The 60,948-nt window shown below is 35.3% G+C and overlaps 4 protein-coding genes across 11 annotated transcripts in view; 1 reads left to right on the top strand and 3 right to left on the bottom strand.

Moving 5' to 3' along the window:
- LOC124427160 (nuclear factor 1 X-type) overlaps window positions 1–3,612 on the bottom strand; it is a 63,544-nt gene extending 59,932 nt beyond the window's left edge. For 5 of the 6 annotated variants that reach the window (XM_046969756.1, XM_046969755.1, XM_046969745.1 and 2 more), the window contains exon 1: window positions 391–522. In XM_046969756.1, coding sequence (XP_046825712.1) covers window positions 391–471 — 81 coding nt within the window. In that variant the 5' untranslated portion in view covers window positions 472–522. Of the gene's footprint in view, window positions 1–390; window positions 523–3,010 lie in introns of those variants that run through there. The other variant, XM_046969757.1, reaches the window with a different exon arrangement.
- A 147-nt stretch (window positions 3,613–3,759) lies between these two features.
- LOC124427162 (actin-related protein 2/3 complex subunit 4) lies at window positions 3,760–6,251 on the bottom strand. Its single transcript, XM_046969759.1, has 4 exons — window positions 6,083–6,251; window positions 5,467–5,793; window positions 5,225–5,395; window positions 3,760–5,144 (listed from the first exon to the last, which is right to left on the bottom strand). Exons 1-4 carry the CDS (start codon window positions 6,083–6,085, stop codon window positions 5,139–5,141), a joined length of 507 nt encoding a protein of 168 aa, XP_046825715.1. The 5' UTR covers window positions 6,086–6,251; the 3' UTR covers window positions 3,760–5,138.
- Window positions 6,252–6,735: 484 nt separating this feature from the next.
- Window positions 6,736–8,266, bottom strand: LOC124426520 (transmembrane protein 45B-like). Of its 2 annotated transcripts, none has more exons than XM_046968278.1 (2): window positions 8,010–8,266; window positions 6,736–7,953 (listed from the first exon to the last, which is right to left on the bottom strand). In XM_046968278.1, the coding sequence occupies exon 2, from the start codon at window positions 7,886–7,888 to the stop codon at window positions 7,118–7,120; it is 771 nt and encodes a 256-aa protein (XP_046824234.1). In that variant the 5' UTR covers window positions 7,889–7,953; window positions 8,010–8,266; the 3' UTR covers window positions 6,736–7,117. The 2 variants fall into 2 exon arrangements, with proteins under 2 accessions (XP_046824234.1, XP_046824233.1); XM_046968277.1 differs by having other exon boundaries at window positions 6,736–7,933; window positions 8,010–8,265.
- A 9,953-nt stretch (window positions 8,267–18,219) lies between these two features.
- On the top strand, window positions 18,220–45,159 carry LOC124426803 (fez family zinc finger protein erm-like). Of its 2 annotated transcripts, XM_046968936.1 has the most exons (3): window positions 18,220–18,480; window positions 18,602–19,150; window positions 42,159–45,159. In XM_046968936.1, the coding sequence occupies exon 3, from the start codon at window positions 42,166–42,168 to the stop codon at window positions 43,378–43,380; it is 1,215 nt and encodes a 404-aa protein (XP_046824892.1). In that variant the 5' UTR covers window positions 18,220–18,480; window positions 18,602–19,150; window positions 42,159–42,165; the 3' UTR covers window positions 43,381–45,159. The 2 variants fall into 2 exon arrangements, with proteins under 2 accessions (XP_046824892.1, XP_046824893.1); XM_046968937.1 differs by lacking the exons at window positions 18,220–18,480; window positions 18,602–19,150 and adding an exon at window positions 39,293–42,080.
- The last annotated feature ends 15,789 nt before the right edge of the window (window positions 45,160–60,948 follow it).

Below are 60,948 nucleotides of genomic sequence, written 5' to 3' on the forward strand. Positions count from 1 at the left end.
GCACGAGGATCGACGATTGTCGAGCGAGACGTTAGATAGTAGCGCGACACGCGCTCGTGGTTTACACGTGTTCGTGACGACGTAGGCCGCATTAGGGAATAATCATTGATACGAATCGTTACGAGATTGCAGCAAATGTTTAAATGTTCTAATTCGTCAAAATAATAAAAAAATAATAATAAATATAATAATAATAATAATAATAATAATAATAATAATAATAATAATAATAACAAACGTAATAGATATATAGGAACGTTGAAGCGAGATATGAGATAAGAGAATGCGTCAAAGGAGAAGGATAAATAAAAGAAAAACGGATAAAAGGTAAAAAAAAAACAAAAAAGAACTGGAAACAAACGAAACAAAATAATTAAACGGAATATGCACCTGTCCTACGGAAGGGGCCTGCAGGTAAGTCGAGACATCCGGTTCCACCATGCAGCTCCTCAGGGTATCCGGGATGAACATGAGTAGGTGGGACGACGGTGGCGGTCCAGGGTGAAGCCGGTTAACAGCTTCTGGTTGAAGGAAGTCAGCAAGGATAGTGGATTCCTGCTGACGGCGCTCGTAATAGTGTTCGGCGAGTAGCGTCGTGGCCGTCGCGACGCCGCGGCGAAAGCCGCCGCGTGGACGCGGACCGCGAACGCGGAACGCGACGACTGACAGAAGCGGGCTACGCGAGGACGGTAGCGGGAAAACGGTGTGAAAAACGAACGGCGACGACACTACGAGTTGTATTTTTTGACGACGATCGACAAAGTGTTGTCCTGTTCAAGATCAAGAAGAATAGAAAGACACCAAGAGAGCTAACGATTTCACGACGACGTCTCCTTCTCGTCGTTGTCCTCTTCTTCTTCTTCTTTTTCTCCTTCTCGTCCTTCTCCAGCACCTTCAACTCTTTCTCCTTCTTTTCCTCTTCCTCTTCTTCTTCTTTCTCACAATTAACGACAACGACGATGATCCTCTTGTCTCTTAGAACGATTAGATCTGACGACTGTAATAATCTCTTGGTGAACGCACCGTCGTTTACGTTGTTGTTATTGTTTTTACCGTTGTTCCGTTTATTATTCTTCTCGTCGACGTTCTCGTTTTTATTCTGATAGGTGACAACAGTCTCGTCTAGGGTGATGCTGCGTTCCTCGTTGTTATCCTCGTCCTCGTCGTTGCTGAACCGTCGGTTGTCGGGTGGTGGTGGGACACCGCACCCAGGCACACGCATCCTATCTAACGCGAGCCACAACTCCTAACTCTCGACTTAGGCCCTCTCTCTGTTTTCTCGTGCCGCACGCAAGACTCTTTCTCCCTTTCTCTTTCTCTTTCTCCGTTCGTCTCTCTATCTCTGTCTATCTATCTCTCTCTCTCTCTTTCTCTATTTCTCCCACTTCACCCCCTCCTCACTCCCACTACCCTTCTCCTCCGACAAGTAACCCTTACGTGCGCGAATCTCTGTCTCTTTCTTTCTCTCTCTCTGGTTCCCTCCCACCCTTTCTCCTTCCCTCCCTAGCCAGCCCTTTCTCTCCTTCTCTCTCTTTCTGCCACTCTCTCCCCCTCTCTCTCTCCTTGTACTCTCGACTAGCCTCTGCCTCGACGGCAGCGACGATGACGACTCTTCTTCTTCCTCTCAGCTCCTTTTCGCTTCCCGTTCCCGATCGGGAGACGCCAGGTCCCAGACTACGCCGACTCCGAGCCACGGCCGCTGCGTCGGCGTCGGCGTAAAAAGCACACAGCGTCGCGCAAGCTCGACGCTGCCGCCGCCGTCACCATCACCACCACCACCACCACCACCACCACCACCACCACCACCACCACCACCACCACCACCACCACCACCACGACCACCGTCGTGGTCGTTGCGTCGTCGCCGTTGTTATCGTTGTCGTTGTCGTCGATGAACGAGAGAGAAAGAAAGTAGAGATTATCGAAGGGATGAAGAAGAAAAAAATACGTATATGTATATATGTGTACGTGTGATAAAAGAGGAAGAGAGAAAGAGAGAGAAAAAGAGAGAGAGACGATATCGGTCGCACGAAAAGCTTCTCTACGCTAATCGTTTGCAAGAATTCTTCTCTCTTGTTTTATCCTCATGTGCTCTCTCTTTCTCTCTTTTTCACCGATACCAGCCAACGTGACTCTGCTCACTATTCCTCCGTGTATTTTTGGGCTTTTGGATGCAGCATCGTTAAGAATTAGATTCGAGTCGACTTCGAAAGGATCAGACATTTAAAATGAATGATTTAGGAACAACGATTCGATTCGAAATTGTCATTTTATATCTGTTTCATTATATATATATATATATATATATATATATATATATATATATATATATATATGTTTTTCTTTCTCTTTATTTCTTTATGATTTTTTTTCTTTTTTAATTTTGTTACTATGCATATTCGATCCTCACGAAGGAGAATTATTTTTTCCAGTTGTTTAATTACGATTTCGCTGTTAATCATTGGAATTCGAGTTAGTCGTTATAAAGCGTTCGCGTTTTCCTATGAGTCCATCTATAAATACGTATATGTATATATTTATTTATTTATTTGTGCAATGTCCACAAGTTTTGCATTTAACAAATTTTGTATATCTAACGCGGGAAACGTTCGTCAAAATTTATTTCGATAAAATAAAATTTATGAAACTCTAATTCTGTATATATATATATATATATATATATATATATATATATATATATATATAGAAGCTTTTACAAATCTTACGATAACTCCGTCTTTTTCGTTATTTTTTCGATCTCACGTCAGCGGAAAATGATTTCGAAGGACATTTCTTTCATGCGATATAACTAATGATAATGATAATAATAATAATAAATAGAATATATTAAAGATAAATGGCAATAATAATCATCACCATCATCATCGTCATCATCATGATAAATATAATAATCTTTCATTGACGAATTTTCGTACGTAAACGTTTCCCCTTGAAATCGTTCATAGTAACGAAACAAAATAATATCTTTGACCAACCGTTATCCACTTACCCTTCTTACGAATTCAAAAATGTTCACTAGACGCGCGTTCCATTATAAACTAGCTTCTATCGTATGCGAGACGTTCGACATACTCTTTAGAAAATACGCGAGATTGACAAGAGTAGCTTTCTCGCTTTGCAATACGCGACCTGTACGACGGTTATACTATCGCGTTTAAAAGAGAGAAAGAGAGAAAGAGAAAGAGAAAGAAAGAGAAAGAGAGAGAGAAAGAGAGAAAGAATGAAAGAAAACGCGCGAACGTTTCGAGTTATCGCGTCGGGACAGTTCGTGTTCGGAAAACTCGCGAATCGACACTGACCGAAGGCAACGCCTGATTGGCCGCGACTGCCTCTATCGGACAGAACACCCTTCCACTATGGAACGAGGAGCCACCGCGAACGTGATGGATTCCAGCCTTCGAAAAAGATGCCTTTGGTCGACGTGTTGCCATCGCAAAGGCGTCAAACGCACGAGCTGTAAAGCTTAATGACCGATGAGTCTTTTCATTATCGATTCACATCGTTCATTGTTATTTATATTATTCGTTTAAATCTTATGAATTATTTGGATGGTCGAAGAAGATTGAAAAAGGGGAAAAGAAAACAGAAAAAAAGATAAGACAATAAGGAACAAAGCGGGAGACGGAAGAATAAGGGTGGCGGACTCGTATAAGGGAAATTATATGGAATATTTGGTTTAGTCACGCGTAATTATTGCGAGATGATGATAATAAAAACAAAATAAAAAAATACAAATCATATTTTTTTCGTGTTCCTTTTCTTTTGTCTTCTTAATCTCTTTTTTTTTGGTTTTTTTGTTCTTTTTTCTTTTTTTTGTTGAAAAATATCATCCCCTTTCTTTCAAATATCCACGCTTCGGATCAACGCGTAATAAATTCTATGTCTAACAATTAAATAATATACATATACGTGTCTGAATCGGTGAAAAATATACTTTGTTATATATCCTTTTTAATTTTTTTTAACTCAGTGACGTCGAAAATGTCGTTGTAAGTTCAAAATTTCATATTAAAAACGAAGCAGTGGCGGCGACGAAGGCGATGACGACGATGACGGGATTTAAAAGAAGAAATGCAAAGAAAATACATAATACGATTAATAATAAAGAGGATAATATGTATATCCCTTATTGCGTTAAATCTTATTCACGCGATATTAAGATTAAAGAATAATTTTCCGTAATTGTTAATTACATTAGATACAATTAATAATTCTTATTAACTCTTTAGCATTTATCGCAATGTTATTAGGATAATTATAGTTAGTTACAGTCCCTTCCTCCTGTTATACTAAATAATGTTTGGCAGTTCTTCGACGCGTTACAATATAATTATCGATGGACGTTAATTTTATTGATATTAAGTATACTAACGTTTCAACACACGTAGTCTTTCAGGATCGTGCGTCAGAGGAACCCACTCGCAAATATTATATATCTTTCCATTATTTAGTGCAATTTTCATTCTAGCTATCCTTATAATAGCTCCTTCGCCCTTAGACGAATATGATACTTAACGGTATAAAATTACAAGTAGTGTACAGAAAGTTTTATATTAACTAACACGATTATCTATGTTCATACTTCTGAGAGAAGATCGGAAGATTGTTGTAAATGTTAATCGATGTGCCTATGATCTATGAATACTTCCCTATTAATGTATTATTGTAAAAAATATACAAGCAGACAATATAATATCCATAAATTCGGAAAAAATCAGTCGAAGAATCTTCGCAGCTTTATCACTTCTCCAAGAAAGTGTCTCGAGTTTTTTCTTTTCGCTTCTTAAATTGATCTATATATTTCCTTTTTCTTTTTGCATGTATATCTTTATCCCAAATCCTTTCTTAATTTCTTTTGTTACAATAACAAATTAAAATTCTTTAATACTTACGCTTATTTTTATATTAGATTCGATCTGATAAAATTTAGTTTGTGAAATTGAATCAGAGTTTAAGATATTTTTGTTGAATAAGGTACCATCTCGAGTAAATTATTATAACATTTATGATTTTTACTAATATTGGTATTCGGAGAAAATTTTAAGTGCTTTCTTCAACGGCTTTTCATTTACAGATTATATTTATCGCTCTTCCAATAACAACCCATACTCCACAAATTAGAACTGAAAATAAAATTACATTAGAGAAAATTAATAGTATATTATATTAATCATATTTATAAAAATAATATTTTTATACTAACCCTCTTCAAAAATTCTTCCGCGCATATACGAGCTCTAGCATTCATAGATAGTTTCATTTCACTGATCTCTCTATCAATTTCCTCCATAAAATGAATCACAAAATCTACTATCTTATGTTTATACATTTGTTCTACGTGGATGTTTGTGATAAGAAAACTAATATCATAACCCTATTAAAGAAATAAAAAGATTATTTTTAGTAAAATATAATACATCGATATTATTATTATTATATATGTACCTCTATAGGTTTCCTCCTGAGTATCATAAAATGTTCTGCTCTCATAGTCATAAATCTTGTGAAGTTATGACATAGAATCTTCTCGAGATCGTCTGCCTGTTTAACAGCAATACTTATTCTCATACTATTTATACTTGATTCTATTAATACTTTTTCCTTATCGTTTCTGCTAATCAAAATAGGTGTTAACAAAAGTTCTTTGCTTGCTCTAACTTCAACTTCAGGCTTATTGTGCTTTTCTACTATTTGGGAAGAAAAGTTTTCAAGACACATAGCAGCTGTGAGAGTACGTCTCACCGCCATAAGATAAGGTTTCAATGTTCCAGACTGCAACATAAACATACAAGTTTATTTAATAAAGTGAATCGATAATTTTATGTAAAGATTTATCCATTTATTACAGTTACTCCTCCATTATGAGGTTTATCAAATTTTCTCTCATAAATAATATGTAGAAAAAAATTTCATATAATATAATACTAATATACAATAGAATAAAGATATCACAAATAAGAGATAATAAAGCAATTATATCCTGTCTTATTGATAAAGTATATCCTTCTTTTAGATATATTGCAGTATATTTTGTATCAGCAAATTTAAAGAAATTTCTTACCATTATTACAAAAGGATAACAAACTTTTAATACTCCTTGTTCGTATCCTTATGGTTTTTTTTACTATCTTGTCCTTTTACCAAAAATATATGGTAACACGTGAAAAATGACACATTACGTTCTTTACATATCACAGGGTTGGGTTCAGCCGGTTTGATTCTTACGATTTGGGCGTGTTTTCAACATACCAATATGGACATACTGTGCTGCTCAAGAAGTACACTCCTATTGGCCAGTTTATTTCTGGACGATTCTATCTAGGTCGATGTCCATTTATTTAATTTATAGAATTTTTACAATGAATCTGTTTACAACAATGAATATCAAGGATAATGTGATTATTATTTAATAACTGGAGACTTTTATATTTACAAAAAGATTCTAATTAATTATATTTTAATGTAATCATTATACGAATGAGAATTATATTGTATGACTGACATCATCATGGCGCTATATTTGAAATTTAATATATACTTTAATATATTTAATACGAAATACTTTCGTACAAGATATTTTCGTTCATCTTCTTCTTTTTATATTCATAAAATAAAAAATAACCAAAATTTTGTTAGTATATTGCGTTGTATTAAAAAAATTGTACTTACAATTAGAAATACAATATTCATGTATCAAATGCTACAAATATAAATTTGGCACATAATAGAAGATAAAAAATAGTATATAAATTATTATAAATATAGTAAATATATATAGTTTCCTAATACATTAATAAATATAACGAACAAGATCATAAGGCACAGTCTTATTTGAGTTGGTATCATTGTAGATCAATATTTTGAGTATTATATAGATATTAATTAATATTATTGCAATATAGTATTAATACTATTATTATAAAATGTATTCTGAAATAACTTGTACTACATCGTACACTATTTCATGCATAATAACAAGTATAATTACGCTTAATATGGTTTTATCATTAATTATGTCGTATAAAAATCTCACTACCTGATAATTGAAGACATAAATCTATCAAATTGAAAATTACTACACATTTAAATGATCCAATTATATTCTTTGATCCGGTTCTTGGCAATAATCATAAATCGGTATTTCGGGTGGTTCCTCTACTACTAACTTAGGTGCACAGCTTCTTGTAATACAAACAATACATAATGTTATAGCAGATGCAGCTGCTACGTGCCAAGAGAATGCTAAAGCAACTCTAGCTGGTAAGAGAGGTTCCACACGGTACATACGAACCATGTGTGATATCCATCCACCATGTAAAAGAGTCGTACAAGCCCTTAAAAGTTTAATTTCTGGCCACACAAGTTCTAAGGTAATAGCAAAAGATGTGGTCCATACGATACCTGCTAAGATTATATTAACAGCTGAACTTTCATCGACGTTTGCCCAAATGAAAAGAAATCCTTCCACAAAAAAGCTTTGTGCTAAAGCCATCTTAACTAAACCATCACTGACATTATGAGGAAAATAAAAATTTAAAACATCAACCAGACCAGAAAATGCAAAGAAGAGATACATTGTTGCGTGTACGACCTTATGAGATACTACTCCAACATCAGATAAACCGCTTGTTAAAGTACCAGACAAGCCTATGGCAGTCGCTATTAACTTAAGACTACCTTCTATCGGATGATTTGTAAATATTCTTTTACATTTTTTCCAAAATCTAATACCCTTTCTCATTGATTCATTCTTTTTTGGTCTCAATGAGATCCAAAACTTAGCATACTCATAACACCACTTTATTCCAAATCCATAAAAAATACTACCAGTCAGAACATAAGGCAAACAACTTTCCATAGCATACATGTTGAAGCACGTTTACGTTCACAATGATGTATATATTCGTTGTTTCTGGAATATAAACAGGTATGCTACAAAAAAATAAATATGATTCTATATTTTAACATTTAAATGTTGTCTTTGTTACCGTGATATTAGAGTAATATTATCTTGTAATTAAATTTCGTGTCTTCTTCAAGCTATTTTGTATGATGAAGAAAAGAAAAAAACTTCTCACAGAAAGACGTACGTACTTATAAAAAAAACTCTTTACAAGATTTATTTTTAATAAATGCAGGAAAAGTTTTTTTATAAAACTAATGATAAACATATACAAAATGTCTTACAAGACAAAATGACGTCAATGTCACAACGATGAACCCACGCAAGAAATAGAATGAAATTTTTTTCAAATCTACGTTACCGACACCACCAAAAATAAATATAATAATAAATTTTTATAAAAGATCAAATTCAATGATATTCATAATATAATGTAATCAGATTTAAATTTTAATTAAAAATTAAAAATAAATTCCTTAATAAAAAAAAAAAAGAATTCTAATAGCATCACGAAACTCGTCGATAACATTGCGTGCGACATGAAATGATAAAACACATTTTTATCATCTGTTTTCTAATTTTTGAAAGTCTATATCATCGACAGATAATTCGCTCGTATAAAAGATGGCACTACTAGCATATTCACAGTAACGTGATATCCATTTACATTAAATTAATTTTCATAATTAAAATTAACTGTAACCAGACTCGTAATTAACTTGTAATCAATCAAAAAAAAATTAGACACACAAATACACATCTTTATAAGTATAAAGTATGAAAAGCCAAACAATAAAATGTATAACGTAACAAATGACATTTCTATTACTTTTAATAAAAGTAGAGAAATAAAGCAATACAACTAATTTAAATATTGAAATGTTTTAAAATTATCCACATTCATATAAGTGCATCGAATTTAACAAAAAAAAAAAAGAAATAAAAAAATATTGCATTTCAATACTGTATCAAATATATTTTCGTAATATATAAAATTCAATATTGATATCCTTTTGAAAATAAAAAATAAAGTTTCCAATGTTTACGAATGATTCTACCGAGGATTCGGAAAGAGTTTTTTCATAAATGTACGTCTCGATTATCATTATGTAAATTGACTCAATACTATGGTGTGTACTTATCTTGCGCGGGACACATTGGTTATGCTGCTTTTGATCTTTCGAAGGGTGTACGGAAGTGTGCGCATATGTGTATTTCTATATAAAAATAAATTCTGCAATGTTGGTGGTAGTATAAGAGAAGAAATTAGTATGAAGAAAATCTATGAAATGCTACGTAATTAACGTACCATTAATTCAACCATTTATATCCATTCATTCGATTAATTTCACAATACATTTTTCAAATAGACGCTTGACCTTCAACGTTATTCATATTAGCGCGAAATAAATAAATATATATGTATATATATGTGTGTGTAGATATATATTTAAAATTATGTAACGAAATAAAACATATGTTGTACAAGTTATACGATAACAATCATTGTTATGATTCTATCTTATATCGCATGATCTATCAGATTAGAATATATCCCTGTATATTAACACGTCATATACACTTAGTGTAATTCTTCTGTTATTTCTCTTGTAACAAGGACTATATACTCTGTGTGTGTGTGTGTGTCTATATATATGTATATATATTTATATTTATATGTATATATATATTATATTTACTTAGTATATTCACCCACGTATATAATGTGATCATAGCTGCACATAGATTGTTTATATATATACACACACATATATAATATATATATGTATATATATGTATGTTGCTTGGTCATAGATTTTAGTATCGCAGTAGAGACTAATACATGGATTATTGCAAGAGGTTCGATCGCATCTGTCATATACAATGCATTATTATTCCATTTCTATACTATATTTCCCTTGGTCCGATTTCTGCGTCGGACATGACCGAGTACGTTGATACACGTCGGCAAGTAATCCCACAATAGGATTATCTTCGACGATGGTCGACAAATGAGAAAATAAGTAGATTTCCTAGCTAGAGATAAATAATATGCTATTAATGGCGATCGTTGGATGACTACAAAAACAAACAACGCATATTTATAATTTCAACTTTTTAAAAATTTTATTCTATATTTTCAGCTTTAGTGTAAACTTTCGAGATACAATTATTGAGTTGAAATAAACTATAGTTCGAATTCTGCTTGATCTTTTGTTATCTGTATTAACTACTCTAAACGCCGAAAATACGTAACTAAGTAAAATCCAATTGTAAGAGGCGTCCAATCTTTTATAGAAAATATCATGCACGTATATGTACGCATTAAGAGAGGTTTTTTATATTTATTTATTTTCTACATGCATATTATAGAATCATTATTTATTTGTTAAATATGATCATTAAATTTCTATTCACATATAATTTATACTAGGTTGACCAATAAGTAATGTTGGAGTTCTTAATTCATTTATTGGATATTTTAATAAACAATACATATTTTTTTTAATTGAAAATTCCGGCATTACTTATTAGTCGATCGAATATTACATCGTTAAAAAATAATAATAAAAAATATTAGTTTTATTTGTTCAAATATAAAAAACTGAACATTCGAACATTATTTATTAGCCGATGCAATATTATATTGTTTAAAAATATTGATACAATAAAGAGATACATTATCCAAAGGAGCATGTAAGTATATGTTTTTTATATTTTCATTTGGATGGGAAGGCGAAAAACAGAGAAGGAAATGTGAATGATGACGATGACGATGATGACGACGACGACGACGACGACGACGACGACGACGACGACGACGACAACAACGATGAAGAAGAAGCAGAAAGAGAAAGAGAAAAGGGACGGTAGGATCGGGGGTGCAATTCATATTTGTCCGTAGGCAGCAGCGGAATTGCACCTTTAATCAAGATTTCTACCAATTTGCGAGCGCCGACGGCGCGAAGACAAAGCCTATTGTTGCCGTAACTGGTTGGGGCTTCGAGTGTTCCAACGCAACGACGAAAGAGAGAAAGAGAGAGAGAGAGAGAGAGAGAGAGAGAGGAAGACCGATGTATGTGTATACCGGGTGTACTTTGCAATCGGTATACATGAGACGGAAAAGAAAGAACAACGTAAAAGAGCTTTAGACTTAATGAAAAAATTAAAGGTATCAAAAAAAGAAAATGTATTACTTGATTTCAGAATACGAATTAAATTAGATAGAAGGATAATGAACAGAAAACATTAAACGAAATATGGATATAATGATTATATAGGAAAGTTCAGTGAATTATCTCGTAAGATAAACGTGAACAAAAAGAAAAAGAGAGAAAAAACGTGTGAGATAGATAGATAGATAAATAGATAGATAGATAGAAGAGAAAGACAGAGAGAGAATCATCGAAGGTACATACATCGAAGGTACACCCGTTATCCGAAAATATATGTGTGTCTTCGGTCGTCTCTGTCGGTTTCGAATGAGTACGCGAAGAGAGAAGAGGATTCTGAAGCGGAGGCTGACGCTCAGGGACTGCCAAGCTAGTCGCTTCGCATCCCAGAAGCCTCTACCCCACCATTTGCTTCCGGCTAAGCCCGCGTTGCCACCGCGTCCCAAGCAACTTGAAGCCACTCGTACTTCTGTTTGTGTTTGCTAATTGTGAATTGTCTACTTCTTGCCGATGGTGCCCTGTGTACGCTTGATGGGAAGGGATATGGCGAGGAAAGAGGAACAGGAGGAGTAGGAGGAAAAGAAGGAGAAGGAGAAGGAGGAGGACGACGACTATGATGACTACGACGAGGAGGAATGCTCGAAAAGGGTCGTATGCTGTGAGAAGAGAGAGAGAGAGAGAGAGAGAGAGAGAGAGAGAGAGAGAGAGAGAGAGAGAGGAGGGAAGAGAGAGGCAAAATAGAGATAGAGATGGTGATAGTGATAGAGATAAAGATAGAGAGAGAGAGAGAGAGAGAGAGAGAGAGAGAGAGAGAGAGAGAGAGAGAGAGAGACAGACAAAGATGAACAGACCTGTACAGAATGTAGAAAGCGAGTCGAGCTACGAGGATATCGCCTACGAAATGCCTCAAACCGAGGAAAAGCCATACCCTTGGGGATGCTTTCGTCTCTCGCTGCCTTCTACATCCCTACTTCCTTGCACCTACCCTTTACCCCTTTATCCCCTGTCCCCTTTACTCCTCCTTACGACTCTCTCTCTCTCTCTCTCTCTCTCTCTCTCTCTCTCACTTTCTCGTTCTCTTTCTTTTTCTAGCTAACCCCGCAGACACTCGAGTTTACCTCACTAGTCGTTGCTTACACGAGTACCATTCGCCAAGAGGCACCCGCGAGCGAAAGGGTACCAATTTTTAGCCAACCCACGCTTTCCCCGAGCTATCTCCTCTTCCTGCCACGTGGTTTTAATCTTCTTTTTCTTCTTCTTCTTTTCCTACTTCTTCTTCTTCTTATTCTTATTCTTTTTCGTTCGAAATCACTTTTCTTTGTCTTTTTCTTTGATCAGATCCCAATATATCAAGAACAACGATAAATTTCAGCTATTTCTTTGGAATTGTCCGTTATTATCATTCCCATTCAACTACCTCCTTCCCTCTTTCTCTTTCCTCTTTTTCTCAGGATAAAATTCGAGCCGATAATAAGACGAATCTCGGCGAGGACTTGGTGTCGTTCATCTCGATTTATTGCGAGACGAGACGAATCTCCAAGGGAAAAGCAACCGTAAGAGAAAGACAGAAAGAGAGAGAAAGAGAGAGAGAGAGAGAGAGAGAGAGAGAGAGAGAGAGAGATACGCTGGGATATATTTCGACATCGGGAAGTTCGGAGTAGAGGGTGAGCCAACAGATTTTCACCACCCCTTCTCTCTTCTCTCTCTCTTTCTCTTTCTATCCCTCTTTACAAACGGGGGACATATTGTTTGGTTCAGTAATTCCTCGCGTTATTTCCCGTGTTTGCTTTTTATCATTGTAAACCGATATAGATTGTTCGGGGCAAGTTCCCCTCAGCGGGGAGAAATTTGTCTAGATAAAGAGGAGGGCTTCCAAGAGAGATAGAAATTAATAGAAAAAGAGAACTCTATCTCAATTCTTCCTTCCTACCTTTATTTCCAGTTATTCCTTGCGAGCGTGGATTCGGAAAAAAAAGAAAAAAAAGAAACTTTTAATTAAACGCGTAGTACTCTGAATCGCGCATAGGTATAGATATTATGTGCGTGTACGTGTATGTATATTTATATCTCAATTGGAGAGGAAAAGAAAAAAAAATAAGTTTTTAGATAAGACCGTAGGATAATTTCTTATACAATCAACTATTACAAGTAAACGTTACCTTGCTATAAATTTTCATAGAGAAATAGGATTCTTTTCAATATTGTTTTAAAGAGTTTAGCAAGTAACATGATATTTTTCTTTTCCTTTTTTCTTTTTTTTAATATGTTGTGCACTATGTTTTAACTTTTATTGACTAACAGATTGGTTCAAGCAAATATTATAATATTTTAAATACAATTCATGTATGAATTATTGTGGTGAATAAATATTAAAATAAAATTTTGTATTTAAATTTTCTTTCATGTATTAACATGTCAATATAAGCAAGATGTCAATTTTCAGTGAAATTTAAATGCAGTCATTAGCTCAATAATAATTACTTGTGTTGCATCATCTGTCAAATATCTGATAAATATTTGATCGCAACTAATATTGATTGCCCGGGTCTCACCATGTGGATGTTGCTGCATACAGAGAACTATGAAAGTTGAGAGATACTAATATTAATCACTTGAATATAAATATGAAAACAAATTATGAACGAAAAATTCGGTATCACTTACTATAAATTTAATCTAGTCGATTAAACGTAGGGAAGAAATAGAAACTCTATAGACTAACTCTCGAAAAACTATCTCTATTTGTGTTATAATTAAGGTTATAGTATTATTTATACTAATATAATTGTATTCTGTATAAATTAAGAATATAACTTATATTTAAAAAATATTAGAAATTTCAGATATGAAGTAACAATTAATTTTTTGTAGACAAAATATGATTTACAATAAAATATAAATATAGAATATAAATATATATAATAAATATTTTTCTGATTCAAGAAATTCAATCTGATGAACGACACTGATTCTAGTTTGCGGTTTGATCTAATTTTTAAAATAAAACAAACAATAAATAAAAATCACAAGTTGAAGACCATGTTAAAGATAAAAACGTAAAACAAAGGAAATAATTAAAAAATAAATTATCAATACAGAATACCTATAAGATTAAATATAAATAAATAAATTAAATATATATATGTAATGTACAAATATATTTGTACAATATATGATAAGGATATGTGCGATGTATGTATGTATATATATGTATCTATGCATAAAAATCCGCATATGTGATATATGCAAAATTTGATTATGATACGAAATATGATCGATTACAATTAATAAACTATAAGTAATTAAGCAGAACTTAAAAGAAAAACAAGATATGTAATATAAATGAGAAATTAATTTCGTGAAAATTATTGTATTAACAAATTTGAAAGAAGAAGCGGGTTCGAACACTTCTGGAAAACTGTTTAGTCTATCGAATATTAGACATTCGTTTGGGAGAATAGTAAATGTCTTCTAGTGCTCAAGGCCAAGAGCGCACAAACATCTCTTTTGTTTTGTTTATGTTTTCTTGCCTTTTCTAAGCTCTCCTATAATACGATGTAATTAAACGAACTAATATGTAATAAAATTTTAAAAGAAATTGTCGATTTGAGAATGATGAGATGTTAATATGTTAGATATGTTAATATTTGTGTCTGTGCGTATAAATATACTTTTTTTACTGTAGCAATAAATTGAGGAAATCAAATATAATCAAATTTTATACACAATTCATGTATCATTATAAGTACTCAAAATTTTTAATCGATCGTTTGAAAAATTTTTGGAGAAAGCAAATTTGTTTATAAACTTTTTTATATTAAAAATCAACGACATGATCGAACCAATTTTATTGAAATTTTACAGTACACTTTTATAAGATATATAGATATTTCGTTTCAATTTTCAAACAAATTGTCTGATTTATTTCAAAATATTATTTATTTCAGTATAAACGTTGAAATATTAAAATTTAACATAGAGTCAGACTAAAATCTGATCTCGTAGATCTGAGAACGTACGATCTGAGATCGTAGTTAATGTATAAAATGAGTAAAAGGAGTCAAACTATTATCAAGACTTAATATACCTAACACATATAATAGTAATAGCTACGTAAAAATTCTCATAAGAGAAAACTTGGGGGATTTAATCGACCCCATGAAAAAGAAACTGTGTCGCCTACAAATATAGAGAAAAACCAGTATTTCGAACAGTCAAAAAAATTGAGTGGATTACTGTTTGCTCCACGCCATCGTTAGATATACATCATTTGCGTTTTTTCTCTGTTACTCTCTCTCTCTCTTTTTATTTATTTATTTTTTGAAACCGATATCTCCATTGGCGCTTTTATTTTTTGCGTTTTCTTTTCGCGAACGATTTCATAAAAAAAAAAAAAACTAATATCTAGTAATTTATGTTTAGGTTAATTTAAAGATAAATCAATTACTAGATGAAAATATATATATATATATACATATATATATATATATATATATACATATATATATATATATACATATATATATATATATATATACATATATATATATATATATATATATATATATATATATATAAATGTGTGTGTATATAAATATATATACACACATACACACTCGACGTGTTAAATATATGCATACACACAGTAAATAAGTCTAATCCAATTCATTGTGGACTCCACATGGATAAGTTTGAATGTAGAAGTTTGAATTGTTTTTCGAGTGGTTGCGTGCGATGCCATAGGTATCGAACACGCTTGTCATATGGCAGGGCACGTGCATCGACGCCAAATTTGTCGCGGGACAAATAACGAATAAAACAAGTCTTTCTCTAAGAGGACTGTCCATCTCAAATAAAACTTCCCTTCTTTGTTGGTGTCACTCTATTAAAAGAAATACGATTGGATCGAGGATATTTCGCGATATATTAACTTTGATTGACATGATGTAATGACAATAAAATATTATTAAATAGATAGGCTACATCATAGGCAAAGTTGTTTTAATAATCGATTTTAATGATATGCATCAAAATTTAAGGAAAGTTTAATTAAACATATATAACATATATACATACAAATACATATATATATCTATATATATATATATATATAAACAGAGAGAGGGAAAGAGAGAGAGAGAGAGGGAGAGAGAGAGAGAAAGAATATTAGAAATTTCGGAAAATAACAAGTACTTACTTATCTACGTAAAAAATATAATATTATTAATCATCAATTTCTTAATGTTATTAACTGATTCGTTAAATTTCATAGATAGTATGGTTGGTTATTAAGAAAAGTATAGATGTCAGGAGATCGAGAGTAGTATGATCAAGAGTAGAGAAAAAGGGGTTTGCGTAATCCAAGATAAGAAAAGGCGTCAGAGCATCGACTGCATCCTTGTCACGGAGTGGTTGTAAGTGAATGAAAGTGGAGAGAAGATAGAAGAGACGAAGAAGAAGGTGCGACGAAGTTGGCTGTCTCTGATCTGTTACCAAAGACCTCTCTCTTTCTCTCTTTCTTTCTCTCTCTCTCTCTCTCTCTTATTCTCTTTCTCTTGCTCTTTCTCTCTCATATTTAATGAACTCCGTCGTCTTTAAGGGAGTGAGCAGGTAGAGCCGTCAAAAGCTAACGCGACTACGCCTCGCAACTACCCTCCACTACTGGCAAAGTATTACCAGCAGGAACAGCACCCTCTAGGAATGAGTCGTTGGGGGTGGAAAACGCCCTCGATTGGCGTGGTCGTCGCTAAGCAGGGAGGACATCGCGCAGCCCCATTGGCTCTTCACGAATCCATACTCTCTATTCATTCGCGATCCCATTCGTCGACCTCTCGATTCGAAATCATCTCCTCTTACACCTCCTCCTCTTCTTCCTCTTCCTCCTCTTCCTCTTTTTTTTTAATACTCTTTATCCTTCTCCCATCCTCTCACTCTCGTTCTCTCGTTCTCTCTTTCTCTCTGTCTCCCTCTCTCTCTCTTCCCTTCTCTTCATCGCGAACGCAATTCGCCCCTTAGAGTCGCCTTTTCAAAGGCTTTCACCTTTCACCCGACGTTTCCAAGTAAATATCTTCCTAATAAGCGTACACGTTCGCGCGAGTATGTACATACATATGTACGTTAACTTGCTTCCTAGTTCTGAAATAACAAGATTTCACTAGCAGCATTTTGTCAAATGATTTCAACTTCTAATTTTTTGTTTTGGGTTTTATATATATATATATATATTTATAGATATATTCCTTTTTTACATCCTTATGTGGGATATGTATGTGTGTGTGTATGTATGTATATAAATATGTATATAAATATAAATATATATATACACATATATATATATATTACATATATATATATATATATATATATATATATATATATATATTATATATGTATACACACATATTATATATATGCGTACACACACACACACACATGACATTTTTTAAATAATATATATGTGTATATATATAGTTTATTATGTGTGTGTGTGTATCTATGTAGAAAGGTGATTGGAATAGTTGTAATTTAAACTTAAAACGTGGTTAGCGTCGTGTAATCGATAATTCGAGAAGAGGCGAAGAGATAAGATCAGAACGGTGAATAGAGAACGGATTTGGATTGTGTCAGAGTTGAGAAGGATGGTGGAAAGTCTGGAAAGACAAAAAGAATAGAGGATGGTAAGACTTTGGTCGGTTGCCTGCACTTTTGACGTCGGCGCGTTCGGTGTCACCTCGAGTTCGTTTTCATAGATAGAGATAGAAATAGATAGATAGATAGATAGAAAAAGAGAGAGAGAGAGAGAAAGAGAGAGAGAGAGAATAAGCGATGATGGCAAGGAGGCAAACGAAAGAGAGAGAAAGAGAAAGAACAAGCGACGATGGCAAGGAGGCAAACGAGATAGAAAGATAGAAAAAGAAAGAGTGAGAAAGAGAGAGAGGGGGAAAGAGAGAGAGAAACAGGGTGTCACAGGGCAGACGGATGTCGAGCAACCACGGGTAGGCGTGCTGTCCTGGCGTTGCTCGTTGCTCCGCCCGTTGCACCGCCCCATTTTGTGTTCCTTGCGATCTTCGGCCTCCCTTTTGGCAGCACCACCACCACCAACAGCAGCGACAAACAGCGGCGGTGGCACAGCCAGCCTGGGGAAAAGCTCGTCCGAGAGTTCTCGGCAGCGGCGACCGCACATACACGTACTTACTCGTCGTCCTTCTAACCGGCGATCACCGACAATCTTTCGTATCACAGATATCAACCGCGTTCGGCTTTTAGATTCTTGAAGGGGAGAAAGAATATCGAAATTATTTTTTCGAATAATCGGTGAAAAGAAGATTGAATATTCGTATGGAACTATTTGTGGAAGCTTGACAATCGTCGATTATTATTATTGTTGTTATTATTATTATTATTATTATATTATTATTATTATTATCATTATTATCATTATTATCATTATTATCATTATCATTATTGTTATTATTAGTATTTTTCTTTTTTTTGTCACTAAAAGGAAGAGTTTATAACGAAATCTTTAGTGAAATTGTGAAAAAGAGAAAACTCGAGAGAAAGGAAGATAGATAAATAAAGAAAGAGAGAGAGAGAGAGAGAAAGAGAGAGAGAGGGAGAGAGAGAAAGAGAGAAAGAGAGAGAGAGATAGATAGATACAAGAGACCTTTGCATTGTTTAATAGAAAGTGAAAAATCGGCGATGAAAGATCGAAAAGGTTTCAAAAGTATCGTGCGGGATCGAACGTTCAAACGCTCATGCTAATCCCATTTCGAAGATGTCGTGAAATACGTGCAATTATTTTATTAACTCTTCGAAATAAGCCTACCTTCCATTTCCAAAACGTTCGTGTCTCTATTCAACAAGAAGATACTTTCTTTTTATCTTTCTGGGATCATCAACTACAACTCTTCGACGGAATTGAGAATTCCGTTCTAAGGCGATTTTTGGATTGATGAAAGTGTCCGACGTTAGGGGAGAGAGGAATGGTGTTGTGATCACGGCGTTGTGCGCTCGAAATTCGTCGGATCTTCGCCGGTTCTTCTTTGATCTTGTAAGTACCTACGATTGGTATCTTATTTTCATTTTTGTTGGTTTCTTCGCTTGTTTTTTTTTTATTTTTTTTTTGTTTTTTTTTTCAATAAAGTACAAGTTTTATTGAGACGCATCTTAATAAAAGCATCGAAGGAAGATATTAGATATTTATCTTTTCATTAAAAGATGACTGAACTAAATTAATTTACGAAAATGCATATATTTGTTTACGAGGTATATAATTGTAAAAGAAAAGAATCATTTACTCGTATGTAAATTGAGCAAACTTTTATAACTGCTTGTTTCTATTTACATTCTACTTACCTACGTTCTACTTACGTTATGGGTTCTACTGATTAGCGAAATTAGCGAAATTGGTATCTATATAAAATTATCATACATATTTTTATGATTATTATACAGATGATTAGAAGATATCTAATTAAGATGCACGGTGGATAAAATGATAAAAAAGATTTTAAATAAATTTGGAAAAAATCGTCTTATCGTTTTTTTATGACGCCATTAGAATGTATTTATTAAGCTAGTTTTTCAAATTGAAACAGTAATTAAATTTGTACAATATTAAGAATAATTTCTTCATATTATACTTTTGTAATTTTTCTCATTGTACGGACACGTCAAAAGAGAAAGATAACTTCTCTGAAGAATCGACGGCCATAAGCCAATAGCTAAATAAGAAGGTTAGCCATTACGAATCTTCAGACACAAAGCTACCGTAAGAAGAATTAAATGAGAATTATGAGATCATCAGCTTAGCAAAATTAGCCAGATTCCTTAATTGGATATAACAGGGATAACGGAGCCTTTCCTTTTATCCGTAAATCGAGAAAAGGGATTAAATCACCCGACGCGTTTGGCAAAGTCGAATGGTCCAAAGAGTTCTTAATCCTTTGCCAATAAAATGAATAGACTTTTAAAAGAATCGACAAGGAACTATTCGTTAATACATCTTTCTCTCTCTAATTAAAAGCATAGTTATAACCATTAAGAGTAATATTAACGGATGCGTCAACTTTATTATAAATAATAAAAATACTATATATATTAAACATAATTACGTTCTGTTGGTTAATATAAATAATTGACAGAACTTTATATATACTCACGTTTCTGTTTCTCTTTCTTAACGAAATCTTATAACAATATAATATAAAGATAAGAAAGACATAAAAAAATAAACAAAAATAAAAAGGGAACGTTTAAAAAAGAAAGGAACTTCCATCCTCATCGCTCTCTTTCTGTCTCTTTCTCTTTCTGTCTCTCTCTCTCTCTCTCTCTCTTTTTCTCTCTCTCTTTCTCTTTAGGAGAAATGCTCAACATATGTATGTAGGTATACTTGGAACGGTGCTTGGAGGATCGTTAATGGAACGGCGGTTCTGTAGTGGCACTGGAAATTAGCGAACAATTAGTTCGGCTTGGCGATGTTTTATAAACACGATGCCCATCGACGAACCATTATTTTGAAGGATTCATCGAGCATACGCCTAGCAAGTTTTGAACTACCTTCACACCGATACATTTTCTATATATTATATGTACACATACGTACGTATATAGAACAACAATTACGTGTATATGTATATATGCGTACATACATATACACAGGTATATATACATACATATACATAGATATATATATATATATATATACATATATATATATATACATATATATATATATACATATATACATATATTGTTATATGTATGCATATTCGAAGAATGGCTGTCGTCGAGTACGTCGGAAAGTATTCGGTATATTCGTCGTAGTCGTTGTAGTTGTCATTGTCAAGCAGTATACGCTCAGTATAAGCTCAGGATAGTAGGTCTTTCGAGTGTTGCCTGCTCGAAAAAAAAGAAAAAAAGGGCAAGGAGAGGGAACGGTTCGAAGAAGGGGTTCTCTTGTAGTGTTTCGATGCGTTTCAAAGAAGGAAGAGGAGGAGGAGGGAAGGGGTTGGTAGGAGGCCTTAGTTGCAAGATGGCTTGGGTGTTGCAGCCTCTTGAAAGCTCGTGCAAACACTTGGGGCAGGGTGTTCGCCTGGTACAACGATTAATATCCCAATAAGGTCCTGTTCACCAACGATGCTCCCTCGAACGAACCGAATAATTCCGTTTTTTATTCTTTGTTTCACTGCGATGGATAGATATAATACTCGAAGAAAAATATTGTTACATTTTCTTAAAACTATATTCATTCTGAGATAATTTAAAGAGGGGGGAGAGGAAATCAAGTAATTAACATTATGTAGACATTTAGGTATATAATTAACTAGATAAATAGAATAAGTAATTCATAATAATAGATGTGTTGTCTAGAATGTTTGTACCGCATCTCCGCTCGCATATATAAGTACATGTATATGTATTAAATTATGCAAATATGTATATATGGAAATTATGTCGGTATCTACATATATGTTTAACTAAAAACCTTTAGTTTAATGTATTATAATGAAACGAAACATTTAATCAAATCTTTATCAATGTTTCCTTTCTTTTTTTTTTCAAATTCTGTCATTTTAATAGTTCTAATCTCATTAACGTCTCAAAAACACTTTCCTGACAATTTTTGACAAACAATATTTATTATACCTATATAGTATAGGTATTATTATATATGGTAGGTATCTATGGATAAGCGAAAATATGGAAAAGAATCTTTCATAGCTCGTTCCAGTTTTGAAATCAAGTTCGACGAATCGACCGATTTATAATCAAGAAAGAAAGAGAGAGAGAAAGAGAGAGGGAAGGAGAGTATAAATATTCGAGAACGACAGGAAAAAGATATCGCAGCGGACGTTAGCGACGGGTAACGAGGAGGCGTCAAATTTGTCAGGGAACGTTACGAGGGCACCTGACGAATCTACGCGCCGGCTGACGAGCGCGTGTTAATTTTCTGAAGGAGTCACGCGATTACCATGCGTTATCGCTCAGGTTGTATCTTTTATTTGTAAGGCGTCAACGTTAAGAGAAGAAGCAAAAGAGGGAACAGTTAAGAAAGAACTGGGACATTAATTGCCGACGGCTCTCGACTCTTCGTTCAGAGATATGGCCATGCGTTTCCAAAAACGAGATATCGATTTATTGGCTTACGCAGCCGGTTGTACTGAAAAGCTGTTTCTTACTTTTAAAAGTCAAATTTAAACCTAAATTTTATTGGTATGTCATATCGAACGAATTGCTTTTTTCATATAAATAACGTCTATAGCTTTCCTTTATAGTAAATTCGTTATTAATGATCACAAGATTGTCAAACGTCGATGATATGGATCATCTCAATTTTATTCCAATTTTACGATGTTTATATGTCAAAGAAAAACAAAAAGGCAAGAAAAAGAGGAAATGAAAAAAAGAAACACGGCATTTTATGCTACGCATTGGATTCGTCTCTTGGTAAAAACTGGAATAAAAAAGTGTTATTGAAGTATAAAATAATAACGTTCTCTTTCTCTTTCTTTCTCTTCCTTTTTCAAGAATTATAATTTGTCGTATATTTTATAATATTAGGGGGACCGGAAAGTAATGTCGCTTTCTTAAATTAAATTCAAACGAATAAATTTTTAACAAGTTTTTATTTTTAATCACAATCAAATATCGACATGCGCAGAAACGACATTACTTTCCGGTCCCCCTAATATAATATTTATACTTATAGGTTGAGATACTTAACATATACATTTCGAATAACTTTGAAATTATACGTTTTATATCAAATGTGAAAAATTGTTTTATATGTTGCTAAATATTAAAAAATTTTTTCTTCTTTCGAATTTTTTTCATATGAATTTTTCTCATAAAAGTTATTCCAAATTTATATTCTAGATCTTTCACATTGTATGTATATATGTACATATATATATATACGTCGCGATATCTTTTTGAAAAGAAAAGATTTTTCGAAGCGAATAGTACCACCCTCATTTTCTTCGTCCTCATCGTTTTCCTTTCTCTTTCTCTCTCTCTCTCTCTCTCTCTCTCTCTTTCTTTCTCTTTCTCTCTTCCTCTATCTGTTTGAATGTCGGAGACCCAGGTATTATTACGCTACTTGATTTCGCATCGAGCCAGCTGTCTCCGATTATTCGCTATTGAAGTTTCGGGGATTTTCGTTCAAAGGGAAGCCCGCGATCCTCCGCTAATATTTGAGGAGACCGTGCACTATCCTCGAATCGAACGTTGCATCATGATCGTCGATATATTCGTTCATGACCCCGAGCCCATTTCTTCTTTCTCTCTTTCTGTCTGTCTCTCTCCCTCTCTCTCTCTTTCTCTCTCTCTCTCTCTTTCATTCTCTCTCTTTCTCTCCCTTACTTTTTTATCGTGATCGTTTCGACCGTAAAATAACACGAAAGAAGGATGTTTGAACAAGTATAATTTTCAGAATAGTTTAGTGATCGATATACATTATATTATACTTATATATAAACCTATATATATATATTTATATACATATATATTACAATATATATAATATATATATATATAAATATATATATATATATATATATATATATATATTATATTATTATGTACGTCGTGTATATTCATAGGGATGGCCCACTTTTTTTTCAAAGCTTCAGAAAATTGTCAATTTAATTGATATTCAAAGATAAAAATTATATTTGTAAAAGTGGATACATGAAAAAATTATATTTATATATATGTATATTAAAATTAAGATGAAATTAAAAAATAATTTTAGATTAAGAAATTAATCCATATAACCAGATGAGATGTCTCATGATTTAAAGTGTTATGGTCCAAATAAACAAAAATTTTAGACATAATTTTGAACAATATTTTAAACATAACAGGAAGAAAAATTATTTCTTTTGGTTGCATAAAATTTCTCTACTGAGATCAAAAGACAAAAACATTAAATATTCTTTGTGAAATCTTTTACCACATCTCACACATAGAATCTATTCGTCTTGTTTCAACGTACAACTGTACTGCTTTTTACGCCCATCGCATTCAGTGTTATTTTTTTCCTCAAAACTTTCTTTAGACTCTTTTAGGCTACAAAATCTGAACAATTTTCATTTGAAAATATATTTTCTGTAGCTAAGACGTTTACGTTTGGATTTGCATGAATTTTTAATAGTTTTGTTACTTTTGTCTTGAAATGTCTCCTATGTTTCCTATGAACTACATCCGACGACGTACTTGGAGATTGGATTAATTTTATTTAGCATTGTCTAGGTTGCGTCTGGGTTGCAGGAGTCTTTTTATTAATTGCTTATGAACAATTAGTTGAGATAGGTTCTGGTTCTTTATTTTCTTTTTTGTATCTTCCTTAGTTACATGAAGCATATGTTGTTCTGGTTGTTCTTCATTTAACAAAACATATAATAGACTTTTGTCGTTAAGAATGATTAATACAAAAAATTAAAATCCACCATCTCCGTAAGCAGCTAAGTTTACGTCGTAAGAACGTAAAAACGTATAATTTTACGATGGATTAATTATTCCCGAAAAAATTGAGAGTGATAGTGAGAGACTAATTCGTTTTTTTAATAATATTATAACAATATCTCATTGTACAATTATAAACATAATTAATGCACCGCATTCAGAAAACGTTATTCTTTTTTGGTAAATTATTAATAAATTATTTAAAGAATAAATTGACCATTTTTGAGAGTATTTAATTAAAAAGAAATAAAGAGTATAATTTTTTAATAAATGACAGTTCTACTATTAAATATGTTTGAAAATCGGAATATTTCTACAAAATATATGAGCGAGTTGTCCCATCCGTAAGGCTATCTCACCCAGAATTATATATATATATATATATATATATATATATATATATATATATATATATATAGTCTAATATTTATAAGATTATAAATATGAGAAAAATTATACAATAAATCTACGTGATAAGATATCTACGTGATAAATTTGGAAAGACTTTCAAAATATAATATCAAAATGATAAAATAGCCATAGCAATTTAAAATGTATATAAACATATACGTAGGTACACAAAGTAGATATCGTTTAGTTTTGCGTACAGTTTTATCCTTGTGACTTTTAGTCTACCCTTTCTGCATGTTCTTTCTTCCCTGAGCTTCTCCCCTAAACCGTCGTCGGCTAGAATCAGCGATGGTTAGTCAGATAGCACTTGCGGCGTTACAACGTTTGCACCGGCCCGACCGAGCAATGGCGGGGGTGGTTGCCGGTTCAAACGAGAAAGCGCGTGTATGCGAGCGTGTAGAAGCTCGTCGAAGCGAGGATGGGGTCGAAGGTGGTTGATATCTTGTTGGAGGGCGAGAAATACGAGTCGGTTGTGAAGCTCCTCTCTTCGTTTGCGTGTACGATCGAGTTGAAAAAGAAAGACAGAGAGAGAGAGAGAGAGAGAGAGTGAGGAAGAGGGAGAAAGAAAAAGAAGATGTGAGTGGGTTGCTTCGTCTGTTCGCACCCCCTTTTTCGCTGTGCTCTTTAAAAAATTAGCTTTCCTACTCGATGACGATTAGCATCGAATAATTCTTTTAAGCTGCCACATCAACGATGCCTTTTGAGTATATAGATACCTATTCATCGTTTTCAAATAAGATACGTCTATCGGTTTACGAGATATACGTGTTATTCAATTGTATAATGATTTATCTTTTTTTTTCTTTTTAGCATCCATATGTATTTTATTTTCAATACATTATCTATCTATACTCGATCGATATATTCACGTAAGATTTCAACAATATTGTATTTAATAATTATGTATTATCATATTGTATAATGATTTTTCGTTTTTTAGATATTTGATAGATATATTATTTTTATATTTAAATATTTCTTTTTAAAGGTCAAGTATCTCAGACTTTAAAACGATCGATAAATTCATGTAAGGTCCTTCAAAATTGTATGAATTATTACCTGAATAACATCGTACCTTGTAATAGGCATATTTTGAGGGGAGTAGAAAATATCGTTGAAGTGAACTTAATCCGATTTTGCGCCGTACGTTTGCGTATTATTACAAAATGGTTCGCATGCTCCTGTGGCAGAGGGTCAACGGGGTTTTATCGGGCCCTCGGCGATGCGCCACGTAACACACCCATCGCATATAAAATTAATTATTCTCGATTTGACCGGTCAATAAAGACTCGATTCCATGAGAATCATTCTATGAACAAGTCAATTCGATCGCTTCACAAACATCACATTATTATCGATTATTTTTGACGTTCTCGATTTCTCGAATCGACGTCTTTGTAGTTCGTTTACTATTATTATTATTAGACATTCTTATTATTATTATTGTGATTATTATTATTATTTGAAGGAATTTTTCTATTTTGTTATAATTTACATAAAGATATTACTTTGATAAAGTAAAAAAGTCAAATTAATTTTTGGAATTTTTGATTCTTATTTGTTTCTACGAATAAAATGATTAAATAATTTGAAGTGTGTCTATGGAATAGTTGATCAATGTACGAGTTTATCATTGACGAATATCTCTTCACAGATTATGAATTATTAGCATACTACTCCATAGATACGGTATGAATCATTGAATTATATTATTCGCAGACACGTAGTGAATCATCGATATAATATTCTCTAGAATTATTCATTTATCTTATTCGAATTAATTATTATTACTTATCTTATTTGAATTAATTTTGAAATGGTAAGAAATACGGAAAGAAGATAAATTTCATGAAGAAGAGAACTTAATAACTAATTGAATTGTATCGTACGAATAATAAAACTACAAATAAAAACTTTAATCATTAATTGAATGAAATATATCGAATTGTCTTGAGTTAAATAGGGTACACCTAATTCATGAATCCACTTTTATTGGAAAAATATGCGAGTTTCGAGCAGGTGAACGCGCATCGTTCCTGGTCAAATGTTCCTACTGGGTACTCCGATAATTTATTTCTCCGTTTATGATTCTCGATCTTTTCCTGTCGAGTACTCGCGTTTATACAAACTATTTCCGTTAAAGAAATGAAAAATATATACACAAACACACATGCGTGCGCGCACTTATACATGCACACATATATACGCACACAGGCACACACGCGTACATAAACGCACATGTACATATTTCTACGTATAGGTGCCAACAAGAAATCGGATTCGGGGCGTTGTAGGAGTGTTCAGTCACGCTATGGAAATTATGACGTATTACACGATGGCCATTTCGACGTTGCATGTGGCTCAAGCATGCCGTGACTAATAAGCGCGGAGGAAAGCCAGCTTAACATACATTAAAGCCGTTTTATCTACAATGATGTTTGGTATAATCCTTAAAGTTCAACATAAAATTTTCAATGATCTTTTATTGGAAACTAATTATTCTAATAAAAATGATTACTTTTCTGGCACATACATTAGGTATCATCTTTAATAAGAAGAGAATTTATTGATAAAAATAAATATATAATTATCTTCCTTAATAAAGATAATTCCTATATATAATACTATTTAGTATTATTTCGAATAGAATGAAACTAAAGAAAAGGAAAAAAAAAATAGAAAAAAAGAAAAAAGAAGAAACAATTAACGTGTAAAATTCAAGACGTAGGTACGATAATTACAGCGTGAAATTCCTTTCACGGTCGGAAAGTCCTCGGGGCCGATTCGAAGATCGTGTTATCTCGTTCGCCACGAGACTGCTAATTACTCGATGCTTATTCGTGTTATCTCGATTATTTTAATTAACCTACCACTTCGCTATGTGCCTACATATGAAAAACTCTTTTCTATATACATACTTAGATATATACATAGATAAGTAGATATATAAACGAGAAAAGAAAAAAAAGGGAACGTGTCGTCGATTTGCCATTTTAATCTCTTAGATAGACTATGATCGAAAGTTGTAGACAGGACGTTTCTTTTCTTCATGAAGTATCTTGCATGTCTGTCGTCCTCTCCGTGTTGCGTCTTAACGAAGAAGAACGGAATTTATTTTTGTTTTAATCTCGTTGTGGCGTATTATATTGAACGTCATGAAGCCGAGACTAGATACACAATCATTAATTATACGAGTTCTATCGATCTACCTACATACGTGAGTTACGTTATAGGTGTACAAATACGCAAGTACGTACGTAAGTACCTACATATATGCGTATATGCTAGAGTATATATAAACGTATGATGGAGGTGTTCGTTCGTTGACATGCGAATTTCGCTTTATAAATGCTTACATACATAGATACTTAGATATGTACAGGGTGGTTACTGAAAGACTGAATAATATAAAACAAAAATAACTTTTACAAACATATGTTTTTCAGTGGCCATCCTGTATTATACCATTATCATGGTATTTGTAAGAAACTAATTACACAAATCTCATATACTTATATCTTATCGCTGTTTATCTCGATACCAATGTGCTCTCGATTTGTTGTCTCTTCTTTTTTCTTCGAATTATCAACTCCCGTAGATCCCGTTCGATGAAAGAACGATCGATCTCCTGTCTGACTTTTCTCTCTCCCTTTTATTTCGTTATCGATCAACGAAGATCTCTCCTGGGTCCTGTCGTGCGAGTCGCGAGATAGGGAAAAGTATGCTTCTAACCGAAGCTCGCCAGGAGTTATAAATGTAACAGAGAGAGAAACGTAAGCAGAGGTGCACGGTAGACCGGAAGTTCATGCTTATTCACTGTGAGCAGCACCGAAAGGGCGACTGGGTATAATTTACGTATAAATTAAGCGGAATGAATCAACGGCGAGAGCGATTAATCGCAATGACCTCTCGCCGCGATAATAACGACGCTCGCTCTTGTTTACGAGGGCTAAACGAATATATTAGCTTTTTCATTAGCACGCCACGTGGACGTTTGAACACTGTCTCTCTTTCTCTCTCTCTCTCTCTCTCTCTCTCTCTCTCTCTCGTTCTCTCTCTCTCTCTTGATGAGATACTGGCAATTAGCTAGCTGGCTCTTCCAGGTACCAAAATGATGAGAACCCTTCAATTTTAACAACTTTCAGAATACACCCTTCAATCCCATAAAAAACAAAACCCCAAATAATTTCCTTGACCGATCGAACGAACGAACGAATGAATGTTTAAACGTTTTGGAAGTAAAGAGTTAGGTGGTAGAAAGTTCGCACGGCTGGATAAGCGAATAGAAACGATGGCGGACGCATCGCGGCAGGAAGTGATTCTATTCATGAAAATGCGATTCCCATAGTTCGCCCTGCTTGAACGAATACGAACGCACGAAAGGGGAAGAAAAGCGTACATGTACTGAGGGTGGGGGAGGGGCTGGATTACACGAAGTAAACAGCCCGTGAAATTACCTTTTAAATATTAGATTATGATTAAATGTGTATCTACCTCGAAGGCATTAAACGTTCGGTTCCACCCTCTCCCTCTTTCTCTCTCTTTTTCTCAGGTCTATCTTACCCGTGCGTTTCATAAAGCCAATGGGGGTGGTTTATATGGCGGACGAGAGGCTCGAACCACCCTTCGAAGCTGTACGACGATATCAATCAGCTCTCGCCATCAGATAAGATTGGTTGCTCAAGAACCGAGTGCTTATTCAAAACTCGGATAATGCTCCTTGCATTCTCCCACTTTATTTGCTTTCCCGCGTATCTCCTTTAACAACGAAGAGCGGAAAATGACAAGTATTAACTAGTGCTCGATATCCTCGTGGAAGGAAATCAAGAGATTAAACGAGATTGTTAATAATATAGTCTTTAAAATCGAGAGTGATTGATACGTCTTGACATTTTTTATTTCTTTCTTTTTTCTTTCTTCTCTTTTTATTTATTTTTTTTCTACTTGTATAATCAAATAGATGGAATCATTTTATTAAAAAAAATAAAACAATAAAAAAAAAAAATAAAGAAGAGAAAAAAAGAAAAGAAAAATAAAAGATAAGAAGAGATTATAAATAAAGTCCGTTCCTGTTTTGTTAGCGTCTAATTAGTATCGTTAACTCGCACCGGCATCATAAACGCCCGTTGTGGCACCTTCGGGCAATAAATTTGCCAGCTACTCCCCCGTTGGATTTTAAAAGGCCGTTCTTAAAGGTGAACGTGATCGTGAATGCGCGCGCGCGAACTCGCATTCACGAGACAGGCAGGTGGTTATATCCGGCCGGTGCTCGCGCCGTGTGCATATATATGCATATATATGCATAAAAAAGAATACTGCCCAGTGGCAATACACCATAGAACTACACCCCCGCCACACTCTTTACCTTTGTTCTTAAAAACTCGCAAGGCAGAGAAACTTTCCAGCGTGAAGCGCAAGCATATGCATTGCTCACTTAGGAAGATTGATATAAGGCGATATAGTTACAAACTCCGGTGGCCGTCCTCATCGTATATACATATATCTGTGTGCATGTATACCTACGTGTATGCGTGCTCGTAACGCAACATGCGTGAACGTCCGCAATTAGGCGACAAGACGGAACGACTTGAGGGGTAATTCCTGTGCGAGCATGGAATCAGCCAGAAGGGAAATTTCGGTTTTTATGAGGTTCCTAAGAGCAAAGGCGCGAAGCGGAAAACGAGTGCTGGGAAAAATATTTATGATCTCATTCATCCCTCTGACGCATTCTTAATACATATAGATATAGATAAATATAGATATATAAAATAAAAAAAAGTATAAACAAACGAAAAAATTTTCAAGATTTTGTTAGAGTTAATGCAATCTTAATATTATAGTGAATTATGGTGAAAAATTTTTAATTATGATCGAATGATCGAATTTATCGTACTTGTTAAAAACATTAGATACCCATCGATATCACGATATCTTTTTCGTTGTTAACTGGAAATAAAAGTAAAACGGTTATTGAGTGTTTTCAACTATAATTCGACGATTTTGGCAACCGTATTGCCCAACAAGTAGTTTTCACGTGAGCCAGTCCTCATCCTTCCTCTTCCTTCCTCTTTCTATTGCTGTGCGAGAAAGCGACTCCTTCGTTCCGTTTAAGGGCCGCGAGAAGGTCGAATTCTCCGGGGAGAGTTTGTCAAGTAAAAGCCACCCTTACACCGTTGAATCGAGGGGTTCTACCACAATACAAGCAATAACACGTACCATCGCCAGGCCTTCTACGAAGTCCAACCCTCCCTTACTTCTCCATCGACGTCGTTGACGTCGTCGTCGTCGTCGGCATCGTCGTCGTCGACTTCTCACGCCACACGCACTCTCTTACCTTAATCGAGGAAGGATGATTTGGTCTTAAATAAACTTTTCACCTCCACCAGCATCACATCAGCGACCACTACCCTCTCTTCTTCTTCGATCCCTCGTCACATTTATCACATAAATTGTCGAGTGGTCATTTTGATTACACGATCGATCTCCCTCTTTCCTCTCTCTTTCTCTCGCCCTCTCTCTCTCTCTCTCTCTCTATCTTTCTCTTTTGATAGTCACCGATTTCTCTTCGGACTCCCATTCTAGAGTTCAGCGGATTCAATTTGAACCACAAAGGAAACGTCGTACCTACTACGAAAGTCGTACTTTTACTTATAGGAAGACGCTCAAATTCGCAAACTCATCGAATTTTGTTGATCGAGTATTTCTTTTCTTTTCTGCTTTTTTTCTATTCTACCTCGTTCTTTGACCTTTCAAAAACGTGACCATTCCTATATCACACACACACACACACACATACACACACACACACACACACACACACACACACACATGCTTACACGTTTTATTCGTAGACGGTTAAGAGAAGAGAGAAAGAGCAAGAACGAACAAAAGGCTGATCGCTAAAGGCAAACTTCACGGTGGGAGGAGTAGACGGTATTATTCATCAGCGAGCGGAAACGCTTGGAAGGTACACCAACTTCCGGCCACGTGTCTATCCACGAAGATGGACCAATCGGCTGCTTCGTTCCAAGAGAAGATTCGCCGAACGCTTTGGCACGCTCCCTACCGATGAAATTATTCAAATGGAATTCAACGTGAACGCTTTGCCAGCTGTCTCTTTTGCTCTCTTGCTCTCGACTATGTAGACGATTTCAAAATTTCGAAGGACTTTAGTGAAGTATGGGAAAGAAGGAATGATTAACTCACCCGATAAATAAATTCTTTTTTCTTTTACTTTTCTCTCGTATCTCATTTACGAGATGTTTTTTCCAATATTTCTAAAAGCTTGAGATATAAGTTCATTACAAAATTATAAAATAATTTTAAACTTATATTATAATCTATCCTTGAGATATTTCGAACGAGTTATAAACGAAGAGCGACTATCGATAATGTAAAAAAGAAAAAAGAAAAAAAAGAAAAAAAGAATCGCAAAAGAATACAAATTATTCGGAAAGAAATAATTTTCTATGGAATAATGAAGGAGAATGAAAGTACCTATAAGTTAGAAAAGAAGGCAAGAAAGAATGAAGTTGGATTTTACGCCTCTATAAATCTCTTCGAGAAATCATCATTCGCTTACGACTGAGGTCTTCATCCTAGCACGCTAAAGGTGAGTGTTGCTAAAGACGAAAAGGGGGTTGGAACCACGGGGGCAAGTTGCGACATTTAATGCGTAATATCCTATTTAATCTTCGATGAAAAGCGCTGTATGACGGTCTGCATTGGAATAAAGACGGTTCCAGATAGAAAGAGAGAGAAAGAGAGAGAAAGAGAGAGAGATAGTAAGAAAGGAAGAGAGAATACGGAGAACGAGAAAGTTTCACGGGGGTAACCAGGAGATGGTTAAGGGCATTCAAACGTCCCAACCACTCGCGAGAGTTCTCTGTCTCTCTTTATACTTCTCTCTTTCTCTTTCTCTCTCTCTCTCTCTCTCTCTCTCTCTCTCTCTCTCTCTCTCTCTCTCTCTCTCTCTCTGTCTGTCTCTCTATACCAAGATCTGCAGAAAGCCTCGAGGGATTGGGGGTGGCAGATGGCAGTCGTCGGACCAGTTCTTTCCAACGCGTTGCTCCAACGGAATGCTACTGGAGCGGATACCCACTTATTTTAGAAAAGGGACAGAAAGATTAAGTGACGGGCAAGACGTACCGACCAACTTTTGAGTGTCGCCCTCGCGGTGATCAATGTCTCCTTTAGTTTAAGAATTTAGTATGCTTTTATTTTCCTTGAAACTTCTTTTCTTAACATTGTTTATATCAGAGATCGAATTATTTTTCGAAATGAAAATATATTTCTCTTTCAATTTTTATTTTCTTAGCAAAGGTCGAAGGTGATAATCTATGTTACTTCTTTTAAAGTTACTTCAATCATCGAAAGATGTTCGTGTTCAAAACGCTTTACCCTCGCAAGGGACTGCTTGTTCTCTTGCTTTTTCTTTCTTTTTCTCTCTCTCTCGTTTTCTATCTTTCTTGGAATGGCATGGTTCGTTCGTCGAGGAATATGTTGTTGGCGGATTTGACGTGCTTATCAATAGATCGCAGATGTAATAGACTGCACGTACCCTAAATCGAGCACATAACTGATATCTGATAAGAAACCAATAGCTGTGACGTGATTTGCATGTGACTATCTCGTATATCCTTTTCGACTAATACATCTGAGAAGTCGTCGTTTCTTTGTAATCGTTTCAAGACACGAGATGATTTTTATCACTTGACCTCAAACAACGTATAGAAGATATCAATATAAAATGGATTTATAAAACACAATACAAAAATTGTGACGTGTTCGTAAAACACGGTATACAGATATCTAATTTAATTTGATCACTTTATAAATAAATATCTTCATTGTTTTTTATGACACGAAAGTATATCTCGAGGACAAAGTTGCATCGTTCGAAAGAGGGATATACAATGATATGCGTAGTATTCTACTTGTCTATGTACGTACGTATTAATATATTAAAATCACTTTTTCATGTCACAATAATGCAATAACTTACTTGGTAACATAAAATAATGAGTGCGTGTGTAAATATATAATTATCACATAATCTCTATACTTGAGATATTCTGAACGAGATTATAAGCAAAAGACAACCATCGATAATGTAAGAAAGGAAAAAGATGAAAGAAAAAAAGATCGCAAAAGAATACAAATTATTCGGAAAGAAATAATTTTCCGTGGAACAACGAAGGAGAACGAAACTACCTATACGTTAGAAAAGAAGAAAGAATCAAGTTGGATTTTATCCCTATAAATGCATACACACACATATACACAACTGATGCTATCTAGTTAATTTACATTTAGCCAAATCTCTGGAGTCCTAAATATAGCACGCACATATATATATTTATTTTTACTCGTATTTTGCCAGAATATATGTGTTGTGTATCCTACTATCAATAGAATTTGTTTAACTTGGCGTACATGTCCTTTATAAATTTTAACTATGATAGAAATGTCAGATTTATCAAACGTATGTAAAAAGTTTCAGCACGTATTCATAAACGTATCATTCATACATATTCATAATATATATATTTATACTGCAATATGCAAAATGTATGATTTATATATATCAAAGTTATTTAATTTATCATGAACCATTTAATTTATCATGAACGAAAAATTTAGCAAGAATAAAAAATTTCGAAACGCCTAATGATTAAAAATTAATTCAAAATAAAGTATAATAAATCCGAGGTGTTGATTTGTTTATTCACTTTATATATATACATATTTATTTATCAGGGATCGTGTAAATATTTTTTGGAACGAAAAGAAGGTCGTGAATGAAAAATATTTGGGGAGCCCTGATTTATAAGAATCGTATAATACGGATACTGGAATCCATTGTATTCGATTTTGCGATAAGCGATTCTGATGAATAAAACGTATCATTTAGAGTAACGAATTTATGTCTGAAAAATGAAACTCAAAGAAAATTCGGTTTTTGTCAGCTGGCCTCCTTCTTTTTCCTTCAGCTTTTTTTTTCTTCGATCTGATCGTTTACCATGATCCGATATCCTCGAATCCGATCGTCTGGGCACGCGCCACTCGAGTCGGTTCCTCCATTCATCTCGCGATGATTTCTGAGGACATGGATAAGTATGCCGTACGTAAACGTACAAGGAGAGGCAAATGGCACGCGAGACTTCCGCTTGCTCGCGCCACCCTTCTCAAGGCGAGGCCAAGCTCATTGTCCGTGCAGCAAGCCGGTATCGAGTTTTCAAGCTATTCTTCTTTCTTTCGTTGCTCGAATCGAGATCAAGGAGTGAATGGAACCTAGGCGGAAGCGTGTTGACGCGCACGCCCGCCACACCGGCCAAATTCAAGGCGAGGGTGTTCTTTACGTCTTCTTTTTTCTACACACCGAGAAAGGGAGAAACCTACCCCGTTTGTTATGCTCATTGTCTATCACGATGGGTGGGGACGATCAAGAAAATAGATTCGTGCCAACAGCCTGCTTGCCGATTAAAACCGGACGTTACGAATCTAAACCTAACTATTCTTGTTTTTTTTTTATTCGTTTCATATATCAAGAAAGAAACGATCGCTTGAGAAAGAAGATTGAAAAAAGAGTAACTCGTTAAATCGTTAGATGTACAATAAGTATTAATTTTTATATTAAAAGAAAAGTTTTGAAAACAAAATTGATATGTATATCATCGTTTTTATGATGCGGTTCATCCATTAAGAAGGTCTTTCGAACATGGAAATCAAGAAAGGAACTCCTTAGATCGTTAAAGATAGAATAAACGTTTAATTTTTAAATGAAAAATGTTTAAAATGTTTATTCTCATTTTATCTATTCGATTCATATATCAAGAGAGAGAAAATGGTTAGAGTAAGAAAATCAAGGATAGGAAACTCGTTAGATCGTTGGATGTAAAACAAATGTTTATACAAAAAAAATTAGTTTGTTTAAATCGATCAACATAAATGTCAATATTACAAAAATTTAGTTGCACTCTTCTTAGTTTCTGATTTAATTTCGTACCTACCTACATAGAAACGATTCCCATAAGTTTTTTTTCGTCTCTTCAAAAGCTCAAAACGTACCAGAATGGGAATTGAATGGTTCATGACAATAGCAGCTACGATTGTTTTTCTGACTTTTATCCCACTCATTATTTTACCATTTATATATATACATATATATATACACACATATATATATATAATATATATATATATATATATATATATATATATATATATATATATATATATAAAATACGATCTCGTCATCGTTGGCGATCGTTATTATGTTTGGCGAAGGGCAAACGATCTCGAGTTACCCGCGGCCCTTTGTGTCTAAACGCGAACTATGTATGCTGAAAATGCGAAATGAACGCTCGCAGACGGCACGCAGAGACGCCCGCTGTTTCTGGACGCACGTATGGTAAAAGGCACACGCGTCCTGTCTACCTTTCGACAAGGTTTGGGATATGTCGCTGAAGAATAAAAAAATTGTCGACCGTCGGCAACCCCCGTTGTTCTTAGGAAGTGAATACGACTTCTATTCTCGAATGAGAACGATCTCAAATTTTTCAAGAAAATATCTTTTCGTTAGTAGTTATAGATTTATACATTTATCTCCTTACAAGTATATCTATATCATTTCAGTTTTATTTTATTTTGTCGTAACAAATTCTTAATTGTTATTTTTTTTTCTTTTTGTTGTGTTTAAATATAATTTATACTTAATATAATACGATTATACTAATAAAAATTTTTACATTAAGTACGAAATATAACAAAAAATTGGGTTAGATATAGAAAGTCAACCTGAGGTATCAGAATAAACTCGAATTTGTTTCGTCGAATGATGCTAAATAGAACTTAGCTCGTAGAACATGCTTTTTTATTGGGTACGACATGCTAGTAAAACTCAAGGGTGGCTCGTGTTAAAGAGGAGAAAGGAAAGAAGCGGTGATAACGAGAGAGCTCAAGGTGGCACGGTACCGGGGTTAAAACTGGCAAGAGAGGAATGGAGAAACCCCCTGCGGACTGCGCAGCTGTGAACCTCCCGCTAACTCTGTTCAGTAATATGTGAATTCGAGATATATCGAGCTCAGCAGGACTCGTTGCCATTTTGCAAACCCATGCTCGTTATTAGTTGAACTGCTGTTACGACGATTTCTCAGAGTTTTCAATTCTCCTTTCTCTTGGACCTCAAGTTAAATATTTCGTGTTAACACGACGTTATTTAAAAGCAATCATTTTATCAAAATAATATTGATGTTGTCAATAAAATTCAAAGTTTTTCTCATTATTTTAATATTAGATGAAAATAATGAAAATTCATATTTTCAATAATTATACGAATATATATAGTTAGGACGAATTAATTTATTATACTTTATTCACTTTATTCCGTAATTTACATTATTTTTTTTTTTAATGAAATTTTATCGATGATAACCTTTACAGGTTAAAAACTAATAATATAAAAATGTTAATGAGTTAATTTTATCGATTGCCATAGACGCAATGAGATTCCAAACGAAGTTTAAAAGAATTTTTCTTCGATCATTAATTTCGACTAAATAATAATCTAGAATCGGCTTAAAGCATCATCGTCCAAGTATTCGTTGATCGAAGAAAACAGGATGAGGGTGATGCGACATGGTCGAGTTATGGGACTTAGGAAAAGCAAGTGGGGCTGTGTATTGTGTCTCCCGTCATCCTCAGTCGAGGCTTTTCTTACCCCAAATGCTAATTATATGTCAAGCATTCACACGACGTATCACGAAAGGCCGATTGTCGGAGATGGAACAATGGTGAGGGCAAGGCTAATAGGGCCGATCAAGAAACGAGGACAATGTCGACCATCCTAAACGTCTTTTTTGGATTGACTATGATCGACGTTTACTTATATTTTGAGAAATCGACTGTGAAAGATAAGAAAAGGAAAATGAAAAATAGTCAAATTAATTAAGAAAAAGAAAGAACAAAAAAAATACTTTACCTAGTTATTTTACGAATGTCAACGTTTAGATTTCTAAAGATGTTGATTGGAAAAAAACTTTTGAAATTTCATGCGTAATTTGAAATAATACAAATATCTACTTATATTACAAATTTCAAATTTTAAAGTCTCGGAAAGACCGATCGTAGACGGCACGAAAAAGTTAAACAACCTACGAAGGTACTATTCTCTGGTGTGCCTTATTTTCCTTATCGCCACTTAAGGCAGAAGAGCGATAGGCGTCCGAACGCATGCCGAGGTACACACGTAAGAGGAAACCGTGATTGATGCATTCTACACACGCAAATCCTTTAACCAACTATCCCTCCTCCTCGAAATTTCAGCTACCCTCTCTTTTCGAAATTTCAAAAAGGTAATAGGTACTTCTGTTTGTTATATCTATGTCGAATTATTCGTCATCAGTAATTTTAAAATGTAGTTGTATTTTCCACATAGCGAACGTAAACTTTCTGACATCCAATTAAATTGGTCTAAAAACAAATCGAAGTTTTTCTTTAAACACTCAAAACATAAAAATTCGTTTCCTTAGTATCGTTAGAATTGTACAATCGATTATTATCCAAACGAATTTGTTCTAACTCATTACTAGTAAAGATATCGATAAGGTTTTGTTTATGGTCTAGACTTTCTATTTTCTCTCTTTCTCTTTCTCTTTCTCTCTCTCTCTCTCTCTCTTTCTCTTTCTCTTTCTCTTTCTATCTATATATCTTTCTCTCAGTCTCTCTCTTTCTGTGCTTTCAATTATCCTCGATTCCGATCGAAAATAAATGGACTAAGAGAATGAAGTGTCTATCGTTGGGCGAGGATAAGGAATGGGGAAAGGTAATTAGCGAGTTGGCAACGCGACGAGTAAATTTACAAAGCCATTTCAAGTTCTTTCGAGCTCCTTCGATTTTCTGTAAGTTCCAAGATATCCGTTCGAATTTTCCTTAATAATCTATTGAAACTGATTTGATTCTTAGCGCGGTGATTTGTAACCAAATCTCGGTAAACTTTGTACATTTAATGCCAATCATAAAATATACGCTAAAATAGACGTTTCGTTCTCGATTTCGTTTAATTTTTTTTTATATTGAGATACCTACCTAATATCGTTTTCTATTATCGTATCTTCGGTATATCTCAGATAAATGTTCAGTTCGTTTTAATAACGATTAAGCTGAATTACGAGAATTACATTTCCCATGGATAAATTTTTAAAGATAATTCAGCATAGGAATAGTAATAGATTCAAATTCTTATAAACATTTAAATTTTTCATAAAATATTACAAATCATTATAATTATTTTCAAACGTATTATTAAAAATATAATAATAGTCCAACTATAAATACACAGATAGTCCAATTAAAAAAGTAAAATAAATACAAAAGAAATACTTAAAAATAGGTTGGGAAACGGATAAAGTCGGTCGCGTGGGTCGCACGATCGAATCGGCTCGAATTAAGAAAACAAAATGGTCCCTGTTCAAGCGTCGGCCATGCTTTCGCTGAGATTGAAATAAATTGGTAGAATTGCTGGGTGGCTGCGTACCGCGAGAACGGGGAGCGATACTGATTACGTTGGCCGTTCGTTAAGCACTGTAACAATGCCAGCCCCCACCATATCTCTTGTACTACCACTCCCCCCCTCATTCTCCTTCCAGTCCATTCCTCCACGCGCGTTCGCGCGACCGATACCTACGCTAGCCAATCGTCTATCGTTTTACCCCACTACTACCAACCTTGTGCGGCTTTACCCTATGCTTTTTACTCTTCTCTCTCTCTCTCTCTTTCTCTCTCTCTCTCTTTATTTCTCTCTCTCTCTCTCTCTCTCTCTCTCTCTCTCTTACGAAAAGAAGAGGACAACGACCACAGACGGAAACCGAATAACTATACCTATAGAGGATAGCTTACGGCCAGACGAATATGCTAAAAGTTTATACTGAAATTTTATTGAAACCAGTGAAAAAGATAATATACACATGTCTGTTGATTTTAATAACAACGAGTAGATTTTCAAAGAAGGAACATATAGTGTTCCAATGAATAAATATTCAAACGTAAAGACAGAAAACTATTACAATGTATGTACGGAAGCGTGTGCATTTACGAAAGAAAAAAAGTGAAAAAAAAGAGATCGATTAAAAGACATAAAAAGGAGACATTAAAAATAGATAAAATAGAACTATAATAAAAATAATATAGAAAAGATGTACGTTTATAAATCTAGTTCGTCTACGAAGTAGGAATATTTTTACTAACTGTTGAAAAATATCGAATCAAGAAAATATTCTCGAGAAATTTTTCTTGATGATGAAGGAAGACGAAGAAAAAAGACATGTGTTGAATTTTTATCCGTTGTAAAAAAGGGGTTGGAGTGTGGAATAATTGTGGCCTTTGTCGATATTAAATTTTGGACAGTGGTGGTTTGCTGTTCCATGGCGGCCAACGCTATGTTCTCTCTCTCTCTTTTTCTCTCTCTTTTTATCTCACTCTCTTTCTCTCTCTATCTCTCTCTTTAGCTATAGGTCATAGGGGCGTTTCGGGGGTGCGAGGTAGTCGTTTTCCCTCCTCAAATCTCTCTCCTCTCTCACAACGGCCTCGCTTTTCCACTTATCGACCCCCACGGTTATTAGGGCTGCCTTTGCCTCTAGGGACAATCGAAGGTAGGTACCCGACAAATGGGCGGAGCTTGACGGAGGGTCATACCCGTCGCATTCCACCCTGACACCAGTTTCCTACTTTCTCGAAAGTCGCACCAAAGCGAAGATGGCGAGATTTCAAACGTTTCAAAATTAATTAGGGCTTTGCTACTTTATCGTATTAGATATCGTCATCTAACATTTCATCGAAAATCAACAGCGATGTTGAAGAATATTAATCGATTTGTCTCTGTTCTAACAATTTGATCTTACAATCGTAAAATCATTTGATCGATTAAATCATTCATATATATCCTATATGTACTTATTTTCTCTCATTTTCATTGTTTAATTTTATGTCGTAGTACGACAAAAGCTCGATGAAATAGGAACGAGGGAATTAATAGTCGGATGAATAACTTTCCAGTATACATCTACCATGCTCTGATTACTCGACAACCCTTGCTCTCGTATATCATAAATTTCGTATTGAAGATTCAACAGTCGTCACAGTGATGCGGAGTAGCGACTATTTCATGGAAACCAACGGCAAGAACCCGAACCAATTCTAGCCGTCATTCCAAGTCCAAAAGTAACTCGTCATCCGAGGGAGCAAACATTTCTACTTTTCGATGTGCAAACCTTGCTCCCGGAAAGCTTGCTCTTCAACTGTGCTGACCATTTCGCATCTCATTCAGCCTTGCTATTCATCCCCCACCTTTTATCCCCTCTAACGATTCACATACTTAATGGCTCGTTTAGCTGTGCATTTATACAGCTTCATATACTGTATTCTACGAATAAATAGTTTAACTGTAATTTTTTGCAAATAAAAAAAGAAAGAAAAGAGTAAGAAGGAGTATAATAAGAATGAATCGTGACAATCACGAGCATCTCGAGAAAATATAAATGGCGAAAAGGAATTCGTAGAAAGAAGATGAAAAGGAGTAGCTAGAGGTAATGTCTATCACGAAACACGTAAAGGCAACGTAGAGTGCGAAACAACGTACGCGAGGATTCCTTTGTGACGCGAAGCTGCTCGACGTTTGCCAGCCCCCATCGTTCAATGCGGAGCGTTCTTTTTTTATGTCAACACGAGGGCCAATTGAGTGGATATAATAGCGGTACCACATGTTTCACTCGGATTCGCCGACATGTGGGCTATGCTGGTAATGCGTCTGTACGTGTGCGAGAACTCGCGCGCGCATGTGCTTTCACGAACGGGTCCGTGTTGGCTGCATAGGGTAAATCGCACGAATAATAAACGACGATCCTCGAAGTCATCTAATTGATCGTCGTGATTTCGCTATTCCTGTCTCTCTCTCCCTCTCTCTCTCTCTCTCTCTCTCTCTCTCTCTCTCTCTCTCTCTCTCTCTCTCTCTCCTATTTACTCGACCGTCAATGCCTGGCACACTTCAGTACGTCCTCGCTCGAGAAACACTAGTTGAATTAGCTTCACGAAACGTGCCTTCGATTGTAATTTCGATTATTGTTATGATCGTCACTTTGAAATTTTTCGAAGGAGAATTTAACGGGTCGTTCTTTACGTTTCAGACATATCATGCAACCATTCTCGACGAGCAACACGATGGCGACGGAGACACCGACCAGTCTGCCACCGGAGAAGGTGAGCTCGCCACCACCCTCTCGGAACTTGACCTTCTCCATAGCGAAGATTATGGAACCGGACAAACGTCTAACCGAGCAAGCGAACGTAGCTCAAACGGTCCAAACAGCGGTCGTACCACCGCCATCGACAACGACGGCGACTCCTACGACGACTCCACCTGGTATACTTCATCAGGCATCGCATATTCCGGCGCTTACCCAGCGTTATTCAGCCCATCTAGAGTCGGCCTTCAAGAAATACGTGCCAACGTTGAGGCATCAAAATCTTTATCCCCTCCTCTACTATCATCCGAGTCCATTGTTAAGGGCCTTTCCAAGTTCACCAGCGACAACTCAAAGCGTTCCACAAACCTCCCCACCACCCAGTTCTGTTCAAGACACTTCTATTTCCTCGAGGCTAAGTCTAATGACGATCTCACCGGAAAGTCAACGTGGAAAGAAAAGTCCGGCGCCGCGGAATGAGCTAAACGGTACGAACAAGCAAAAGACCTTTACATGTTCCGAGTGTGGCAAAGTCTTCAATGCACATTACAATCTTACCCGGCACATGCCCGTACACACAGGAGCTCGGCCATTCGTATGCAAGATATGCGGTAAAGGATTTCGTCAAGCGAGTACTCTTTGCAGGCACAAGATCATACACACTGCTGAAAAACCGCACAAGTGTCAGACATGCGGTAAAGCATTTAACAGGAGTTCTACGTTGAATACTCACACTCGTATACATGCTAATTACAAGCCCTTTATATGCGAGTTCTGCGGCAAAGGATTCCATCAGAAAGGAAATTACAAGAACCACAAGTTGACGCATAGTGACGAGAAGGCGTACAAATGTACTGTATGCAACAAGGCATTCCATCAGATCTACAATCTCACTTTTCACATGCATACGCATAATGATAAGAAACCTTTCTCATGTAAGATATGTGGCAAGGGCTTTTGCAGGAATTTCGATTTGAAAAAACACATGAGGAAACTTCACGACACTGGTTTACCCGTACTCGCTGGACTTGGTACTTCGAGTCAAAGTCATAATCAACAACCAGGATACGCGTCGATGCATCAGCCACCCGATGGACGTCCCTTCGTCAGTCCATTCCTTCTACCACCTCCAAATTCGACCAATTATCTCACTAAGATGTTGTGACATAGTGAGAACATTCCTTACCCGAGGAAAACTCAATGCCCATTGATGTTGGCTCCTCCTTGTTACGCCGGAGACATCTCTCAATTGGCCCAACCTTCAAAGTGAAAACGGATCAAACGACAGCCAATGTGTGACCATGACTAAAATGACAAATCTTAAAGCTCTCTTCGACGATATTTGATCCTTCAAAAAGAAAATAAAGAAAAGAAAAAAGAAACAAAAACAAATACGTTTTCCCGTTTTCTCGAATTCATCGAAGATTTACGAAATGAAATGTCATTGAAATCCCGATTACCGAAGGATGTCTATTGCTCTCGACATTTTTGTCAAAGGCGAATTATGTCCGCAACGTATCATACACACTCCGTTGAATCTACTTGAGTTCAGCAGTCCAATGGGAATATCTACACCTGTTTCGGCTAATACATCTTTCCCGCGAGAAAAAAAATCCAAAACGTTTATCGTTACTGACAGATTTCGATCGAGCGTTAGCCCTCGAAAATTGTCCTTTCGTTCTTGCTCGGTGAATAACGTTTCATGTATTGTTCACCTAACATTGTACATGATGATATCATCATTCGAATGTCTTCAAGATTAAAGAAATATTGCTAATCGAGAAAAAGAGATCAGTGTTGAGTACGTAAAAGATTAATCAAAGATATATGGACTTTTTTTACATACAACAGATAAAGATCGAGCACTACGAGCGTTCAAACTGATATATCGAGCAAATCAATGGATGATTCGATCAGTACGCTTCTTATCGATGACTACACGTACGTGTAAATACTTGTAAATATTTGTATGTGCAAATTAAATACATGGTATGGTATGCAATAGATGTACATGTGTATGTGAGTGATTGAGTGAGAGAGAAAGAAAGAGGAAGAGAGAGAGAGAAAAAGAGAGAGAGAGAGAGAGAGAGAGAGAAACATGAAAACGATTATAAGTATATAATTTGTAATTAATACGTAGACATCGTCGGTGAGACGATTTTAAAGAATCGTTCGAAACGATTAATTAATTCATATGGATCTCAAGAGAAGATTAAATAAAGTAAACAAAGTTTCAATGAACATATGGAACAACTTAAACCATTGATCGCATATAGATATTTATCATTTAGAGAACTGTATAAATCGGTGTGATAGTAGTTTTAAGTCGATCGTAGATAGCAAATGAAATGTTGGTCCTTTATTATATCGATCGTTGTAATCATTACGTAGAATTACGTCGCGATCGTTACGGCCACTGTGATTACACGATTACAACGGCTTTGCAATAGAATCAAGACGAGAGAGTATTATTATGATTACGACGAGATCATGTACCTAGTTCTCCTATTTATGCATTTTTATTTACGTCTTCCGATATTACTTACATATTCATACATACATACACATAACAGCAAAGAAACGTTCTATTCAAAATCAAATACGCATACTTCGTCTAATTCGTTTTTCCTTCCTTATCTTTGTTTTCTATTAATTTGATCATCAATATTACGTCGAACTTAGCAAAGAAGATCGCGAAAATGAATGTATGTACGCGTTTATACCTTACGAATTAGATGAATATTGCAGATGTTGTCAACGAGATTTATTAAATATGATGATGATGATGAAGGAGAAGAAAAAGAAAGGAACAAAAAAGAAATCTAAAACCAAAAAAGAAATAATGTATGTAGATAATCGATAAAGTGTAGATGAAAATGCATATGTATGTGTTCCCTGTTGTAAATATGAATCTATCCAATGCAATAAATTTTAATGATATCGACACATGTCCCGAAAATTCACTTCCCGATAATCCCAGAGAACAAAATTTCAACGTTTCTCAGTTTGGAAATCGTTCACGTAAAGTCAATAGATTCGATTATCAAACTCAAAGCAAATATCTACTAATTATCTCGTATGTACCTATGTATAATCAGGAATATGGAGTGGTTAAAATTTATATGCTAATGGAAACAAAGAAATCAGTCGATTATCCAATTTGCTGGAGCACCAATATAAAGTAATAATGGAATATTAATCGATATATCGATATATCGAACGGGTTATTTCGCGTCGGTCATACATAATATATCGATCAAGGCAAGAACGAAGAGGAAAACATAAAATCAGCTGAGAGGGGTAACGAGTAATCTCTCGGAAGCATCATCGGGCTCGAGCTCGATTCTTTATCTTGTGATAGGCGAGAACGAAAGAACCCTTAAGCACATCGTCTATTGCTCTACTCGAATCGATCTTTTCTTCGTAGGGTTGGAAACCGATGTATATAGGTAGGTATATAAATAGCCATCTGCATAGTATACATATATCTCTATCTATCTATTTATATATATATATATATAAATACACATGTATATATAGTATGTATTATATATGTATAAATGTATACATAGCGAAGACGAACAGTGGACAAAGCGAACGAGACATATCATCTACCATTAGACACGATGCGATCTCTCTGTGTGGCCGAACAAGCCAATGAGATGTATCATGAGAGAAAGAGGGAAGAAGAGAGAGAGAGAAAGAGAGAGGCCGATAGGACAAGAGGATGGTTGAAACATCGAGGGTCGGAGGAAAGAGAGGATGACGTGCTTCTCTCTTGATATTTGCGAGAGATATCGTACGGACCTTCTGATGTATCTTCAGAATCTGTCCTCTATCCATTAAATCCGAGCTCATCCACTCCTATCCCTCGATGTGTCCCTTATCAAATGGGTGTCGCTTGTTACAGCGCACCCTCTAGAGAGCGTCGCTCGAGCTACTACGTGTCAATGAGAGAGATTTCTCTTTTCCAGAGGTCAGCACAACGACACAACGTTGCGATCTCTTCGAATCAATTCAAAATTTTTCATCGCTATCCCGACGATTGAATCTCATCGATTATCATATTATATCTATATATTAAATTTGATCCAACAGGGATTAGATTAGATATTATTAGAGCTTTGTTAACTTTGATTTTGTATATAAGGATAAAAATGACAAAAAAATAAAAGAAAAGAAAAAAGCAGAGAGAGAGAGAGAAAGGAAAAATGAAACTAAAAGATTTAATGAAATCGTGTTAAACGAATCATCGAAATACCATCGTTGTCCTCGTGAAAAGAAAGAATTTTTACGAGCTATAATTCTTTCTAAAAGAATTTTACTAAGGTTGCTTGCCTCCTTTTCGAAACAGCAGGAAGTCCATCCTCGGCTTCGGAGGAAACGAAAGTGTAAAAGTTTTCCCTTGCTAGCAGCAGGGGTTGTGTACAAACAAGTATTTAGTCGACGTTTAATAGGAATTATCCTCGACGAACTGGGACAATTAGGGGTGGATTATTAACACCTGGAGACGGCGTCACGCTGCTTACCGAATTGACAAGGTTTCGTCGAACGACGAAGGTCCGAAAAGTTACGTGCAAAAATTTTTTTTTTCTTTTCGTTTCCCTTCTTTCAGTAACTCTCGATGTGAACTCGCTCTAGCGCGATTCCGTTTTGTGAATTCGTTCGACGATGAAAGCAAACATCTAAGTTTATGTTGGATGCGAAGAAATGTGAAATCCTTTGAAGCGCACCTTCTTTTCGATATCTCAAACGAAGGAAAAAATCTCGAAAGAGAATCGATTAATTTTCACACGTATAACTTGCTTCAATTTTTTGCGGAGAAGGTGCACCTATCCTAAATTAACAAAAATGACAACTTTACGAGGATGAATCAAATTAACATTATAAATTATGCAAATTAAAAAAAATCAACAAAATACAAAATTCTGATTAACGATCGAATCGAATAGAAATGTAAATCTATACCTATGCGTATGTAAACTTGCTGAACCGAGAGAGTAGTTTCAAAATCGTCGAGATTTCCGTTCAATTTACTAACGGGTGTAACATACACACATACATATATGTGGAGCCATATGGGGATAGTATAACGGAGAGAAAACAAATGAAATTCTTCTTCCTTTTTGACAAACAAAATCAAACAAAATACTCTCGAGAGGTATGTATCTATGTACATAAATTCTATACATTCGTACGTACAAAATCCCTGATATATCAATCATGTAACGTAATATCGACGTTATTGATTTTATCAACTTTCACAGATGTATAAAAATGTTGTTTACATGACTAATAGATGTCATAAACAAAAACTTCATTTTAATATCAAATTATATGTGTATGTAGATGTAATATTTCAATTACTACTAAGATAGATGGAATAATACATAATAATCACGAATGAATACTATCCCTAGAGAAAAGAGAAGAGAAATTTGCGACAAACGATTGGTTGCCAAGCGCGACAGAGGCAACACATCCCATAGTATGTTTTGTTCGAACGTGTCTCGATCCTCCCTCGTTCCCGAGGTTCCTGCCCGTTAATATCCTCGTAATTGGTTAAAACCCGTAACTGATGAGCGAACTGTAAGTTATTATGCGAGGAGACCCTTGCTTCTCGCGGCGACGAGGGTTTATGGGATACGGTTCAACACCTCTTCATTACCCTCTTCATCCCTCGATAGAATGCCGCTATCGAGGTGCTCACGCTAGCGTAATGGCATACCCGCCATTGTGTCCTTCTACCATATTCCTCAATCCTCTCTCGTCGATCTGGTCGAACGTGATTTTTTCTTTTCTTTTTTTTTTTATCACGGCTTACATGGAATATAAAATAATTCTGTTTCTATTAAACGATCCGCGAGTATAAAAGTTGCTATAAATTATCATCATCTATCTTATTCTATTTATCTATCTTCATCATCTATCTATCTACATTGTTTATTAATCAAAGATTACCGTTATATTAGAAATGAGAAAAGAAAAAGCGAAAAAAATGAATGCAAAATTCAATAAAATCTTTGAAATCTTGTCATTATTTAATGGAGATATAAGTACTTGCTTAAGAGACCGATTGGATAGGACATTTTTGAGAATCAGCGAAGAAGGGATCAGGTGTCAACCAAGGGACGTTTCTCCATCCGAAGATAGTCATTGTGTTCAGAACGATCGTTATGCACGGTTCGACGCCTTGGTAAAAGCCGGCTAGTATGGGGCAGAGACTGAATGATGATTCGGTTCGTTCGTTTCGAGTTATTTGGCTAAACGGAATACTCCTGTGCGAGATTGTACGTTAACACATAACGTCAAAGGGAGGATAGAAAATTGTCGGTAAGTTGCCAGGAACGAAACTACATGGATGTTTATTATAAATAAATATTTTTCTCGTTCGTTTTTCCTTTTTGCTTTTTCCGAGGCACATATTTGGAACGTACGATGGTAACGATGATGATAGTCGGTGATTAAAAATATCCGACGAGGAAGAAGAAGAAAAAAAAGAAGAAGAAATTCAACGAGAGTTTCAACAAAATCTCGGAAAGTTTGCATCTGAAAATAACGAGGAACGGGAATGCGATATTATAATTACGCTTTTTCCTCATTCGAGATAGAAGTACGAAGAACACGATAATCAAAGTTTATTGTGTTAGGATGAGGGAACAAATTGGATGACACAACATAGAGAAAGAGAGAAAAAAAAGAACTAGGGAGACAAAGAGAGACAGAAACAGAGACAGAGAGACAGAGAGACAGAGAGAGAGAGAGAAAGAGAGAGAGAGAGAGAGAGAGAGAGAGAAAAGAGAGAGAAAAAGGAAAAGACAGATAGAAGCGGAGAGTTCAAAGTTAGAAGAAACGTCCGTAGAGTGAAGAGAAGAGAGAGGAATAGGTTGGAGAAAAAGGAGAAAGAGAAGAAGAAAGTGTTTGAGTGGTGTGCGAGTTCTTGCATGCGAACCTAACGAGGAGAGAAACGAAGGAGAAAAGCACGGCGTGTACTACGTATTATAATGACGTCTCCCTCGCTTACGGCTTTGCTACGTCTTTTTTTACCACCACCACTCTCTTTTTCCATCCCTTCTCCAGTTCCTTTTCCTTTTGGTGCGACTACAGCGAATGTGAAGGATTCCATTTTTCATTCCATGATACTCTTTCTTTCTTTCTTTCTCTCTTTCTCTCTCTCTCTCTCTCTCTTACACACATTCACTCTTTCTTTCTCGATTACCGATTCTCGCTTGCTCGCTTCTCGACGACATCGATTCAGCAATGCTCCACCTCCTCTTACACCTCCTACTTTGCCTCCTCGACAAACCCATCTTTCCCCATTACCCGTCTCTGGCTTCTACCTTTACGCGAATCAAATGGAAGCACGAAGGGGCTGCTCCCAACAATAATCACTATCGGGAAAGGTCGTATCCTTGATACCTATAGATGACACACCTCGATATGTATCAACGTGAATGATAGTTTACTTGTGTTCAGTAAGAATTTTTAACAATCCGCTATGAGAACTTCGTAGTCTAGTTTAAATCTCATTATACGAAACGAATACGGATAATTCTCCACGCAACGTGTCTTTGAACTGAAGTGATATTCTTTTTATTGTATTTTGAAAGAAAGAGATAACAGATGAGATAAGAGTCTCTCTGACGAATCTCCCCAAAAGTCGACCGCGATTTCCTGCTGAAAGCAAAATCGTATATAGATAGAATCGAAAATAAAGATAAAAAGATAGAAAGAGGAAATAGGTCAATGAAATGTCAGGAGATTCGGGTCAGGATAGAAAAGAGCCAATGTGAAGGAACAGGTCGGTGCGAGATCACGTACGTATCTTGGGTACTTTCGCTCGTGGGGCGCTACGGTAACTCTTGAACATCATCAAAAGAGTTACGTGCCAACAGAAGAGATTGCCGAGGGTGCCGGAGACATTTTCGAATCTGTTTAATCTTGGTATGCGGTGCGTAAGTGAAAGCTATCTCCGTGAATGTGAAATCAAACAAAGCGACAAACAAACTCGTCTCTTCAGTTTTGCCAAAGAACAGGAACAGCGAAGCTGTGGTTGGTACGTGGTTAACTTCTCCCCTAACCCACCCCTTTATATATCCCTTTACCACCCCTTTCTCACTCTTCTCTACTTCAACGAGAAAAGCTTTGATGTGTGTGCACAACACCATCACATCACACTCCAAGTGTTTATGAGCTGAATCTCTCTCTCTCTCTCTCTCTCTCTCTCTCTCACTTTTTCTCTTTCCAATCGCCGTGAATACACGAGTACCAGGCAACCCCAGTACTCTCTTTAGTCTACTTTCAGGTTGGATAATTAACCGGCTACCCCTTTATCATCTGTACCGACATCGTCGCCATTACCACCACCAATAGAGCTATCAACAACGTGAAGACACAAAGATCGTCGAACCGGAAATAGTCTCGCGACGAGTGACGAACTGGGAGAAGGAATGGACGTCGTTGGAACGAAAAGGGGAAGATAGAGGAGGGCCGAATAATTAATCGTCAACCCGATGTGTTTCGATGCGAGAGAATACGCGAACGAACGAACGATCCAACGAACGAATGAACGAACGTGGCTGGACGTAAATTCGTGCCCCAAAGAATTGTACATTTTCGTCTGAAATGCCAATTATCCTGCTTTCGTGTTTACATTCCACGAAGACAGGAAGAAAATAACTTTCAAAGGTCGATAAACGTGTGAAATTTTAGAGCGTACAGAGTATTCTTCCAGGGTATGTTATAATCATTCTACTCGATAATTTCAAGAGTTCACCTTTCGATTCTTTGAAAATTTTGTCTCCGACAGATCGTACGATCTTCAAATCAATCAAACTTCATTTACGATGTAGTGAACAGATAGGATCAAACACGTTAAATCTAAAGAAACAAAAATAAATAACAATAGCAATCATTGAACGATTTAGTCTTCAAGAAGTCTGGGAAGTTTTAAATTGTTGGCGTTACATTAAAATAAATCAATTATGCATAAATACTACTTAAATTCGATTATATTATCAAATATAGAAATAGAAATTATGTACTATTAACCAGATACTAAATTAAATTTATTATATAATATAATATAAATTTATATTGTCATGTGGGAGTTCCTGTCTTACAGAACATGTAGTGATCGTCTCCAACACCTTTACGTAAATTCACCATTGTTGTATGAAATATAGCAGAGAAATAACGTTGGTAAATCGAATTTAACATGACGAACGAATTTGTGAATTATTTTCATAACTTTTCGACCATAAAGCGTTTTTGCTTGAATCAGTCATAATATTCGCGAAAATTCGAATTCGATGTTGTTCACGGAAAGCTTACGTGCGTTACTGGCCGGTCGTCAACGAATGAATAGAACGATTTCGTAAATCTTTTTTGCTTATATACAGCGTAACATGGAAATCGACGATACATAGGTAATTCGTCATGACGCAAGGCGTCAACAATTCTCATCTGGTTTTAGGGAATAATGTCTGGCAGATTATACATAGAGCTACCTACCACGACTTAGCACGATTCAATTATTTCGTCGACATGGAAATTACGTATTTACGGGACATCATGGTCTCGTCTGGATATACTTCACCCCTCATGCTCTACCTCCACTCACCTACCCGCTCCCTCTGCCAACTATTTTTCTCTTTTCTTTTCTTTTCTCCTCATCAGCGGAGGCGGCATTATGAAACGTTCGCCAGACGAATGAATGACGAACGAATGTGTTTCGAAAACTTGTTTCGACAGTGGCGATAATAAGGCTCCCATTGAGATGTTACGAGCAGACCGACCAACAACAGTCGCCATTGTGTCTGTCCGTGGGTGCATACCTGCCTCTAGTTCGAGCGAACATCCTGGAAATCTTCTTCAATGGGCCGAGCAACGATCCAGGAAGCCAGGATTCATCATCCCAGACGTGTTCTCTTTTCCCTTCTCTTTCTTCCGTTATATTCAAAAATCGCTAACGATCGTCATTATTACGTCGGTCTTCCAAGAAGAAGAAAAAGATGAAAAAGAAAAAGAAAAAAAAGATGAAAAAAGAAGAAGAAAAAGATGAAAAAGGAGAAAAAGAAGATCATTCGCGAATGAATATAAATATTTCGAAAACGTTATATCCGACGTATCTACATATGTATATACATATACAATATATTCGTAAATACGCAAATATACATATGTATATATATGCATGTATATACATATATATATATGATATATATATTTACACATATACAGATATATACATATATACACACACATACATATGTAATGACAATCACATTAGTATTTCTCTATACTTTATATACGAATCACAATAAACAAAAGTGAAAAGAAATAACTGAAACGAATATACAAACGAACGAAAAAGATGTAGAAAAGGGTTAAGTCAGAGCATTGTTGAGTTCGAAGACCTTTTGGGTTTTAACATCAATTAAGAGAAGTAAGGTAAGTACGGGATACCTGATGCATTTGAATTGGTAGTATCGTTGCTAAGAGTTTCCTTTCGTGAATGAGGTTAGCTACTATACAAATATCCACAAAGCATAGCCAGTAAGCTAGAAGGAACTTTGTTGCTTTACGATCATTGAGAAAGACCTAGAATTATAAAGGATGCCGACGACGTGTTTCTCTTCTACTTCTTCTTCTTCCTTATTCTGGCTACCTCTACAAAGACTTCAACATAGACTTCAGGATTAAAGGACTCTGCCGGTAGGTATATAACAACAATGACGTGGTAATTCAACGCAACTCGTGTAAGGAAACGCGTAGGATGACAATGGAGACGGTAGCTGAGATTACGAGCAATAAATTGTATCACGGTTCGTTTCGCTAATTCCCATAATAATCTAATAGATTAACGATTATCTGTTTAGTTCGGCTCGTTCACGTTAGGCCACGTCTTCTTCATCTCTCCGCAGCAGCGAGCGAACTTTTGAGATCGGTTTTGTTAAAACGGATGGACCAAAATGAACCGAAAGATCTTATTGAGTTGTATGAGAAACTACAATACAACGAACAAGTGCAGAGCATATTCATCGTTTCGAAATTCTATCGATTTATCTATTCGAATTTTCTTTGCTAATCAATGCTAAATCTTTCTGATGATCGAGAATAGCTACATATTAATTTTGAGAAAAAAGACCAAAGGTATTTCTTTCTCTCTCTCTTTCTGTCTCTCTTTCTCTCTCTCTCTCTCTCTCTCTCTTTATTTCTATTTTTTTATTAATGTACGAGATACGATCGAGTTAGGGTGCAGTTTAATTTAATAGGGATAAGCGTCGCTTCATAGGGAGATCAGTGGAGATCGAAGGGGTGAATTGGGCGAAGACCGTCGATCGGTATTTAGTGCTTCCTGCGAGTGACACGTATGTACATATATACATTATATACAAGGCGTACCGATTTACTTCAATCAACCTTGACAAGTCCGCTTAAAAGACATCTCATCCGAAAAAAAAATAGTCATTAAAACATAATTAACAACTGATTTGAGGAACCATATCAATTTGATGGATTTAAAAAATTTTATTCTTTAAGTTAGATAAATTATAAAAATTATTTTTAAGTAGTTTATATTAACTTTGATCGATCTAATGATACCAATACGTATATTAATTTATAATTCATTTTAAATTAAATCAGATAATGTTATTATGAAAAAAAGTAAATAAAATGGTTTCAATGGATTCAAAATGTGTATGCACAGTCAAAGTTCATAAAATCTAATGTTTACTAATAAAGAAATTCATATTGTCTCATAATAGTCAACTTTATATAAAAAAAAAGGAAGAAGAAGAAGACATAAATGAAATTACACCGTAATCGTTCCCTCAATTCGCGGAACTTTAAGCGGCCGGCACACGACGTTTTAAACGATTCCACAAGCGCACAATAATCCTAAGAGTCTCAATCTTAAATACGTGTCCCTCTCTCTTTCTCATTATCACATCGAGAACGTTTCTACGGTAGCTACATCGACGCTGATGAACATCGGAGGCGTACCTACTCATGTAAACGCTCGCTCCCGGTGCCGAGCTGTGGATCTTTTCAGGGATAAAAACGAAAGAGTGAGAGAAATGGTAGGAAGAAAAAAAGACGAAAGAATATGAGAGAGATGAAGAGAGAGAGAAAGAAAGAGAAAGAGAGAAAGAAAGAGAGAGAGAGAGTGTAAAGGGGTGGTACGTAGAAGAGGGGCAGCAAATGTTTGCATAGACACAAGCCAGACCGGTGAAGCCAGAACGGAGGATGAAAAGAAAGAAGAAGAAAAATACAAAGAGAGAAAGAGAGAGAGAGAGAGAAGAAAGAAAGAAAGAAAGAAGAAAGAAAGAAAGAAAGAAAGAAAGAAAGAAAAAAAAACGTAGGGTTTATCGTCGATTGCGGGAGCACGTAGTAAGACAAGAATCAGTGGGTGTAGAAGGGTGTGTTGTTTCTAGGGAGGGCGGTGTACCACGTACCCACTATATTCCTAAAAGCAGAGCTGAAACTCGCTCGCTTGCTCGCTCACTCGATGTACGTGACGTGGGTGGACAGGTTAACGCGTTCGAGGGATTCTGTGCCGGCGTGAAACGCTTAGCGAGATTGCACCCGACAATACGACAATACAGCATGCGTGACACGCCCGACGGGCTTCTCTCCTAACGGAGGAGGAATCGGGGGTGGATCCGGGGGTGCAGACACTAAATCTCGCCAATTCTAGAGGGGTACGCTCTGCGTATGTATGTATATGTTAGCGAGTAAGTCTGCTTGTTATGTGTATGTGTATGTGTACGTGTATCTGGCAACAGAATTAAAACTGCGAGTTTCCTCTCGTCGTCTTTTACTATTTTAATACAAAAACCTGAAATGTTTTGTTTATTAAAAAAAAATTGAAAGAAAGAAAGAAATAAATAAATAAAAAAAAACTAATATATTTTAACAATATCCATAGAAAGGTATTGATTTTAATGATAATCTAAGTAAAAAGAAGTTAAACGTTTAAATATTTGATGATAATTGTTAGTCCTTTCATAGATGAGTTCTTTTATCCATTTAAATCTCTTGTAAGATAGAAAAAAGGAAGATACAGATAGGAAATCTTTTGAACAAACTGAAAAACCCGTGCTCCTGCGCACTTTTCCAAACATTATAATGATGGTATTGTGAGCTATTTTATACATTGGATACATATGGCTTTGTATATACAAAGAGAGAAAGAGAGAGAGAGAGAGAGAAAGAGACAGAAGAGAGAGAGAGAAAGAAAGAGAGAGAGAGAAAAAGAGAGAGAGAGAAAGAGAGAGAGAGAGAGAAAGAGAGAGAGAGAGAGAAAGAGAGAGAGAGAGAGAGAAAGAGAGAGAGAAAGAGAGAGAGAGAGAGAAAGAGAGAGAGAGAGAGAAAGAGAGAGAGAGAGAAATGATTCAATCGCAACAAAGGATGAGGATACTTTGAAGCGTTAACTTTTGTTATACACAAGACCATTTTTAGTTAGATACAGCTTGCCACTTTGCTGATATAAAACGTGTACTTATTTTTAATGGTTGCTGATCATTTCTTTTTTTTCTTTTCCTCTCAACGTTAGCACGTCGTCAATTATCGAGATTTTTTCATTCGATAAATAATTTCGTAACGTTCACCTTTAAACATCCATTTGGGATATAATTTTTTTTTTTTAAGTGAGATCATCAAACAAGAACGATGACCCACTTCTTCGTCGATTACGAATCAATATTACGTCGTCTCGAGAACTCGCGTCTCTATAGATAGGTATAGTACATATCTACGTCAAAAGCGAGATCGAACTTTTTCAATCTCGATTAATTCCGGCGCAGTGATATTGCCGTGACAGGGCCGATTGTCCGCGATTAAAGAGTGCGGAAAACGTGCGCTTGAGTGACATGGCCGCGCTCGAAAGTAAAAAAGGAACCCTATGAAAATAAAATAGAACGCGGAGTGTACCGCGTGACAGGTATCGATGCTTCATAAACACCGCGTATGAATTTCACCCCCTTCTCCCTCTCGCTCTCTCTCTCTCTCCCTCTCTCTCCCTCTCTCTTTTGCCATTCTCCATTTATCAATCAACACCTCGATAACGAATCTCGGGCTCGAAAAATTCCATTTTAAAGGACACGCCGTGTGTGCGGCTGTGTTTAAGGTATAAACGATTTCCAAATATATTATTGTTATTATTATTATATTTTTTGATCTCTCGTTCATAGATATTTTTTATTTTATTTCTGCCAAGACTTTCAGATTTCCTTCATCTTATCTTAGAAAAGCACTAATTATAGATATTACACGTTTTGAGTGTATAGTTATCTTTTGTATTTCTTGACGTATGTGCTTTTTTAGTCTTATTTGTTTTATATGTAGAGAGAACGCGTGAGGTATGATGCTTGTTGTGGATATTATTAATGATATTACGTATACTTTGCGTTATTACAATATTCTTTCTATTTCTATTACAAGTGGTGTGTATTTCTCTCTCTTTTCGTTATATTTTTTTTGTTGTATGTTCATGTCATTTGAAGCCGCTATATCAATCAGATACGTTATTTTGTATATTTTCTTCTAAAAAGTAATAACTGGTCTGTTATAGGCGATTGTTTTATGCGTATTTAATGTTATGTTTCAGTATAATTCTAATTAAATTATTTTTATTTTTAGTACTTTCCTTGTGTATGGTTAACAATGGAAAATTATGCGGTTCGTAGCCAAGCATATTTTCTCTATAGCTATTGAATATGATGCATTCAGGAAATTTTTTGTGATCAAGAATTACGGATTTTTCCAGCTGTCTGTATGTGTTCGGGTATAGTTGTACAGTTATTTGATTGTTATGTAATATGATTCCTATGATTGATAATATGTTCGAAATTATTATTATTATTATTATTATTATTATTATTATTATTATTATTATTATTCTTATTGTTATTGTTATTGTTATTGTTATTGTTATTGTTATTGTTATTGTTATTGTTATTGTTATTGTTATTGTTATTGTTATTGTTATTGTTATTGTTATTGTTATTGTTATTGTTATTATTATTATTATTATTATTATTATTATTATTATTATTATTATTATTATTATTATTATTATTATTATTATTATAATCATCATCACCGGTGAATTTTGAAGTAGTCGAAAATAAATCGAAAAGAGGAAAATGATGCTACTTATTCGAAATCTCTTTCTCTTTTTTTCTCTTTGAAAGTTTCTCGCCCGTTCGCGTCAAAGGTCCAACGAGGGATTTCGAAAGCGCCATGCCAATGGAACGCGAACGGTCCGTAAACGGTTAAGCTGAGCTTAGGCGATGCGCTACCGTGGGTAAAGATTACGGCCGAACGATTTTCCTGTGGTTCTCAAGAACGTGCGTATTTAGATACATACGTGCGTGAGTTGCGACGAACCATGTGTCGTCGGGTTAGAGAAGAGATCAACGTTCCAACGTGAAATCTCTCGACGTTATAGAAGTGCTCGAAGATATATAGATATATATAGTATACTACATGAATTCTCCGGTGTAATGCTCGTAGGAAACTGAGGGTGATTCCCTACGGCGTGGATCCTGGATGACGATGACAAGGGCCGACAGTCTTTCCAAACACAAGTTCGTAAACGTCTGCTCGCGTTTCATGCCAGACATGAAGCGACTTTTAACTCGGGAAACGTCCAACGAGAATCGAGACTTAACTTTTAAACTAAACTTGCTTTTAGTTTAACATTGACTGTTATCTCGATTATTGTTTAGAATTTATATTATTTCGAATATTTTTTCCGATAGAATTCAATGTATCTGTAAGATTACTTATCGTTTGGAGGCATGTGAAGAATAATAGGGTGCACATCTCTATCGAGTCACCTACGCGTATCCACTACTCACTCGAGTGCTTCCATTATTGGATTCTTCCAGTCAATAAACTAAATAATATGATACGTCCGAGAAAATCGTAAGAGATCGTATGTGAATCGAATTAGGAGGGTTCATATAATATCGTTCTTATAGATATCGAGAATCTCAAGAAAATCTTTTCTTCTGGTAGATTATTAGATGTTTTGATTTACATGAAATGTTTTATGCTCGAACGATTTCACTATACCGATAATAATAACCGAGAGAAAACGAGAAATTTCGAGGGGTCTTCGACGGTATGTATTATTATATCTTCCATCGGGGATGAATAGTTCGATCCGATTTAGGTTCGTTTCACGGTACAACCCTTTTTACAGGCTCCATTTCCAAAAGTACCGACTATCCTGGACGACAAACGACAACAACAAGAAGATTTGCTTGGGATACCGTCACAAGGCTTAAAGTATACACGGATTATCTTGCTCTAATACCACTAATACTTTGCCTTTGCTCTTTAGGTATTAAAGGAGAATTTACTTACTAGATTTTGGTATAAATTGTAACCAACCCACAACTTTATAGTCAGCGATCCATCTAACATTTTTCATTTTTCTTTTTCACATTTCTAGATAGATAACTATTTCGAAAACAACATAAAAAATCTGTTATTTAACTAGCAATTATGTTTAATTTCATCTCGAATCGTATTAACGAGAATTCACTCTAAATTATTTTCCGAGCATAATTTCATAGAAAGTTTGTCTTCTCTCTCTCTCTCTCTCTCTCTCTCTCTTTCTCGTTTAACAAGATAGAACGCAAGGAAAGTCGAAAGCTTCGATTTGAGTTTCGCGGTTAGATTTAACGGAGGCATATGTCAATGTTTGCCTTCTGGCACACACGCTTTACGCTCATCTGGTTACTTTGCTCAGTCGGACCCCTCTTTTCGTTCAGATGACCACGAATCGACGACCCCATGGAGGAGGAACCCTCCTAGTTTCAAACTACCGGGCGTGAGAGAAATGGGGTATGAAGCGAGCAATGACTTACGTACGCTTTTACACGCGTAACATTAATTATACTATCGACTATCGAAAATGATTTAATCGATACTTTAATAGCCACGAATAATGACAAAATATATATGATTTATGAATAATTGTGATTTTATTCTAATAAATTCCTTACTTACAACAGTATTTATTTATCAATGAACTTAATTATAACTGAAAATCATACAAATTTTGATTGTAAAATATTGTATTTATCGAAATGTTACATACATAAATAAATACTTTTTTATTGTAATTAACTTCTTACTTACAAAAGCATTTAAACTTATTTATCAACGAATTGCAAAATGATAAACTTAAGAATTCTAATTACATAATATTGTATTTATAGGGTCGGTATCTACATAAATATGCTTTTTTATTGTAATAAATTTGTTATTTATGATGACAATATTATTTATGAATCAATACAAGGTATATATATATATATATATATATATATATATATATATATATATTTACATATGTCTTAATACGTTAAAAACTTAACTAAGTCGATTAACCGTTTGGATTACGAGAGAAAGGATTCCTACGTTGATTACTTGACATCGCGAGACGAAGTACGCAAATAATTGAAAACCTTGGCATTGTCTTAAGGTGGTGCACAAAATACTCCCGTTGAAAGTGAGAACCGTTCAGACGTTGGTTCGTCAAACAGGGTAGAGAGAAGGCTGGTGCGAAATGGTAAAGTTGCGTCGGGTGTCGAAAGCTTTTAACTAGTGATGGCTCTGATCCTACGTACGAATGATCAAACGATTTTCCAATGGCTTCTTTGAGATCATTAAATCGAAGAAACTATTGATAAATCAAAAAATATAAGATTATAGTGACAATAAGTTCTAATTTGTGAAAATTATTTAAATATTCGATATTATATTAATGATTAAAATCTCGTTACAGTCTTATCTATTATAAAAAAGAAACTTAAAATATTTCTTAAACCGTAATTGATTATCGATAAATCTAAATTCAATGTGATTCGTACACTTTGTATATTTTTATTTATGTTTAAAGAAAAAGACAAGGAAATAACCATTTTCTTGTAAGCAGAAAGAATTACCGAAAAATTGAGAAATGTAAAATAACAATAACAGTAGATTATATCTGAGAAAATGATTCAAATTTTCAATATTAAAAGAATTCAAATCGTTTTTTTCTTGTTCATTATAACAAAAAAAAATAAAAAAAAAGAGAAAAAAATTAATAAAAACAAATCTTGTTGAAATAGTGATAAATTATATAGATGAAAATAAATTCAAAATGATTTTTACATTTTTTATACATTCGTATTTACGTTTAAAAAAGAAATCGTTGTATTTGATCGTAGAGACTAAAAAGTAGTTTTCGAGTTCAGGCTCGAACGCTGTTCGCTATTGCCCCTAGATTTCGAGGAGACAAGGTGTGAATAGAGCGTTCTCGGTAATGAGGAACCTACTGGCCAAGCAGCCAACCATTCTCCAGCCCATCCATCTAGCCAACCCCGTGGTTTCATCCCCCATGCACATCCTCCATCCATTTTCCTACTATCCCTTCTCGTTTCAAGCTCCCCTCTCTCATCTCATTCTCGCTTCCTCTCTCTCTTTTTTTCTTTCTCTCTCTCTCTCTCTCTCTCTCTTTTTCTCTCTCCCTCTCTCTCTCTCTTTCTTTTTCTCTATACATCTTCTTCTCTTTCTGTCTACCCTCCAGGCGTTACTACCAGTACAGAGCAACGCACTGTACATCCCCTTCCATTTCTCTTCGTGTGGTTTCTTCGCACCACAGCCTCCATTTTAACCTCTGTTGGTCGAGCAAAGGCAAAGGATGTGTTCTCCGCCTCTCTTCAAA

This window comes from Vespa crabro, chromosome 9, assembly GCF_910589235.1.
Source record: "Vespa crabro chromosome 9, iyVesCrab1.2, whole genome shotgun sequence".
NCBI classification, from domain to species: domain Eukaryota; kingdom Metazoa; phylum Arthropoda; class Insecta; order Hymenoptera; family Vespidae; genus Vespa; species Vespa crabro.

Excerpts from the sequence above, each read along its gene's own strand:
- LOC124427162 (XM_046969759.1), bottom strand. Across the intron at positions 5,396-5,466 it reads TCAGGAGGAAACCTATAGAG|GGTTATGATATTAGTTTTCT; the intron begins GTACATATATAA and ends TTTCTTTAATAG.
- LOC124426520 (XM_046968278.1), bottom strand. The coding sequence starts at position 7,888 with ATGTATGCTATGGAAAGTTGTTTGCCTTATGTTCTGACTGGTAGTATT.
- LOC124426803 (XM_046968936.1), top strand. The coding sequence starts at position 42,166 with ATGCAACCATTCTCGACGAGCAACACGATGGCGACGGAGACACCGACC.